Consider the following 72089-nt stretch of genomic DNA (forward strand, 5'->3'; position numbering starts at 1 on the left):
GCCGTCATTGCACCGTCTAGGTTAACTATAGACGCGATATAATCTGGCTATGAGTAAACCGCTTCTAGACAAAATAATCTTGAATTTGGTTACATGCCGTTCTTGCCAAAATAACTTGCAAGATGTATGATATTCCATCAAAGTCAATCGTGATTACAACGAGGTGTTTGGTTTCATTTCTTTGACATCTAGTATGCGTAGCCTGTGTGTCTGTTCTCGGGCTATGGTTAGACTTCTGTTACATTTTCAATGCCCACATTTTTCCTTGTTTTAGCCTAGATTTCAGGGCTGTGTTTGGATGGCTATTAGACAAAAATTGCTAATACCCTTTAGTGAAAACTTTTAATGTTGAAGAAATCGATCTGCAGATCAGTATAATATTTTATTTTTAAGTAATATTGCACTGATAATTTACAACATAAATATATAATTCTTGAAATTAGATGTTTAAAGCCCTATCTCTGTTGCCATTATTGGAAATTATACCTTTTTATATATATTTTTTTTATTCAATTTAAAGCTAATGTATCTTGCAAAAAAAAATTTTGGGTGAGTGTTTCCATTTTTGATTGTGCTGTTTGCATTAAAGGTTGTATCAGTGATTTCAGGCCCAAAAATAAATGTCTAATCTTTCCTAACGATCGGCTAGCTGCCCGCCCCATAAGCATGCCGTCCAAAAACCGCGTCTCTGTAGGCAGCCTAGGCTCTGAGATCTGCACACAAAAACAAATGGGTACAACCACCACTCAAAACCAAAATAAACAGTGTTCCAACCAATCACTGACAGGGGCGGGTGTTGTGGGGTTTTGCGCTCGTTCACGGCTGGACGCGAAATCGGAACAACACCCGCCCCTGTCAGTGATTGGTTGGAACACTGTTTATTTTGGTTTTGAGTGGTGGTTGTACCCATTTGTTTTTGTGTGCAGATCTCAGAGCCTAGGCTGCCTACAGAGACATGGTTTTTGGACGGCATGCTTATGGGGCGGGCAGCTAGCGGATCGTTAGGAAAGATTAGACATTTATTTTTGGGCCAGAAATCACTGATACAACCTTTAAGTCTGTATTAAATGAAATTTGCAACCAACTTTACTTTCGTATTGTGATATTCTTGGGTGAAACAGCTTAGGAGCCAATCACACAGAAAAGATCTCCACTGATCTGCTTTCTCATTGTTTTCTAGCATGTAAACGCATGCTAGACAGATGTGTTTGACCATTGCGCTTGTTCTAAAAACATGGCGCTCAAGTTAAAATAAGTTCAAAAAAAAAAAAGAGAGGCATGATGTTTTTCCATAATTTGTAAAAAATGTTTCCATAAAACAGCACAAAGGTGGGCAACCTAATCAAAAGCTATTCATCTTCCAAAGATGCATGAAATTATTTATTCTACGATATAAAACAATAATAATTATACTGAATGTCTTATCACACTATACTTTTTTATTTAGTTAAAAGAATGATTAAATGGAAGTTTTCCCTCTCCCTAGGTGCATCGTAATGCTTGTTAAAATTAAAATTAAACAGCTTTAATTCGTCAGTTTCTGTTCATCCCATCCTCAATATTATCTTAAGATAATCTTAAGATAATATAGATAATTTCTTTAACGGGATCTTGCAGAGACAATTGATTATGAGTTCATCTGCGTTTTTAACCCGAAGCTCCATCGTCTCAGACTAATGTTCAGGGGTGTAGCAGTGGTCTGAAAGGTGGTGGTGGGGGTTCTGTCAATTTTAATATGAAATGGATTATCAAAATTAAAACAACACAAAGAACATAATTTTTCAGGTATATGTTGCCAAAATAATTTATTTAATTTAGAAAAATATATAAAACCAGAAGTTTCGTCACTTATGTGTCACTCATCATATGTAATATTTAAAAAAATGTGGTAAAAAAAACATACACAAACTTTATGTATACTGATAAACTGTTTGCAGACTTTCTCTTGTCAAGTAGGTCAATTTGATATCATTTTAAACCAGATTACAAAACTACCACTAGTTAGGCTGTCTGTTAGGGCATTATCTGTTCCACAAATAAAAATTAAGGTAAATAAATTAACTGATACTGTATTCTAAATGAGTAAAATGGTTGAGAGGTGTATAACTATGCCTCCTCCTCTCCAGATATCTGAAAAATTCCAGCATATTAAGCAGACTTTTCATACTAAACTGAACTCTTTTAGGAGGTCTGTGCAATCGCGGGCCGTTCGTCTCTGGTGCACACTTGGATGTTTGGACCCCAGACAATAAAACAAAGACTTTTAAAATAAAAATAACATAATGACATTACCATTATAACCAGTAGATGGCAGCAGAGGACACTCATTTGTGGTTCCTAATGTAGGCTAGTTCTTTTCACATTTTGATTTTGATAAAAAATCAAATAGACCTGTTTTTAAACATTGCTTTTAAAAGGACAAGTAAAAAAAGAGTGCTTTTGCTAAAGGTACCCAGCCAACACAGACTTGTTTTCTTTTTCTGGTCTATGTTGCTGCAGGTCTATTTGTCTGCATTTACAGTACAGCACTTAATCCACAGGTCTATTTTGACAAATGTTTTGTCCCGTCCGTTGCTACGGTTATCACTGTCAATCATAACAATTTCAGGAGCCACTCGTGGAGCAATGTAGCAGATTCACTCCCACCCCCCAATCTAATAAGATAACTAGCTGCAGTTGTTTACAATTAGTTGTTTGCATAATTTACGTAATTTAACACTCATAGATATAACATAATATAATTTCTACACCTTGGGAAACTGAACATCTTCAACTGTCCAGTCAAATAAAATCTGTCAGTGCAATGCTTTTTAAATTATCCCTCTATGGGACTAATTATGAAATCACAGCTAGAAAAAATAAATGACTTTATATTTTATATATATTTAAGGCTAAAATCCTTTTCCAAAATTAGTTTTATACATCTGAGACCTTTTTAGGGTGCCATCATTTATAACTTCACACATATTCAAATGCATTTTCACTATCTGAAAAGTAGTGAAATCATGTCTTAGTGTTTCAAAAACATTTAAAAAATCTAGTGCATGGGCAAAGATTAATCACATCCAAAATAAAAGTCTGTGTTTACATAATATAGGTGGACAACTGCCATAAATAAATGAAATACAATGTAAAGTCCAGGCCTGGTCCTTTCTCGTCCTTCACTGTCGTCACTCCACCTGTTATCCTCCCAAAACTCCTCCGAGAGAAACTCGAGGCCACCGTTGTCATCCTCGCTCCGTACCCGCGGCTCTCGCCCCCGTCCTGCTTACACAACTACATAAAGAAGATTTGATAGTTGACTATATGTTTGGATTCCTGCCCAGTTAGCGGCATCTAGTGGTGAGGTTGCAAATTGCAACCAACAGAAGTTACGGTGGTCGACAGGAAAAGATGTCGTCGTCTGATACAGCAGAGAGTAGCCAGTTCAGCAATGAGGTTTCTTTACAAAGATAATTTAAGAAATTAGGTTTACTTAATTATTCAGTAAAACAATTTGTAATTGCAAATGTTATTGTAACTTGTTCATCATCATTGTGTCAGTTTATTCGCTGACTTTAGCTAGTTTCTTTGCACGAAGAACAACATAGTGATGAAACACGTTTGTCCGTTTAGGGCTACGGTAGAAACATGTCGGCGCATTTCAATGTAAGGGGACCCGCGGTGTATGTAGATAAATGCTCATTCTAAGGAAATAAAAATATAACGGTTCATTATGTAAGGTCTTTATACACCACTGAAAACATAGTTATGTTTATGATATTGCATTTCTATCAACAGATCCTCCTAAATATTACACAAAGTACCTTTAAGTAAAGCTGGGGGGAAGTGCTTATAAAGAGACAAATGCATGGTGAAAAATGGCCAGAGTACTGGGAAATAAAGGATACAGTTAAACATAATATCCAGAAACAAGTTGGTTAGTAAAGTGGTGGGGCAGGAACCAAAAGGAAGAGGCAGTCATTACTCGGTTAAGGATTTATGGGCACACCGGACTAAATCAGACACTCAGGTAAACTTTCTTTCTTTCTTTCTTTCTTTATTTCTCCTGCTTCACACTCCAGTTTGGTAGGTGGCGGCAGAGCCATATAGAGTGAGATTTGCGACAACTCCATTGACTTCAATGGAACGTTTTTTACCGCAATGGCGGCTCGCGGAGCCTCTCAATAGTTCCCGGAAGTAGCAGCAGCGCGGTAGAGCTACAGCAGAACAGACCGTTTGTGATGCACTTTTAAAAGTTAAGACGTTTAAAGAATAAGATTGTATATTATCAGTACATCTGAATCAAATTCACTTATGTATTAAAGCATGCTAGTTGGTTATTGCTCTTTAAATTAGTAGTTTTAGGGGACGTTATCAGGTAAAATAAAGGTAATTGGATAAAGTTAATACCGCATAACAAACCACGAACAGCCTATTAATGGTTAAACCCGTTCTATTAATAAATGTTTATACTTTGTTGTGTAATGAGAGTGAAAGACTTCTAAACAGGGGTTAAATATAACATTGGGGAGTGTGATAGTTGCAATTGATAAAATGAGAATATCGGTTTCATTCCAAAAATCCTTATTTTAGATTTCATATTTGAATAAGCAAAAACTTATGGTTGGAGTTTTTTATTCATTGTGTTTCTGTTGACTATTACCTGTCTATTATGTTTCAGCTCAGCTGATTTGTATTTGTATTGATGGGAAAGGGAGATGGACGTTTATAAGTAAGATTAAAAACCATGCTTGAAACGTCAGCAAGCCATTTTCTAGATCAAATAACACTAGGCTAAATGGGGTATTATAAATACCATAACTGTATTATATACTGACTACTATATACAATTTATCCCGTTTTTGTTTCCTTTATCTCTTTCAACACAAGAAGCACAGAGGGGATTCAGTGGATCCTGAAGACTCCTGCACTGACACTGTACCCTCACCTTCAGTCTCAGATCCTTGGATTTTGCAAGACTTTACTTGCTCCTTATTTTTAATAAACAAACTTCCCAGTGTTGGTCTTTGTGAAAAAGTGCAGATACACCTAAGTATGATTAGCACAAAGTGTTTAGTTCTATTTAGATTGCTCCTGACTTGAGCATATTTCTGCTCTCTGTGTCGGACAGTACAAGAACAACATAGAGGAAAGGACAGACAACATGCTTGACGTTCAGTTTATTAGACATTTATAAATCCCTTTGTGCTAAATCAGTGCAGAAGTTTATATACCGGTATATATATAGGTAATTGACAAATAAACAAATAAATGTTTTTTAAATCTTTTCAAAACTGATGTAATGGATATTTTTGTGTCATGAACAATGTATTTAAACAAGTTTAAGTTGTAACATTTTTAAGTGTTTAAATTCACCTGAAATTGTACCAATCTACTCCTACTTGAAAGTTTTTAACAGTATTTGATAGAGATCTACAAAGGATCATTAAGGCTCCTCTGGACAATGCATTATCATGCACTGTAATTACAATAATAAGAGAGCCATGTTTGCAGTTGTGCCATTCTGACATGCAAATTGCTTGACAAAAGGTTTATCAATTATCTCAACAGCTATAAATCTACTGAAATGTATAAAATTTGTTTATATGAACGGTTAAAATGATGCCATAGAATTTCATTTTTATTTTTTTAATCTTAAAACACCATTTAAATTAGTATTTTAGTCTGTTCATGTGTGCGGACAGTTGCACAACCTGACATTTTGGGGGGTTTAAGATATAACAGGACTATAAAATATATTATGTATTAATTTATATAGTAATAAGTGCATAAGCATTGTAAACATTAAGATGAATGCAATTTTACTTGTTTGCAATGGCTTTTTAAGACAATCACCTGTTTCCTGCAAGTGTCCTGTCCTTGTGAAACCATAGTGAACATTACGTGATAACCCTTAAATAACATACACGTTTAAGAACACAAAAATACTTCAAAACAACTGCAAAACTGTCTTTAACCAAGGTAAAGTTAGCCAGAAAATATGTTAACAAAGGCAGGCAACGCTTGTTGAAGTCAATGGAGTTGTCGCAACTCTCACTCTATATGGCTCAGGCTCTGGGTGGCGGTAACGCGCCTCTAAAGCTGGTTGCCAACCGCCAATCAAATCAGAGGAAGAAGAAGACGTCACCACTATCGCCCGCCCCTTATGTGACGTCAGTGACAGACTTCCCTGAGCTGAGGTTAGTAGTTCACAGTGCTTATCATATTATTTACACAATTATAAAAACACAGTTTGTTCAGGATCATTTCTGTATTGTTTTCAACTGGTACAGCGCTATTTGTGCGTATTTTCTGGCGGCCCGTGTTGCCTCTGGTAATTTGTCTTCAATTTGTCTTGATTTATTTATCACGTATTCGACCGTGTTCGTCATCACATATTCGTTTTTTCGTAATTTTATTTTTTGTTTTCATATCACTTTTTACAATAAATTCAAAATGGAATATGCACCTTTTTCCTGGCGAGCCTACTGTGTTTTAAATTATGGGAGGCACTTTCATTTTGAAATGAAAAAGACTGAAACAAATCAGTGCAAATCGTACGTTTGCGCTACAAATATTCTTATCCGTCAGTTTGACTGAATGAACTGTAAAATTTTATTGTATGTACTTTTTTTCAGACGTCAAGAGAATAGCGTAACTTTTGGTACTTTAATGTGACATGATATAAGAAGAATATCTATGGCAAGGTTTTATTAGTTAACTAATTGAGTTAACATGAATAACTTGTGCAGCTTTTATTATTCTTAGTTAATGTTAATTTCAACATTTACTAATGCATTAAAATCAAAAGTTGTATTTGTTAACATTCGTTTATGCTCTGTAAACTATTAACAAATAACTGTTTTTTTATTAACTAACATTAACAAAGATTAATAAATAATTTAACAGATGTATTGTAAATCTCATTGTACCCAGTTTTTGTAAATTATTATTATTATTGTGTCCATAGAGTGAATGTTTGGCTGATTGTTTACAGTTAATTAGAAGTTAATTTCATAATTAGTGCAGTGTCAAGGCCATGGAGTGATAGGGGTGCTGCAGTAATGACTTATTTTTGTGGGCCAACCTGGAAGTTATAATAATAATAATAATAATAAATTATATTTGTATTGCACTTTACATTACAGCAATCTCAAAGTGCTACACAGCATATAGTAATAACTAAGATCAAAATAGTTAAAAGGAAAATCTATAAAATACATTCAGTGAAAAGCTTTTTTAAAAAGATATGACTTTAGGTTTCAATTTAAAACATCTGTAGTCTGTGGGGCCCTCAGGTGGTGAGAGAGGGCATTCCACAGCCTCGGGGCAGCCGGTGAAAAGGCCCTACCACCCATGCTGCAGAGCTTGGTTCTGGGGGCATAGTAGAGGGTGTTTGTGTTTGCAGACCGGAGGGTGCGTGTGCTGGTCTGGTGGGTGAGGAGTTCCTCGTGAATGCACTGGTGGGTGAGGAGGCAAACCTTATATTCAATTCTGAGTGGGACAGGGAGCCAGTGAAGAGATTTCAGGATCGGGGTGGTGTGATCATGCTTGCGCACCCTCATCAGGATCCTGGCAGCGCTGTTCTGGATGTATTGTAGCATCTGGATGCTTTTGCCAGAGATCCCGATGAGGAGTGCATTACAGTAGTCCAGCCTGGAGGAGACAAGGGCATGGACAAGCTTCTCTGCATCTGCATCTTTGGACGGAGTTTGGCGATGTTTGTGAGGTGATAGAATGATGTCTTACAGAGGTGTTTGATTTGGGTGTCAAAGGTGAGGTGAGAGTCCATTTTAAAACCCAAATTGGTGACAGATCTAAACAGGGCGATGTTTTGGCTTGAGAAAGTGATACTGTTGATGGTGGAAAAGCGGAGCTGATGTGGTGTGCCGATGGCTAATGATTTTGCCAAGGGGGAGCATGTAAATGGAGAAAACTGTGGGGCCCAGCACAGAGCCATGAGGGACACCGCAGGTGACGCTGTGAGTGTATGATTTGGCTTTGCCCAGGGCAATGTGCTCGGTTCTGCCGGTCATACAGCATCACCCTGGTTCCCTCGACATCGGCTCTTTTGGTTATTGCACAAAATAAGGTATAGATGACTTCACAAAAGCTTATGATTCTAACATGTTTTGTTTATTGCGTTTTTTGTTTATTGTAATCTTCACGAATGAACCCAACTTTTATGGCTTATTCGGCATAAGTCAAAACCTAAAGGTTGGCTATAAACTATAAACTACACCACAGTCACACTTCAACATCACCATCACTTATTAGTCTTTTTTTTTGAATCCCTGAAAGTCATAATAATAGTTTGGAAGAGCACGGTTATGAACTCAAGAGGCTGTGAAAGCAGACTACAGTGAGTAGAAGAGTTTTACCTGTTAGCAGAGGTGTCGCTAGACCCTTTTTATAGTAAAATCTTGCTGTGCCTAGTAAACTTCCTGATAAATAATTTTCTGATGATGTAGATTACAGTAGATACGTCTGAAAATACCTATTCATTGAACATTATCATTTACATTATTTGAATTAGGGATGGGCATTTTCCAAAAATAATATATTTGAATATTTGGGCTCATAAACAACAAATATTTTAATTTAAATGACGTTTAACAAGAAAGACGATTTTTTTTTAATCTATTTTTTGCCATAAATTTTGAACAAGCTTACAATTAGGCAATGTACGCTAATAAAGCAGACTGCGCCAATTATTGTACAGACTGTACATATACACTCGAGTCAGCATATAATTTTTCATGTTCATGTTGAGAAAAACAATAATATATCCACATGCTCAACTGAGAACGCGCTGCGCTGACAGACGGTGCAGAGACACAGATAACGGTGTGCTAAGTGACGTTTCTAACAGCACTTTGTGTTTTTGTTCTTAAATCGGTCTCCCTCAACGGAACTTGAAGCATATGTCTCGAGATAATTTTGCTATCTGATAAGTCATGATCTCGGCTCACTCGGGGTCCAGCTGAGTTTACCCGCAGTGATGGACGGCTGTCTTTCCTTATTCGACTGGTGCTCAGATTTCATGTGATTTCTCATTGTGGTGACATAGGCGGAGGGTGAATGAGAGTTAGTAGACATGTAGGTGCAGCGTAACATCCAAATCTCAAACCTTTTATCCTGTTACAGTTTACCACTGTAAATGAAGTTGCTCGTGTTATAACAGTTGTGGTCTGTTCTGTATGTTAATGAAGTTGAGACACCCCATTGTCTGAGAAAGTTCTCTGTGTCCCATTCCCATTCTACAATTGATGAGGACCATTTGCTCAGAATGTGATCAACCCAAATGGTGAATAAACAATAATATTCACTTCCTTCATCTCTATGATAATTAAGTCTTTTGGGTGGTGAGCTCATTGTAAGATATATTTTGGAGTGGAATCTGGGTCGAGGCAGACTACAATTGCTTACAGAAGGCATCAAGGCATGTTAGCTTCACTCCCAGTCTCCTGAGATTCCTTCATCTGATCGATTGAAGGCAGCATAGATGTATCCTTCCCTGCCTTTGATATCCCACAATCCTGTGCTTTACATTCTGTGACAGTTGAGCTAGAAAAATAAAGATAGCGTCTAAAAGTTGTGGCTGATCGTCATTTTGTGTAAATGTACGTTTTTGATCAACGTTTCCACTTTCTTGCAAGAAATGACTATTGCATTAGTTAAATATTCTCTTAGTTTTCACCAAAGCTCGCTCTATTTTGCTTTAGATCAATAAACCGTTACGCTGCCTCAGAAGTCTGTCTGAAATCAGTTTTGTGAGGTGTCTTCGTGTACAAACGCTGCCTGGACAGTCATTGTCTGATACATAGCAGTCTAGAGCAAATCGGTCTTGATCTCACGACCACTAAACAGCGATGTGGATTTGAAAACAGTTGAATTGTAAGGTAATAATTATTTACTTATTAGCTGGCAAGTATCCAGTGACGTGATTAATACCCATGAGTGTGTCCTTGTTTTTAGTTCTAATATTGCAACCAGACTGTAAAAAAAAGATGGACGAAACCCCTTCGCTCTCTTCCATTGGCGAGAAGTGAAGCCACCAGTGTCCCGATATGGCGCTGACATCTTGGGACTTGAGTCTGCGCAGTTGCGATCTCGGGACCAGACATGCGCAGTAGTGAGCAGGAAGTAAAGCCGTGAAATCAAGGCCCCACCCCCACTCTCGCTGAATCAATCGCAAGCACACGCATTATGTCGGTGTGAAATAATTAATTATAGAAATTTAGATTTTAAATTTAAAGCTCCAATCTCCTCAGTCCTCAGAAGATCCCAAAAAACAGTCTTTTGGTGCTTCAGTGACCACTTCGCTCAGAGAACCTGTCAATCACAGCTGTCAATCATGACGCCACAGAGCCGTTTTTATAGCATCAAATAACTAACTAAAAACAAACTTATTTTAAAAACAAGCACTTGAAATTACATCAGCGTGATGAAAACTAAAGTAAATGACAGAAACTATCTTTGGAAAAAAGATATGTGAAGTGTAATTTAATTGTTTAGTTGGTCTCACGTCCCGTTGAATAACATGGGGAGGCGGGTTTTATGACCTATACTAGGACCGGTCACCGGGGGCGGCATGGGGATCATTTTGACAACGTTGCCATCTGTACTCGAAAAACAAAAAAGGAAAAATGTTTCCATTTTAGTGCATCGTTGTTGTGTACTTAACACATGTACTAAACATAACAAATTTAAACAACATCTCACACCCTAAAGGCTTGTTTTGGGAGTATCTATTAACAGAGCCGTTGAAAAAGCTATTTATTTCATGTCAAAAGTCCCCATTTTTACTTCATTTGTCATGCTGATGTCGACAGGTCACATGTAAATTGACTTACAGTTCATTTGATTGATGTCCATAGATTGAGACAAACTATAAGGTCTGTTATAAACCACATTTAATGTTTTTAACAATAAAAACAATTAACAAAAACTCAGCTAAATTACAATATGTGAATATGTTTTAAAGCAAACAAAATGAATTTACATTTCAATAGTTGGATCGATGAACACAAAACATGCTTAAAATGTGACAGTGTGGATTACTAAAAGCATCAATTTAATAACATATTTTATTATTTTTTCAGATCTACTCCTCCCACAGAAATTCACCAATAAATGCTGGAATATTCCACTCAGCCTACAAGTGAAGAAAAGTTTATGAAAGAACATGGAGAACATAAATGATCCTGAATCCTGCAGAATAAAACAGGAGGATATTGAAGAACAAATAGGTTGGTGTTTATTCTTGACTCTTCAGTTAAGTTATAAAACTTCAAGCAGTTTACCAGATTTTGCAGTTAGAAAATCATAAGAGATATGATATAATGAATACAATGGTTTGAGGTTTATTGGTACCTGTTAAAGGCATTAATTTTATGAGAGCAGATGTCACTGATGACATAACTTGTACCTCTAAAAAGCAAAAACATAAAAAATAAAGGCTAAGATGAACAGGTACTGTTGTTTTGACTCATTGAAAACAGTTGCTTTAAAATTGCTTCTAATTTGAGATTTTTTTATGATTTACTGAAAATCAAACTGTAGGCACTTATTGTACTTTCACTTTCATATTAGACCTGATGGAAGTGAATAAGGAGATTGAAGAACTGGCTGAAGCGACGGAGAAACATCATCATGTCAAAACCGAAGAAACGTCTTTAAGTGATTTATTAGAAGGAAAAACCCAAAACTGTTTCACCTGCCCTCAGTGTGGAAAGAGTTTCTCATGCGAACAAAATCTTAGTTTTCACGCAAGATTGCATAGATTGCCACACACATGTGATCAGTGCGGGAAGAGTTTCACAATTAAAGGAAACCTTACTGAACACATGAAGATCCACACCGCAGAAAAACCACAGATGTGTGATCAGTGCGGGAAGAGTTTCCCACAAAAAGGAAACCTTAATGATCATCTGAAAATTCACACTGTAGAGAAGCCACACACATGTGATCAGTGCGGGAAGAGTTTCTCTCAAAAGGGAAACCTGAACGAACACATGAAAATCCACACTGGAGAGAGGCCGTACACGTGTGATGGATGCGGGAAGAGTTTCACACATAAAGGAAACCTGAACGAACACATGAAAGTCCACACTGGGGAAAGGCCGCACACATGTGATCAGTGTGGAAAGAAATTCAAACTAAAAGTAACCCTTAATGAACACATGAAAATCCACACTGGAGAGAAGCCGCAAAAATGTGACGAGTGCGGGAAGAGTTTCAGACGAAAACCAAGCCTTCAGGATCACATCAAAATCCACACTGGAGAAAATCTGTACACGTGTGAACAGTGCGGGAAGAGTTTCAGAAAGGCTGGTGTTTTTAAAGTACATCTGCGTACGCACACTAGAGAAAGACCTTATAACTGTGATCAGTGCGGTAAAAGGTTTTTTAGGGCAGATGCCCTGAAGGACCACGTGAAACTCCATACGAACGAGAAGCCTCATGTGTGTTCTTTGTGTGGAAAGGGTTTTAGACAGATGGGTAATTTAAAAATACATCTGAAAAGACACAGCGGCGTGAGGGATCATATTTGCTCAAAGTGTGGAAAGTCCTTCATTAGAGATTCTGAACTGAAACTGCACCAGTCAGTACACACTGTAGAAAAGCCTTATGAGTGTTCGCAATGTGGCAAGAGATTCAAGCGGCCAGAATATCTGAAAATACATGAGAGGATCCACACTGGAGTGAAGCCGTATCAATGTCATTCATGTGGAAAGAGTTTCACTTATCTGGGTTCTCTGCTTGGTCATTCAAAAAGCGCATGTTCGAAATCACATTAGGTAATTTATGTTCTCTTTCAAACATTCGCTCGGTATCTCACTATGGGAAACGCCTCTGGGCGTGACAGATCTGGAAGTACAGATCACACCACGTCTGTCAGTTGACAGACCAATCACGACAGTGATGCGGGAGTCCCACCTCCTCATATATACCGCTGCCTGTGGTCCCTACTTCATTCTTCGATCTCTTCCCCATGAAGATCAAAATTGGAAGCTATCATTCAGTAGGACCTGTCTTCAAAATAGTTGTTTAACTGTTCTAAGACAAGCCTGTCGCCGAATGCAGCTGTTTTGTTAGCGGGTCTTTTTCCACTGTAACGGTGATTTTATTGATTCTGATATACTACGAGAATTAACGTGTTACGGCGAATTCTCTTACATATTCCTTGTTTCTGAGTTGCACGTTGTGGTGAACTTGGATACGGTAATTAGTATGGCATCTGCTAGTTCTGCAAGCGGCGGCCCGAAAGCAGAAACTTCACATCCGTGTGCGTGCGGTTCTATGATTTCAGGCAAGGATCCTCATCCTCTGTGCATCGCATGCCTGGGGGTTAGACACGCTCAGGCAGCCCTCGGAGTGAGGACAGTGAGGGCTGTCCTCGCTGTTCTCTCTTCCCGTCGAGGGTGCTAGAGAGAAGAGTGCGAGTCGCGGCCACTAACAAGGGAGATCCCTGCTTTTCTCCACCGCCCGCGGAGGAGACTAAACAGCCTGCTGCATCATGCAGCTGGGGCGAATTTATGGATTCATAAACCCCCCAACTACCTCCCCTCTTTGGATCCTTTACGGATATAAGAGAGGAGGACGCCGAGGCTATCGCTCGTCTGTTGGAGGACGATGGTGAGGAGGATGACGAAGACACGAGAGACTGCCATCACGTGCCCCACCAGCTAAACAGCTCATTCCAGCGGTCCCCGCGTTTCAGAAATGAAACGTTTCTGGGATAAGCCCTTTTCACACAGGGTTCCCGTAAAGGGTTTTTCTAGGCTGGATGTGGATAAAATGGAGAAGTTGGGGGTGTCAAATTCCCCTACTGTCGAGCTGTCGGTTGCACATCATCTCCATCCTAACCGCAGGACAGCTTTTTCCTCGGCTTCAGCTTCACTGCCAGGACGCACTGAGCGTCTAACAGCCTTAGTATTTCAGAAGATTTATCGGTCTTCTGAACTGGCAGTGAGGGCTCTTAATGCCACCTCTCTCCTCTCTTTCAGGGCTGTCAGACAGAGAGAAAGCTGATTTCTTAGATGCTCCAGTTGAGCCCAAAGCTCTTTTCGGGGCATCCGTCACTGCTATGCGACAGCGGTGTGATCTAAAGAAGCAGGAGGGTGAGGCTTTCCAAACTTGCCTTCCTCGCAGACCCACCGTTAGGGTTTCTCAACCACCTCGTTCCAGGTTTGAAGCCCCCCAGCAGAGTGGTCGGCCAGACTTCAGAGGCTCTAGACCTTCTCAACCTCAGCAGGCTGAGCCACCGTCTAAGCAACCCCAGCCGAGGGGAAAACCTTCCTTCGCAGCGGCTGCAGCTAGACACCAACCAGCAAACCGTCAGGGAGGGAACAAACGGCGAGCAACCTAACACTCCATTATGTTCAGGAAAAAGGGATGAGCAACAGCACTCACGGAGTATCTGTTGTTATCCTCCCTCAAAGAGAGCAGTCATTTTCTCCCTCTCCCGCCAAGAGAAGGCGTCGGACACGGGAATTGTTCACAGAAAAAATTACCCAATGACCAGTTCAGTTGTGAAGTTTGCATCAGTTCCCCCAGTGCCTCACAGAAGTTACCCTCCCTCCACCCACGGGGTTACAACAGAGGGCAGAGCGCTGTTTTCTGAAAGATATGTGTGCTGTGAAAATAATAAACACGTTCCCTGTGCATCCAGGCAGTGGGCCGAGGGCACAGCATTTTTCAAAAATATAAACACACACAAAAACAAAAATTTGAGCTGCCGTAGATCTCTTCGCCTCACACGAAAACACTCAGTGTCCTCTATTCTTCTCTCTGGCGAGAGAGACGGTGCGCCTATGGGTGTGGATGTTCTGGCGCACCCGTGGCCAAACGCACTACTGTACAAGTTTCCTCCACTGAGTCTGATTTTTCCAACTTTAAGAAGGGTAAGAGAGTACGGTCACTCAGTCATAATGATTGCCCCGAACTGGCAAGGGAAGTTGTGGTTGACGGAGATAATTCAACTCCTTTGCGACCAGCCTTGGCCTCTCCCGTTGCGCAGGGACCTTCTCTCACAAGCGCGCGGGGAGATTTTTCACCCAGCCCCAGACAAGGTGGCTCTTTGGGCCTGGCCTGTGAGAGGTTAAACTTGAGTGCGACGGGTTTGCCTCCAAACGTGATTGAAACAATTCAGAACGCACAAGCAGCTTCAACGCGCTCTGCATATGATCGGAAATTAACTGTGTTCGAGCGATGGTGCGCTCTCAGACACATTGTTCCTTTTCTCTGTTCTGTTGCGGATGTGTAATGTTTTCTGCAGGAACTTTTGGATAAGGGCAGAGCCTTTTCAACTGTTAAAGTTTATCTTGCCGCAATTTCTGCTTGTCAGGTGGGGGTTGACAGAAACACTGTAGGTCAACAGCCGCTTGTATGCAGGTTTATGAGAGGTGCACGGCGTCTGAACAGGGTTTCAAAGCCATTGATTCCGCCGTGGGATCTGTCTGTGGTGCTTAATGCACTATCTCAGCCCCCCTTTGACCTTATTGAGAGTGTTGAATTAAAGCTCCTTTCGCTAAAGGCTGTTTTATTATTGGCTCTTTCAACCGCAAAGCGAGTTAGTGAACTTCACGCTTTGTCGGTTCTAAACTCTTGTATGCAGTTCGCTATGGATTACTCGAGAGTAACTCTCAAAACAAATTCAGCGTTTGTCACTAAAGCGAGTCAGCTCTCGCCTGTAAACAGGTGGATTTACTGGCTTTCCATCCGTAGCCTTTTTCCTCGTCAGAGGATGCGCGGCTGCATTGCTTGTGCCCTGTCCGTGTGTTGCGTTACTATGTGGACAGAACAAAAGCGCTGAGGAAGAGTAATCAGTTATTTGTTTCATGGCCTGATTCTCATAAAGGGAAACCTATTTCGCGTCAGCGCCTGTCCCACTGGGTAGTGGAAGCTATTATATTAGGTTATAATGGCATGGGTCTTTGTCCTCTGGAAGGGCTGAGGGCTCATTCTACCAGAGGTTTGGCTACCTCATGGGCACTGTTTAAGGGCGTTTCAGTTCAGGACATATGTGCAGCAGCAAGTTGGGCTTCGCCTCCCACATTTGTCCGATTTTATAGACTGGATGTCACTGAGCCATCACTGGCCCATTCCGTCTTAAGTGTTTAAACAAAAAAAAAAACACTCATTTATGTCGCATACATCACTGTGTTGGTTGACATGCCTGATTCGGAAAACATATCTGCAATACGGGAGTTGTCTATATCCCATAGTGAGATACCGAGCGAATGTTTGAAAGAGAACTTTAGGTTACTTACGTAACCCCGGTTCTCTGATAACATGAGTGAGGTATCTCACCACACGTCCCACCTTGCAGTGCACGGTGAAGAGATATGCAGAGAATGAAGTAGGGACCACAGGCAGCGGTAAATATGGGGGAGGTGGGACTCCCGCATCACTGTCGTGATTGGTCTGTCAACTGACAGACGTGGTGTGATTGGTACTTCCAGATCTGTCACGCCCAGAGGCGTTTCCCATAGTGAGATACCTCACTCATGTTATCAGAGAACCGGGGTTACGTAAGTAACCTAAAGTTCATATTCATCCCGATGCTGCGTCCTCACCGAACATGACCCAATAACATGTAATAAAGAGCAATAAAAGCTCTCATGAATAGCCGCTCATAAAATATATTTCACCCCCCATGGCTGAGATTGTTATGGTTCTCTGTCTACATAAAATCTTTTTATTTTTTTATATTCAGTGTTGTATAACAATCCAAAGATCATTTCAAATTTGTTCTGGTCAGTTGATTTGCACCATATTTTCATCTGTTTCACTTAATGTAGCCTGAAGTCTGAACAATTAATCACTTAGGGGGCATTTACACAACACTGTTTTCAGTAAAAAACAGAAAACTCTTCATGCTTTCGGCCGTTTATTATTTTCACAGGCCTGAAACCGCAAACGTTTGAAAACGGGTTTCAAAGTGCAAGTTTTAACAATAACATTATTGTGTCCATGTAAACTACAAAACTTTATGCACATTAAGATTACATGTTCAGTCTGTAAACGTTTCTTTACAGAGTAACATCGCCAACTACTGGCCTGGCAGCAGAATACAGCGTTTTTAGTCATTTTCGTGATCTTTGAACTCATTTACGGGCATCAGGGAGTCGCTATCAATATGTGGGAGACTCCCAGAACTTCTGGGAGACTTGGGCTGTCTGCAACGTTGCCATCTGTACTCGAAAAACAAAAAAGGAAAAACTTTTCCGGTTTAGTACATCGTTGTTGTGTACTAAACACATGTACTAAACATAACAAATTTAAACAACATCTCAATCCTCCACAAGCTTTATACAACCAGCAGAAAGAGAAGCTGGAATAAAGACAAGCAGTTAAGAGAGCAGTTTTTACAGCAACATTTATTTCATATTTGTTTTTTGTATATTTGTAGTTTTAAACAATATCTGACACGTTTTTGGTAATGTTTCGTTTTCGCCTAACTGTTGACGTCACAGCTAGTGCACGGCCGCGCTCAGTTAGTGTTGAGTTTTTTTTTATATAGTTTATTTTATTTTATTTAATAACATGCACATAAACAAGTACAAATATTAAACAAAGAATATTATACAAAAACCTGAAAAGAAATGCATGCGTGTACAGTCTGAATATCTTTCTGTTTTTTTTAAGGGCAAGATTGATTTAACATAAATCATTACATCTTTTTTAAACATTACAAATCATTGTTCATTTTTTGAGAATTTGTATTTATGTATATGTAATTTAGCCAATAAGAAAATAAAATTAATCAAATATGTATTAATTTGTTTTGTCATTCTGACTTGCATAGAGACCCAACAGCAAGTTTCTACTGTGAAAAAAAAATCAATAATCAATATTTTAAATAATAAAGTCAAGTTACCTCAGAATAGTGCAAAAACAAATAAATAGCTCTTTTGACACAAACTGCAAAGCTACATTTTTATAAATTTAACAAGCTTACAATGTTTAGCAGGGTATATTCTATGAGTAAGTCTAAAAGAGACTTATTTTATCTTGTTTGTTATAAAATAACTACTAAGTGACCTCATCCACAAATTGACTCAATTACATTTGGTCGTGTAACAATAACCTTTTGGGACAGGGCTCTTATTGAGCAGTTATTATTGCGAGAATGAGAAGTAAACATGTTTAACCTTCAAATTAGTTTTTGGGTGTAAGATTAATAATTCAGTCTCCTTTGGTGTTTAAATATGTTGAAATGAACTTTCAAATGATGTGTATTTTTAAAAGTGCTATACAAATAAACATGAGTTGAATTAAATAGCATGCACATGCACACCTGCAGGGATTGCCTTTACAAACTCCCCTGGTACTAGAGGGACGTTATAATGTTTCATAAACTCCTCATATGTAAAGAGAAAACCATCTGTGTTAAAACGACTGGTCCACCAGTACAATATCATTTTGAAACCAATCTACAAAGAGGAGAGTCCTTTTTAAATAAATGTTTTATTTGAAGTATCTGTGAGGTGAAAAGTTCCAAACATTCCAAATGGAGTTAATCAAATCCAGGGTTCCTCAAATCCAGTCCTGGAGGGCCAGGCCACTGTCCTGCAGAGTTTAGCTCAAACCACTTCCCTTACCTGCAATGTTCTAGTAACTCTGAAGACCTTGACTAGCTTGTTCAGGTGTGTTTGATCAGGGTTCGAACTAAACTCAGGGCACTGGCCCTCCAGGACTGGATTTTGAGGAACCCTGGGTATTTAACAAGTTTTCTAATCTAGTTAGTTTTGAACATATTAGAACGTAAATCTAAGAAGTCAAGGCCACCATTTTCCAATAGTTCATTATAACCATTTTCTTTATATAATGCATGCCTCCAAACAAAATAAAAGAGCATTTTATTATATATTCTGATCCAAATGAAGAGCCAGTGCTGCATATGGCCTTTGGCTTTTCTTCTTTATATTTCATCACATTTAATTTGTAGATCAGCTTTTCTTCTGATAAATTTTCTGATAAACTGGTTATGCCTCCAACGTAAAATGTTAAAGCACATTAAAAACAACAAACACATAGACATAAATAACATTAATTTTGCTATGATAATAATGCTAGTTTAGGTAAGAGGGAGCAGAGCCAGTGGTTGTTCTGTAGACAAATGTCAGTGACTTGAATTTAATGCGAGCGGCAACTGGCAACCAGTCTAATTTTGTGAGGAGAGGAGTGATGTGTGCCCTCTTCAGCTTGTTAAAGACCACTCTGGTTTGACAGAGCAAGCTGAAAGACCAGCCAGGAGAGCATTACAATAGTCCAGTCTGGATATAACAAGCGCTTGGACAAAGAGCATGCTCTGTTAGGAAGGGCCTGATCCTCCTAATGTTGTACAAGGCAAATCTACATGACCGGGCAGTTCTAGCATTGTGGTCTGTGAAGTTCAATTCATCATCAATTACAACTCCAAGGTTCCTGGCTGACCTTGATGAAGTTATGGATGACGAGTCTAGTTGAACCGAGAAGTTGTGGTATAGTGTTGGGTTGGCCGGGACCACAAGTAGATCTGCCTTCGCCAGGTTTAGTTGAAGGTGGTGGTCCTTCATCCGGCCAGTGTCTGTCTGTCAGGCAGGCTGAGATACGAGCAGCTACCGTCGGATCATCAGGCTGGAATGAGAGGAAGAGTTGTGTGTCATCAGTGTAGCAGTGATAGGAAAAGCCATGTTTCTGAGTCACAGATCCTAGTGATGTCATGTAGATGGAGAAGAGAAGTGGTCCAAGCACTGAGCCATGAGGCACCCCAGTATTTAGATGTTGGGTCTTAGACACTTCACCCCTCCACAACACCAGGACCTACCTGAGAGGTAAGACTTGAACCATAGGAGTGCGGTTCCCGAGATGCCCTTCATCTTTAGGATTGACAGGAGGATCTGGTGGTTAACTGTGTCAAAGGCAGCAGACAGATCCAGCAGGATGAGAACTAAAGGATTTGAAAGCAGCTCTTGCCAGTCTCAGAGCCCAAAGCAGCGCGAGCCGATCTTGATCAAGCAACACTGTTACTACAAAGCGCTAATAAGAGATCAAGTAAAGGAAGCATTTGAATTTGCCACAGAAGTAATAACATCGCTGCGACTCCTGCAAGATCTAGTGAGAAACATTCACATTTCTCCGTTATTAACGGATCAAACAGCACTGACGTGGAAACCAGGAAGAAACATTGTGCCATGAATTAACTAACCAGTGTCCACAGATCAGCAACATTCACCATGGATTTACTGTAGTAACACTAACTGCAACCATGGAAGTTTGGCAGGAATAGTAGGCTATAATGCCTTCAAGTAACATTACGTCGGTTTTATTTTGACATTATGAATACAATTGCTGCCCTCAAACTAATCTGAACTTAAATAAACCTTTGTTTATAACTACTACAATATTACATTTCATTTTTTCCAAGGAGCTGTTTTGTTTTATATGCTCCTAAGAAGAGTCAATTATAGCTCCAGAATTGCTCAAAGTAAAAAAAATATCATACTTTATGATATTAGTTTTAATTTAAAAAAAGAATAAAAAAATATAAATAAAGGAAATGACCAAAAACCAAAAACCTGGTAAACAGTAATTTCTAACAACATAGGGCTATTTAGATAAACAATCTGGCGAGCATGTTGTTTTAGGCTAATACACCAAGAGCAAATTTCTGTTTAATAAAGCGCTCAGAAATGTGTCGTTTGCATATTCAAATCTCAAAAAATTAAGATTTTTGGATCGCCAGTGACTTGAATTTAAGTCACTTTAATGGTGGTTGTTTTATTTACGAAGTATGTGGTAAAATCGTCAGCTGTTAGGGTTGATGGAGGAGGGGGAGGGTTGAGAAGAGAGGAGAAGGTTTTGAAAAGCAAGTGAAGAATTGTTCATTTTTTTGTGATAGTATGTGATTTGTCACATTACATTACAAATCACATTACTTGTGATTTGTTAAGACAAACCATGTGTAAATTCATAAGTCGACAGCATTGCTGAGTATTTTCTCCTCAAAACTGCAGTGAACCAAAGACAGTCTCAAAAACACGGTTTGAAATCGCTGGTGTTTCTGACGTCACAAACTACCTTATAACCAATCAGATCAACATGTGATCGTCAACGAGTGGGTCTCTGAGCTGTGTGAGTGAGTGGAGGCGGGGCTCACTTGCATATTCATAGTACCGCGCATACTAAATGAGGCAAGAGTTTAGAGTTACACTGAAGCTATTTTAGGGCATGACACATTGATTTCAAGGAAATCTTTTTCAAATGTAATTTTGGTGATCAAAGATGAGTTAAATGGGATAAAATGATTGACTACAGGGGGACTTTAAGCATTTTCACAGTGTTGCTGAAGCTGTGGTTGCAGACAAGCACGATGATGAAGATGAAACAGGAGTATATATGCAAGCTACGAAAAGGCAACTAGATGATAAACAGGTGAACATAATGAACTTATAAATCATTAACCATAGCAACTAATGAAAAAAGGGAACAGAAATTAAAGAAAACAATTATGGCAGTACTCCTCCCTCCCAGGATGCATGTCATTGCACTGCAAAAAACAGTCCAAGAATGGAGGTAGGGCAGGATTTTTGGCGGTGGGACAGACCAAGGAGGAGATGATGAAGGGAGGAGCCAATGAGTATACAACTGAGCGAGGAGCCAGAGACCCTGAGACGCATCCTATTGTATTATTTAACATATTAATATATTGAAGGTTTGTGTAATATTCGGTTTTGATAATTCATTAATTATGAATTGAGTTAAATTCATCTATAAAAGCAGCTCTGGAGAAAACAGTGATGTCATCATTCAGGTCATTTCAGCTCTCATCCCATAGTTTATAAAATAATAGCCAATAATATTGTTGTATATTAAGTGTACGACGATGAGTAGATCATCTCACATTTTGTCTAGAACTACAATAAGCATCATGTTCACACAGCGCACACAACACTCCTGATTTCCCTCAACATATGGACAGGAGAGCTGTCGTCAATGCATGGAAAAACAGTAACTTGCGTTTCTTATTTGAAAAGTAATTCAGATATGATGTACATGTAACAGTAATGCATTACTTTACTAGTTACTTTAAAAAATGTATAAAAGAATAAAGAGATGAAAGAACCGCATTGTTATTGATCTGCAAAGCTGCATGGTATATTGAATATATTATAATGTGAGACACATTGCATCAGATTGCAAGGGAAAGAAAAGAAAAGTCGGAAGAAATAAATCATGATTGACTCCAGTAGGTGGAGATATGCGCATAAAATGTGTATCGCCAGTAAAGGAAGAAGAAGGAGAACCGGAAGTAGAACGAGACGGACAAAGCGCCAGTAGAGAATAAAGATGTCTCCTCCGTCTCTCTTCGACTTCACCGAAGCCAGAGATACATTTACGGTAAATTATTATTGGAGTGTCGTCACAAATAGTAACCGATAGATGTTAAAATAAAAATGTTTTGTTTCTGTCTCTTGTCTAATGTAATATTAGACCTTATCGTTATAACTTATGTTTACAATTCATTAGGCCTATTGGACACTTAACGTTACATAATGTACAGTAATTTGTTGGTGATTGCTTTAAAAACGATGATGATGTTTGTAAAGGCCATGGTAATGCCGTCTTACTAATTGAAAAACATGGTATTAAAATGCTACATGGCCAGAATAGCATTTTCACTATAAGTGCTTAATAAAACTTTATTATTATTATTCTCCATGTAATATCATCATGCTTTTATTGCTTGTGCCATAATACAATCACATCAGTCAATTGCTCAGTCGAAGTCATGCTTTTTTATTTATGTTTTTTGCAGGCTGCCACTAAAAGTGCTGTAGATATCAGGAACTGTAAACCCCTGACCAACGCGTTCAGTCATCTGCCGGGAAAGTAATAATTGCTCTTTATTAATATTATCATGGTTTTAATCTAAACTTCGCTGCAGGGAGGAACTCCAGTGATGTATTTGAATGTATATTATTTTTATATGTATTGCTGTTGAGATGTTTGATCGTTCGCAGTGAGACCGAGAAGAAAGCCACTCTCGATCAAGCTCTGCGTGGAGTTCTTGAAGAGCAAATAGTGAGTCTATTTGTGCATTATTTATCATCATATTAATCTTGGAACATTGACATATGTGCAATTATTTTCTATACGAGTCCGATGATTGCATTTTATTTTGCAGGTGAAGCAGAAAGTGAATGTTGAAGATTTCCTTTCTCTGATCTACATCAGTATAGATGGCGTGACTGAAGGTACCAACTTTTTTTGCGCTCACCTGTTAGTCTGCACATACATTAGTACATATGAAAACTGATATGCAGATCATCATCAATCTCTGTGTCTATACAGGCATCTGCTCTGCTACCACTCCTTTTCTTCTGCTGGGGGACGTTCTCGACTGTCTTCCTCTGGATCAGTGTGACAAAATCTTCTCCTTCGTTGAAGAAAATGTTTCTACATGGAAGTCTGTAAGTTTGGAGCTTTTAGTTGGTTATAGATATAAATTAGACAGATATTTAGAGGCCAGAAAGGAGTGTATAAACCTATTGTATTTGTTAGTTTTCTTCTTCTTCTTCCACTATTGAAGTCTATAGCAGGCCATAGAACCGCTTGCGTGAAATTGTGCACATAGGACAGTTGTAGAGGACATAGAACATTTGTAATCTCTATTTCAAACCATCTAGTGCCACCAACAGCTCAAATTTTCGCACGAATATGCTAATAACTTTTGAGCCGAGTTGAATGTTTCCATATCCACCTGAAGTTTTTCAGAAAAACCTTTGTTTTCAAATCTGTGCAAGACGGTTCAGGCAGTCTTTCTAAGTTTCTAATGTCATCATCATTCGAAAATGCTGGCAAAAATGTATAGAAGTTATGTTTTCACACCAGCCTTTCTCACAACTGACGAAAAACCCCATTAGGGTAGTCAACAGGTTCAGCACAGTTGCTTAAACTGAACAGTTTGTCCAAAAACAGGAGACTTGTCTACTTCGATTCAGTGTGGCAGACCGAGCAATGCTTATATCAGTCGAGCTATACATTATTTTACCATGTTGGTCATTTTGGGTATCAAAAATTTAGAATTTTATAGTAAAAAGCATTATTTACAAGCTCATTTTTACCATCAGAAAAGAAACCACTGATATAATAACCTGGCTGATTGAATTTTTGTGTATTTTGGGAAATATGTTAAAACAGAGTTCATGTGCCAAAGGGACGCTGAATAAAGTATGGGTAATTGGAAAAAAATTTGTAAATGGATATAGCTGTCATAAACGAAACGAGATATTTACATCAAATGTTTAAAATTAATTCTGTTAATGGATTTTAAACCAGCTGTCAAAAATAATCATCAGAATGGTTTGTTCAGTGTATTTGTTTTGCAGCTATATTTTATGCGTTTGCTCTTTCTTTCATATTCACAGAATACGTTTTACTCTGCTGGAAAAAATTACTTGTTAAGAATGTGCAATGGTGAGTTTCAAGTTTATTTATATAGCACTTTATTCAGTTCAAACAGCTTCAAAGCAGTGTTACTTTAGAAATCTCTGCAAATGTTTCTAAACTGAATTTTAGCATCAAAGCAGTCCTACTGAGAGTAATACACTGTCAGTGAATGAGTTCTTCATTGATTTACAGTATACTGTAAAAAATTATATGAGCAATAATTTGACCACATATGTGTTTACATTGCTTTAACTCATCAAAATAAGTTAAGCAATTTAATTTTTTTATTATAAGTTATGCAAGATTCAACTCATTTAAGTCAGTTTAATGTAATTTAAATTGAAATTAGTTAAACATCCAAGTTGATTGTACTTAACAAATTTAAGGCAACAACTCTTTTTAATTGATTGTGTTTATCTTTAAATGGCAAACACTTAAGGATTCAAACAGCTCCTTTCTCTCGGATACAGATGGGTGCTGTGCTGAAATCATACACAGGGGTTGTAGTTTGTCTGTCAGTGGATGGTCGGGGTTAAAAAGAAGGGTTTTTTTGCAGATTTTCTGCAACATGACCATGTGTTTGTCCACAGACCTCCTCAGAAGACTCTCGAAGTCTCAGAATACAGTGTTTTGTGGACGAATCCAGCTGTTTTTAGCACGTCTCTTCCCTTTGTCTGAAAAATCAGGTATAATTTATTTTTTACATTAGTAGTTTTCTTAGTTCTTTGTTCAGTGTTTTTGACAGGTTTGTCACTGTGTTACAGGACTGAACTTACAGAGTCAGTTCAACCTTGATAACATCACGGTGTTCAACAAGAATGAGCAGGATAGCACACTTGGACAGCAGGTAAAGTTATGACGCATGTTGGGCTTGATTTACCGGAATAGCTTATTTTTGAATTCTCATGTAAGAGTATAATGTTAAAGACCCCCCCATGGTGAAAGTCAAGGTTTTAATGTTGTTTATGTCGGTTTCCTGTTTTTAACATGCTTTAAGACAAACCATGTGTAAATTCATAAGTCAACACCATTGCTGAGTATTTTCTCCTTAAACCTGCATTGAACCAAAGACAGTCTCAAAAACACAGTTCGAAATCGCTGGTGTTTCACAAACATGTAACCAATCCGGTCAACGTCTGGGGCTTTTCTCCACTGACTTTCTATCATGTTGAAAGCGTTTCTGATGCTGGTTTTTAGAAGGCAGCTGTCTGACTCTGAGAGGGTGGGATCATGGGTTGTTTAACATTTAACACATTATTAACTATTGGATAACGTAGTCAAGCAAAAGGCTAATCCTATTAATTACTGTTATCTGCCTGACATTGTAGAGAGCGATACATAAAACGCATTTCCTTTCTGATACATGGAATTGTATGCGAGCCTATATTTCCACTTGTCATTGTGCAGCGTTTACTACAGTAAATCTGAGCGAGTGATCGGGTAGTCTGGCGGAGACTAATATGTTTATTCATGCATCTACTTATGTGAAATAAAGCAAGGGTGTAGAGTTACATTCAAGCTATTTTAAGGCATGAAGAAGAAATTTTCAAAGGAAAAAATGCTTCATTTTGGTTAGCAAAGATGAGATTAAGGGATACAATTATTGACTGCAGGGAGACTTCAGTAAAACTGACTAGCTATGTTTCCATACACCTACTTGATGTGCATTTTTGAATATTGCATAATAAAATGCTGGATGGAAATGCCAAGATGTGCATGAATTCTAAAAATGCGCATAAACTTATGCGCTCAATTGAGGCGGAAACATTTTTATCCCAAAAAAAAGGCGTTCTCAATATCCTCCAAGAAGACCTAGCATAACGCAAGAGAACATGACAGCGTTTATTGCGTTTTGTCTGCGTTCTGTCTCTTTTCTTCTCCATCATAAATGCCTCACAGTTTCTTGCCCCTTTGTGGCAACTTCCGTTTTTATTTCAGATATTTTGTCAATTTCCCAGGAAGCGATGATTTTGTTTTCTCGAACACATGGGGTGGAAACGCTGCTTCATTCGCAGATGTTTGACGCCTATAGAGGGTTGTTCATCAGATGTCAGACATGTTTTGTGTGTGTGTTTTTCTCCAAGCACGCAGAAGTTAAGGAGGATGGGATGGAGGTGGAGGAGGGAGAAATGGGTGATGAAGATGCACCTGCTCCGTGGTAAAAGATATTTGTGTTTTCACTGCCTCTAAGTTGCAAAGTCAGTGGCTGCATCTGAAATCACATACTTCCCTACTATATAGTAGGCGAAAAACAGTACGTAACAAAAGTAGTGTCTGAACTCAGTTCTCATAAAAGAGTTGGCAAAAAGTGCTTATGTTGGACACTTTACTATCCCATGAGGCCACAGGAGAGGGTTTGTGAATGACTGTGAAGTGATGTAACTGGCGCCTAGGTCACATGATAATGACATCATAGAGGATTTAGTATGTCCAGATTACACTCATACTTTGCAAACGCTAAAAAAGAAATAAGTTATTGGAAATAAGTCCCTACTCTAGAGAGTATGCGATTTCGGACGCACCCCAAGTCTTGCTTTTCCTTCTGCTTTATTTAGCCTGTTATCAGACTCTTATTTATGAGTCTAATTCAGAGGGCTTTTCTTTTGTAGCTCCATACCTATTGACTACAACTTGTACAGAAAATTCTGGACCCTGCAGGACTATTTCAGAAACCCTGTACAATGCTACGACAAGTTCTCATGGATGACTTTCCTTAAGGTATTTAATTTTTTTTTTTATCCAAACCAATATACAAAAATCAGTTACACTCTATTTTAAGGTGACATTGTTACAGTGTAATTACACAAACAAGCAGAGTTGGGTATAACGCATTACTCTGTATTCTAATTACTTTTTGTGGTAACGCAGTAATGTAACTCATTACATTTTAAATTTATGTAATTTGATTACAGTTACTGATGTCAATAAAATTAAGTTACTTGCGTTACAAATGTATTGTTAATAAACAAATATTTAGTAAAATGCATTTCTAATCACGTTTGGCCGGCTGCGTCAGCATGCGCTTTAATGAATTACCGGAGAACGCGCTTCATGAGGCACACACACACGCAGCACTACACGGTTTGGAGCACAGTCTGGCCGTTTCTCAATAGAAGTAGCCTACGCAAACTTCGGACTGGCGTCCTTGGTAGTTCAGATTTGCCAAGTTTGACTCAGGAGAACGAACTCCCGAGGACGAGAGGGCGCGAGTCCGGTAACCGCGGCGTTCTTGATCGCATCACTCAGCTTGCTCTGGCTACTCCGGTTATCTCTTTATGTAGCTATATTTAAGGCAACAATAAAACAAAATATGGTATAAAGTACAACTCTGCCTCTTTTCGTCAACAATAAAACAAAATATGTTATAAAACACAACTCTGCCTCTTTTCATTTAAAAAAATCGTAAACATATTAATGGCCACACGAATGTGGTTCAGGCAACGCGTACGTTGATTATCTTCACCGCATATATTTATAACAACACGAAATATAAAACACAACCCTGCTTCATTTTGTTTTCATTTTAAAAATATGAAACATTATTGATAATTAAAACTGACATTTAACAGAGATAGGCTTGTCATTTTATTTTATTATATATGTACATACAGTGAAGAGAATGTATAGTAAAATAAATATAAAAAATAATATATATATTTTAAAATATATAAAATAATAAAATTACACAACCCTGTCTCTTTTTGTTAAATGTCAGTTTTAATGCTCAATATTGTCAGTTTTAATGCTCAATATTATCCAGTATAAAAGTATAAGTAGCCTAAAAGGTATAAGAAGCTGTATAATGAGAAATAAAGCTAACAGTTCAGTCAAACATAAGTTAGCTCTCTAATAGGCTACAAAGTTAAAGTTACCTCTCGATGCATCCTGGGTAAAAGGGGCGAATCAGGAACACATCAGGGGTCTTGAACTGGACTTGGCTAGATGTGAACTCTGAATTGGAACAGTACTTGGGCAGCGACTGATGACGTTTCACAAGTCCACAAGAACATATTGAGAAACAGCCCTCTCTTCTGTCTCGCATGCGCGCTCTTTCTCGCTCGCTCTAGATTCCGGGAGATTTGAACTAATTTGCGGGCATCAGGGAGCCGCTATCAATATGCGGGAGACTCCCGGAACTTCCAGGTGACTTGGGATGTCTGTATTCTGCAATATTAAATTACGGAAAGAACTGAGTTTCACTTTGTAGTGTATTCTTGTAGTTTTAATAGGTTTTCAAAGTAACTTGAAAGTAAAGTAATTAGTAATCTGATTACTTTTTACATGCAGTATCAGTAATGTAAACAAATTACAATTTTAAAGTAGTAATTAGTAATTTGTATGGATTACTTTTTTTGAGTAACTTACCCAACACTGCAAACAAGTACTGAGTAATATGAATTAACTGTACTAACTACAGGGTTAGGGTTAATCCCCGTAGAAAATTATGCATAATTATTATGTTATTACTAGTACATGTCAAAGTACATGTAACAAGGTCACCTTAAAATAAAGTGTTACCAAAACCTCGTCCTCAAAAGCAGTCCTGTTGGTCTAATTTGAGGTGAATATATTTTATTAAGGGCGAAGTGGTGATGGTTCATGAATCAACTCTTGAAAAGTTTGCACTTACCTTTTTCTGGTCAAGCTTGTCTTAAAATTTGGTTATTAAATGTAATTTTTTAGTCATTTGTCTACCTTTAGGACTTAAACCATTTTAGACCAAAGTATATCAACACTGTGATTGTCCGTAGTGGACGTCATGAACTATATCTCTGGTTAATCCAATAGGACACATTAGTGAGCTTGAGGGGAACTGACAAGATTGGTCCACATGTATCTAGTTTCAATGTCCCCTCATTTGTATTTGTGTGTGTGTGTGCAGTATTCAGATGAGACACTAGCTGTGTTCAAGAGCTATAAACTGGATGACATGCAAGCGTCGAAGAGGAAGATGAAGGAGATGAGGACCTCTGCTGGAGACCATGTCTACTTTGCCAAGTTCCTTACCAGTGAGAAAGTCAGTTCTTCCAGTCTTTCAATCAACTATTCAATAAAAAAAAACCTCCAGTCATTGACCTGATAACACAAGGCAAATTCCCATCTTTTTGCAGTTGATGGACCTTCAGTTGAGTGACAGCAACTTCAGACGACACATTCTGCTTCAGTACCTCATCCTCTTCCAGTATCTCAAGGGCCAGGTCAAGTTCAAGAGGTCAGGGAACCCGCACGCTTATCTGTTCAAGTTTACCCTGGGCTGTCAGTGTCAATAAATGTTTATTTTCTGCAATTTGTCTTTAACCTTTGCAGTTCCGGCTGTGTTTTGAATGATGATCAATCTTTGTGGATTGAGGACACCGCTAAACTAGTCTATCAGGTTAGTCTTAACCTTGCGTGTCACTGGAGGTGTGTGGTACATATCAAGAGAGTATACCTATATTCCCGGGGTCCTATGTTTTCCAGATTTATGTGGCACATAATGAACACTGAAAAAGGGTCCCCAGCTCAATGGTCTGTTTAAAGTTCAGGACTACATCTCCCAAGGCCCGATCAACTTTATAAACTTCTAACCCTAACCTAAGGAAGCAATGACCTTTTGTGATTCTGTTACTCCAACCATTTGTTTAGTTCCGTCAAGTCTAGTCCGATAATATTGAGAGCCATGTGGCAGTGCTGGGAACGGAAAACTCCTTTGACAAGTTCCACAATGTCCCATGTCATATTAAGCAAATATATATACAGAACTTAGGAAGAATTTTTTTCAGGATCCCTTACTGTAAAAAATAAACCAATAAAATGTACCTTATAAAACCGCATTTGTGGTTGCCAGCACCGGTTATGGGAGTGAACTTAAATTTATGGTTAAAAAAACTGCATTTCATTAACATATAGGCAATAGCCCCCTATGTTTTCTTAAGAACCCTATGAATCTCGGGAACATTGGACCCTGGGTACAGCAAACAGCGATGTGATTAATATAGAAGTCACTCCTGTGTCATACTGTGTTATTACTATTGTCTTACCATTGCAGTTACTGAGAGAAACCCCTCCTGATGGTGACAAGTTTGCATCTATGGTTGAGGTAAGCGGTGTCTATAAAGAGTGCATATGTGTTTTAGGCTTCGTTCTCATCTTGTGATGAGTACAGTACATATAGAAAATCCAGCTTTGTGCTCCATAAGCTTTTTCACGTCATCTTAATTTATGAATTATGTCTCCAACAGCACATCCTAAACACAGAAGATAACTGGAACTCTTGGAAAAATGAGGGCTGCCCAAGCTTTGTGAAAGAAAGGTATTGAATAAAAACAGCACACAAACAGCTTTATCCCATTAAACTTTAGATACACACTGCGTTCATGCGAGGTTAATGATGACTCCTTTTCTAGACTTTCATATTGTACTTTTACTCTGAAATCGGTGAAAGAAACTCATCAGTTTGCAGTTTTGGTCACTACTATTTTTGAAGTTCTGAATGAATATGTGAATATAATCTTTTGTTTGTCTCAGACCCGCAGAGACCAAACCCATCCGCCCCAGCCGAAAGAGACAAGCACCTGAAGACTTTTTGGGGAAAGGCCCTGATCGCAAAATCATCATGGGAAAGTAAGATAATATTTGATTACTGTGTATCTTCGTCGGGACATCGATTCAGATCTTATTTAGCATTTCTGCTGTTCTTGACCATCAACAGTGACGAACTCACAAGACTCTGGAATCTGAACCCGGACAATATGGAGGCCTGCAAGTCAGAAAGCAGGTGTGTGTTTGGTGAACGCTTGCTTAGAGGTGTTTAATATGAGAAATGTTGCATTAATACATGTCTTGTTTAAAGGGAATTCATGCCATCCCTGGAGGAGTTTTTTGTAGAAGCTATTGAACAGGCAGATCCGTCAAACATGGTGGAGGATGAGTACAAGTACATTCATAATTTACTCTCTTAAATCAAAATGATTACAAACTATACCTCAGAATAAATGAAGTCTTTGTCTTCCCTCAGAGTTGTGCGCAACTCAAACTACGGCTGGCGAGCCTTGCGATTGCTGTCCAGGAGGAGTCCTCACTTCTTCCAGCCTACCAATCAGCAGTTCAAGAGCCTGGCAGACTACCTGGAGAACATGGTCATCAAACTGGCCAAAGAGCTTCCTGTGAGTGGACATACACCTTTTCAAACACTAGCAGAGTTTTCTAGGAAAGTAGATCACGTTCAAGCTTGTGCTTATAGCCTTTTCTGTGGCCAATGTTTAGGGGCTTTCGCATCTGGTAGTTATTAGGAACTCCGTTATAGGAAGTCCTGCAGGGCGGACCCCAACTTCTACATTTTCCTCCTGTGTGAAATCCTCTATTTTATGACATGTATGCAGTGCTGTCAACACATTTTGCCGCCCTTGGTAAATATGGCCATGTAAAAATGTCTTTGGGGTTAATCCTTTGTTTTTTCATTCAAAATATCCACAAAATCTAACCTTTGATAAAATAATTGAAAGAAGGATAAAAAAAATGTTTTTCAAAATCTATGCATTCCATAATTATTGACAAGCATTCATGCATGACATAGTTATTCATGGTGAGTGTGTGTGTGCCTGCGTGCGTGCGTGCGTGTGTGCGCAAAACTGTGCCACTTCACTTGGGACCTCATGTATGTGGAATAACAAAGAACAATATATCAATTTATCGCCCATCCCTAGTTTAAACGGGAAGGCAACTATGGTAATTAATACTAAACACATATTTTAGTTTTGCTTGTATTTATGAAGGATGCCCGTATTAGTGGAGGATGATGTATAATATCATTTAAATGAATTTAAGTGAGACACAGACTCACTCAAATATTCAGTACTTTATGGATGCATAAATGTGACAGGATGTTTGTTTTTCTTTTAACAGAAAGACCTTCCTTCCGAGGAGATAAAAACCGGAGAGGAGGATGATGAGGAGAATGGAGATAACCTGTTGAAAGAGAGCAATGACAGTGAGTCTGCTTCTCTTTTTTTATTATTAAACCTCAAAAGTCGTTTTTATTGCTATCGCCTCCACTGGACTCTTTGGATCCGAACGGCATTTTCAAAAGTGGCAGCTGTTGCTAGGTAACAACTACACTGAGATGGTGTTGCTCACTTTGTGCTTCAGTTTTATTTTGAAAGCATCACCACAGAATGGCACTGGGGTCTGTGAATAAAGTGCAAAGGTCCTAAGATCAGGTGAGCAGAGAAGAGAACAAATCACCTGTGTAGAGCTTTTGTCCATTTTGGCAGAAATTACATCTACGTTGCAGAGGTACAGCCCCAGATCCTTTTTGACATCTTGCCATCAAAATGACAGCAATCTTTCTTAAGATACACGACTGTCATCATTCATGAATGATTTAAAGACACTGAATGCCAATGAAGTCAATTGGACCAATGGTGCGTTTTTGTTTAGTTGCTTTTAAATGGATAACTATGGCTATGGCTACATATGGCTTGGTGGCGCTGTAAGCCTAGGCCTCCTATAGCCAGTATCCATTTATATATGAATAAATGTAAACGCAGTGACACAGTTTGTAAAGTAAATATCTCTTTATCAGCACAGCAGGTTTCAATAGTCTATTTTCATCATTTAAAAAGGGAAACCGAAACTAGGCTGCAGAAATACACAGTGTTGGGGAAAGTTACTTTTAAAAGTAATGCATTACAATATTGCGTTACTCCCCAAAAAAGTAACTAAGTACGTTACTTAGTTACTTTTTATGGAACGTAATGCGTTACATTACTTTTGCGTTACTTTTTCTCACCTGCATGGGCTTGTTTGTTTGTTTTTTAATAACATCTAAAACAATCTATTTTTGCCAATTGTTAAGGCCCTTTCACATCAAAAGTTAAATGAATAAGCCTAAGGCTGAAGGAAATGCATATTTACTACTGTTCAGTAGAGGGCGCCGCTCAAACAAACCTTTCAGCTGCTGCTGTTCTTGATTAAATAACAATAGGATACAGGAGAAGGAAGTTCAACACTTATTTCTAAACCTAATCTAAAGTCATTTTTGCTTATTAGTATGGTTGAATTAGATCATTGTAGGTCAGCAGCAAAGACATTGGTTAATAAAGTGAGATTAAATACATAAAGTATATTTCTGTAATTTAACATAGTTAATTATAAAACTTTTGCACAAAATTCTGAGATTGCATTTGACTGTTTTTATTCATTTTGAGGAATACTGAATGTTTTTGTGCAAGTGAGATGAGTAAATGCATGTTCAATGCAAATGCACACAACACCTCACTTTATTTCTCTCAACATGGGGACAGGAGAGCTGTCAGTCAATAAATGTGAAAAAGTAACTAGCGTTACTTATTTGAAAAAGTAACTCAGATATTTTGTTGTAAATTGAAAAAGTAATGGGTTACTTTACTAGTTACTTGAAAAAGTAATCTGATTACGTAACTCAAGTTACTTGTAAAAAGGTTACCCCCAACACTGGAAATACAAACCATAAACAAAGCAGTGATTGCTGACCATTTTGAATATCAATCACGCTGATCACTGTCTTCATTCCAGGCGACTCATGTTATTATGAAAATATTAGTGCATTCGAATGCTAGGGTAAGATGACTCATGGTAATTCTAGCTGAAAGTTTTCCGTCTCCAAACCTAAGGTAGGGAACAGGGTTGGGGAAACACTGCTTCAGGGCTCGGTGGCGATAATATACTAACATTTATAATGACACCACTGCATTTGTAAAGCTTTTTTCTTTTTGGTCAGAATTCCAAAAGATACACTGAAAAAGGGCGGTATGAAAATTGGGCGTCGTTTAAGTCCAGTCTTGTAATATTATTATTTATTTTTTTGCCTTATTATTATTTCCTTTCCAAAACTGCACCTTAGGTCATGCGTGTGATGGAAGTTTGTCCAGTTTCTTCTCAATACACCAGTGTTTCAGAGAAGAAGCCTCACGTCTACTTTGGCATAAACAACTTTTTGCCAGCATGGCCGCACAATGATCTGAGCCAATTTTCATGATGGAATAAATCATTTATGACAAATAGTTTATGGAAAATTTTAATTTGAAACATCTTAAAATTAGAACTTGTTTATAGGCGTTAAAAGCGTATTAGCATAAACAGGTGAAACTTTGAAGGTGAAGCCATTGAGGGATTTGAGATGCTACAATTTTACTCGTTACACAGAGGTCTTTTTTTTTTTTTACCATATGATTTATGGGCTGCAAACCTAACGTTCACAAGAATGGTCCGTTTACGTTTTTAGTTGGTGTCGTGTAAAACAGCCCCTGAGATGCATGTTATGAATGGTGCAGATTTTGGACCCGAGCTATCATTGGAGCGTTTAGTTTGACTCGGTGAAATTTTCTTTCTCCAGGTCCCAGCATTCGGAGCAAGGCGGTGACCAACAGTCAGATGGACGAGATCGCAGCCAAGCTCGGGTCCCGGTGGAAGACGCTGGCGGATCAGCTGGAAATGAGCGAGAAGGAGATCCGCGTGATCGAGTCTGACAGCGAGGATGTAGAGCTACAAGCCAAGATGCTGTTGGTGGCCTGGCAGGACCGAGAAGGCTCTCAAGCAACCATGGAGAGCCTGGTCACGGCCCTCAACACCGCTGGATTCAGGAACATCACAGATGGCATCAACGAAACATAACCTCTTTCTTCTTCCCTTTTAACTATTTGCTGTACTTTGATGAGTTGTTTACTTTACATTTTTTAAATAAATGAACATTTGAAATGAATGAGTTTTGTTTGTAAAATACACACAAGAGTGTTAATGGCATGTTTATTTGTTTTCACCATTTATGAAAAGCCAGTAAACAATAACTTATTACAGAAGTAAATTCTCTTTGTTTGGTTGTATTTGAGTATTTCAGTATTTCAGGACAGATAAGATTAGTGGCATTTGTTGATGGCAGCTAGAAGACAGAAGCAGTAATTGAGCAGAAAAAACATCTCAGTGCTTTGATATGAAAACCACCTTTGATAGTTCAGACACAAGATCCTTTTGGAGAGATCCCTGTATCATACAACTCCATGTTTTACGTGGCCAAGAACATCTTTAGATACCAGGTCACTACTTCTGTGGTGGGATTCTGTCTATTGAGCATGAACACCTTTTCACAGGCTTAAATTCAAAAAATATTCAATGCATATAGAAAACATACAAAAAAAAAAAAGTCCAATAAAAAGGATCAGGTCCATCAATCTACCGTCCATGAAAGGGGAAAAACACCCTTAACAGACACGCCACTTGAGTTGATGCATGAAGAGTTCAGAAATTAAGGTCGTGTTTTTAAAGACACAAATTTATTTGCACATCTATACAGACAGTGCTTTGAAAATGGCAATTATGGTTTAAGTTCCCTCTGTGAAACACTGTTACTCGAGTATTTCCAGACGCCGAGGGCCGTACAGAAGGACATATGCTATATGCCAATCCCCTCCACCAGACAGCTTCAGGATGTCCTCAGGGGTCACCACGCTGACCTTGTCATCGTCAAACTTCATCCATTCATCTGTTCAGAGAGAGAGAGTGAAGTATCAATACCAGCTACAACAGCAATGCACTATAGCCTATATCCAATCCTGATTAAAACTGCTAATCAAGGTCTTAAAGGAATAGTTCACCCAAAAATCAAAGTTCTGTCTTTCATTACTCACCCTCATGCCATTCCAACCCAATAAGACTTTCATCTTCAGAGCACAAATGAAGATCTTTCTGATGAAATCTGAGATTTGCTCTACATGCTGCGTAACATGATAATGAACCTCATTGGTTCTCATAAGTCAAGAGAACATGCTTGAGCTTCCGTTTATCATAACTGATGTGTGAGTTGATGAATGTTTTTATGTGAATAATGACATGAGTAATTAATGAGAGCTTTCATTTTTGGGTGAAGTATCCCTTAAAGGAATACTAGAAGGTGTTTAGCTGCCGCCTGCTCCTCATTATAGGACATGTGTCCTCCAGAAGCAGGACTGGACAACCCCTGCTCGACAGACATGGCATCAGAAGAAATAAACATTGTCCAAAAAGGAGATTTATCTTGCAAACTTGCCTAGATATATTGGAAAATTGATTTCTGGAATTACCAGGCAGTGTTGGGTAACAAACATTACAGTAATCAGATTACTTTCATAAGTAATTCATTTAAATTTACAATACATGTTATTTTTATAAACAAGTAACCCTGTTATTCTTTCCATGCACTGACTGACTCGTGTCCTCGGGATGGAAGTAACGTGGAAGGTGTCCATTAAAGTGTACCAACAGCGAGTCATTTGGCTCACATCTGCAATCCAAACACTGCAATTATTTCTTATTCACTAGAATACAATGAAATGGCTTTCCCCACAAATTTTACATCTACCTTTTCCACAGCATTTAATTAATTTTTTCGAGCATGGATGCACACGTGGTACATCACTTTTTTGGCAGTAATGAAATATTGTAATGGATTAATTGTAAAAGTAACATTACCCAACACTAGGAAAGAATGCTATCAAGTCACGTTTACCGTTACAAAGGCAAAAATAAAGACTATGCAAGTACGTTTTACAAATAATGAAAGCAAAAACTTGATTTGACAACGACAATACTTGACCTTCTTTCCTTTTAACCCAGCCGACATAGTGGCCAGATGAACTGGATCGGCCCTGATGCGTCAGAACCGCTTGCAGGTCGTAGTAACCGCTGTTGTTGGAGCCCAAGTCTGTAGAGAGATAAATCAGCTTCTAAATTAATCTGCAGACTGAATTTACAGAACCATGTTGAAATGAAAAAGAAGCTTTGCAGTGAGTGCTCACCTTCAGGAAAACAGAAAGGTTCATATTTTTTATCCTTTGGAGCCCCAACCTTCTGAATCACCTATTGAATCAAAAACAAAATGTTAGATGACTCTTCAAAAAGCAGGGAGTGTTCAGCATGACGTCACAGGACACTTGCTTTCGGCTGCTGCTGCTGCATCTCCAGTTTCTTGTCTTCATCCTCCTTAAACTTCGTCCTCATAGGAAGCATCTTCTCCTGAAGTTCAGGAGTACACAGCTCAAAGACGTCCAGCATAAGAGGAAATTTGACATCCTAAATGAAGCACAATTAAAGTTTCCCATCAATTTATAGATATTTTGGTGACAACACCTGATATCCCAAACCCTCCTCAGTAAAAGACATACCTTGAGGACTTTGGCATTCACAGACTCTTTTTCTTTGTAAAAGAACCGCACCATTTGAACCGTGAGGTATGCCGGGAGACGGCTGATTTTGGACTTGAATGCAGAAACATAAAAAGTGACTTATTCTTGTGCGAAAGAGAAAACACTTGAACAAAGCAGCAGGAGGAAATGCCAAAAGGTAAAACATACCGATTTGATATAGAGGGCATTTCTTTGTAAGGATGGGGAGAACTTGGTGATGTCCTCCTGTAGCCTCTGGATATAATGAGAGACAGGTAAATATTAACAGGGATTGTGAGCACTGGTGGCTCTTCCTGCGTACGGGACGTTCGGAGTCACTCACCAGTCGGAGTCCAGTGGCGAGATATTTCACTTCCTGGTTGATGAAGCAGCTGAGCTGCAGCTGGCTCTCTGAGCCTTTAGTTGGATCCTCGTCCTCTGACTCGGTACATTTCATACTGAACACATAAAGGTTAAGTACCGTAAAAATGTCACATGTTCATATCTATGGGCCTGGAGAAAATTTCAACTCCGTCCAGGAGTACTCAAGACTACAAAACACATTATGCTCATTTCACTGCATGAAGTCTGGCCATCCTCTCAATAAATCATTATGGCTGCTAAGCATATTCGTGCAGTGCAATGTAACAGTGAATTTAAAATAGTTAAGTAATCAAATGGTCAGCGGGATTATAGATCATTCCCCCAAACATGAAAAGTCCAATTGTTGTGTCAGTCTACAACAGCGCTCAACTGCCAGTCCCTCCAGAAAAACGCGATTATGCGATCGCCTGATTTAGTGCATAATCAGCCAAAGTCCGCATATTCATGCATTTTTTCAAATACGCCGCACTTTCGCCGCATAAATTGACTATTTCCGCGCAAAATATGCGGGGCTTGCATAATCCCCGCATTTTCGTTGCAAAAAAGACACATATCTTAGCAGAAAGTTGAAACATGTTGCGTTTACTTCACACATGAGCAGCCATTTCCCCCTGTTGCCATGGGAACGTTATGAAGTGACGTAATTACGCGACGTTAACATCATCGAAAAGCTGCAAACCCCACGACGAAAAAAAAGATGAGAACTTAAATATTCCCAGCACTTTCTGTGATGTAGTATGCTTGCTTATCATAGGAAGTAATAAGAAATGATCCTTACATTAAGGTAGTAGCCTAGTGAGAACAGGGTGTTAGGGAATCACTTTTTTTTTTTCATCAAACAGTTTTTGCAAGTTCCCCCAATTTCATCGCATAAAATTGCAAAAAATTTTGCCCGCAACAATCACAAAAAAACTCCCCATTTTTCTGGAAGGACTGAACTGTGCGTGAGGAGCGAACATGGAAAATGAAGTATAACCGGGCCTTAAGTGAACTCCGACTACAAAATCTGATGCGTAATCTCCATATCCACTTCCCAAACCAGCACATACCAATTATTGAGGATCAAGGTGTGAAATCTTTTTGTTGGCTAAATCCAAATCAGGTTCTGGAGGTGCGAGGGAATGAATCGCTTAAGCAGGTTCGATTGAATTTGACCAATTCCGATTCTGCTTATCGATTCCAATAATAATAGACTCCTAATTTCAATTCCAATAAAGAAAAAAAAATAAAGAAAAAAAAAACTTAGATATCAAGTCTTATTGTAAAACATTTCATTGTAGCTGAATACCATGAACAAAAATCAGCAGCCAAAAGAATACTTTGAACACAAGGAACTTTTGCCTGTGGTTTAAAAATATTGTAGTAAAAACAACTAGCCTAACTAATATAAATTTAAAGCATTATTAACGACAAGTAAATAAAAAAGAACAAGTAATTAAGAACAAACAAAATTAGCAATCGCACAAAAAAATACAACTAAACAGATACCATTGAAATAAACTGAAATGAAATGAAGATTTTCAGGCATTCAGGTACCGAAACTGTAATCAAATGTAAAAACACTGCACTTTATAAATAAAACATGCCTTACAAATATAGTTAAGGTTATTCAGTCAAGAACAGCGAGTACATTTTCTGTCTTTTGTTGTTAGATTTACGCTATTATAGAGTTGGCTGCAGTAATATAAGGCTGCTGTCACTTTAAGAGCGGCACAGATCCAATATACTGACACGCATGCATTTCTTTGTTAACTCTTTACGTTCATTTAAGACATTTAAGTTCATTAACTGACTGCGCTTATGAGAATATTTCGAAATTTGTGTGTGTATTTGTTCACTCAAGTGCAAAAAGACACGAAAGGAACGTAGTATCGCGCAGTATACAGTATAAGAGGCGTCTGTGTGCTCGTCTTCTTGCGCTTAAATGATTAAAATTCACATTAAAATGCACACAAAGGAATCGATAAGAGGAATCTAAAAAAAATATTTTATAACATGCATCTAATTCTTGACCTCAAGTATCTGATTTCAGAATCGGAATCGATTTTCGATTACCAACCCTAGTAAACATTGAAGAAATGCAGTTTATTGAAGTAAAACCAGCGGCAGCACACAGAACTACTGACTGAGAGAGCACATGCTGATATAGACCTGTACAACAGGCACTTATCAAAGGATACGTAGTTTCAATTTCAACACCAAAATACTGATCGATGAAGTTCTTCTTTTTTGCGGCGGCAGCAGCTCCACTATCACTGTCAGTCTGTTCTCCCACCAAAAACATTCACACAGAGAAAATGTATACATTATTTGTAAAATAGTTTTTTAGTTTCCAGACAAATATGACAAAAACCCATTTTTTTTACACTAAATTCTCTGTATTTCTGTAATGAAATAGTGTGAATATATTAGGGATGTCACTGTACCAAAATTCCAGTCGTCAGTAAAAATACCAGTAAAACTTTTTTCAATATAATAGCAATAACTATTTTACTATTTGAAAATAAAACTCATTGAATTGAATTAATATAAGTAAATAATACATTTAAACAGCACATAGTCTTCAAATGTTTATAAGTAAACATTGCTTATAAAAAGATTATAACAAGTGGGAGGTCTATTAGTTTCCATTTACACTCTGAGGCCGGGGACACACTTCGTGACCAGCTGAAACATCCTACGACTGAACTGAACACACTTAGACCGTTTACAACGACTGCAGCAGATTTTAAACACCGACTGAACGCAACGGTCTCTAACTCGATTCATTTGGGCCTGGTCAGTCGTAAGTATCAAATTACATTCACAAACGGCTTTACAGTCGTTAAGTGTGTCCCTGGCTTAAGACTTAATGTACGTCTATTTTGACATACAGAATCAGATTATTTTGTCCAGTCTGTTGCTAAATAATGGTCAAATTGTCAATCATTGCAGTTTTGGATTCAATCGCGCAATTAAAAACAGACGTAAAGAAGCTTTGCAGTGTACACTAGGGATGTCAATTTACACAAATTCCAATGATCAATCGTGGTTTAAATTAACGATCAATTAATCTATTATTTGTTAGCCTTAATACTGGGATATGCGTCTGCTGCAGTGGCATATAGCAAACGGCATGACAGGGTCTGCAAATGCTGCTCAAAACGCCATGTTCCTCACCAAATGAATGAGATGGGGTTTTAATCTAAATAAAGGGCAAGTAGGATTCTAAATGAGTCGATGTGATTGATTAATGATCAAAAATATAACACACCAACGGCGCCTCAAACTATGCATGCTTGTCAGAATGTGTAACTCCTCTTGTGGATGCGCTGAAACACGGCAGCTAAACCCAATGAATTCACAACCATTTATTACAATAGTGTTCGCTTTATAATATTGTGTAATATGACAGTCCCAATCATAGTTATTAATGTCATGCATTGCTGTTTGAGCTGCATGCGCTGAAGCTAAAGATGACCAAATGGCGTTTTACTACCGCATTAATTCTTAACCAAACTTTGTGAGATCAATCAGATGTAGACAGGCCTACACAGAATAAACACAATATTACAACTTACATTTGCACAAAACAAAAGGCAGCGAGTGCACACGCAAACTTATAGTGATGAAGGTGTAACTTTAGCCTTAAAGTTAAATGGTCCAAAACAACTAACAAATAACTCGTGTCTGCTTCACATGTTTCGTGGATGAGCAGCACGTATGCGCATGAACCTGCTTAGTCCACGATCGAGATGTTTTATCGTTTAAATTATTATCGCAATTAATCGATCGTCGATTTATCGTTAGCATCCCTGTGTACTCTACCCAGTACAGATACACACTACTGTGAAAACTCCCACCATTATCAAAAAAAGCTGTCTACACTGCAAAAATGAATGTCTTATATTTATATCACGTTTACACTTTGTTGGTAATAATGAAAGGATTCAAGAGCATGTTGAGTGGATTCTGATTCACTTGAACACAATGGCCAATCAGAGGTGTTTATGTGCAACAGATGGGTCTGTGATTGGCTACAATGATCAACGCTTCAAAAACACGTGGTAAATAGAAACCGTTGATGCTTCTCACAGATACGCAGCCGTCTATCAGCAGGTACCGAATATACCCAGTACTGGGTACTACAGAAATGCTGATATGGTCTTTTTTTTTTTTTTTTTTATCCGTACCAATTTGTAACCAAAGTATCTGTACTTTTGACAACCCTAGAATAATATATGTATGTAATATAGTAGCCTTGCCTCCGGTGGGGTTTCTAGCTCTTCAGGTTCTAATTTCTGCTGAAGGACCCGCATCATCTGGACCCAGCACTCATTGGCATCCTGAGTAAATGGAAAAATACATATATACATACATAGACACACACACACACACATATATATATATATATATATAAACATTCCAATTTGACAGAACATATTCTGCTTAAATGTATTAAGCTACAGATATGTGACCTGACCTGCTGAAGGTACTGGCCCTGGTCTCCTTTTTCGGCAAACTGTGGGAAGGCCATGTGCAGGAACTGCAGCAGAATGATGGGTGGAATGCTTGACGAGGTCTTATCCATGGACTCATACAAATCACGCAGAGCTAAGAGAAGAACCAAACATGTGCTACATGCGGTCCACAAAACCTGTGAGATTCATAATGGCTACACAGCTTGACTCTTTTATTGCATTAGCTTGGACATACTGATCCCAAATAGTTGGGCAAATATGTAATCAAAGAGTCAAGAATTCTGTAACCTAAAAACTGGTAGTGAAAGTTGATCACCTGCTGTGATGTACTGGGAAGGTGCGTTAGCTCCAGAAGACCGCAAGGCACCAGAATACCTACAGATTTGAGGCGAATTAACACAAAAAACTCATTTGATGCATTACACCACATTACATCTATGAACTTGATATGAAGGACATGCCTAAACTGTACCTCCTGAGAGCGCCTTTGAGCTCAGGCACAGAGCGTAGACACTGCACTGTTGCATTCATGTAGCATGTGTTGCCCAGATTCGTCAATCCACACGGCAACTCCATCTGAACATGACACAGATAGCAGAGATGATTTCACAGCGGTTGGCTAGATTCTCTGATTCCTGTTAAATACTGTAATAGCAGATCTGTTGGCTGAAAACATACGGCAGACGCGAGCTGCTCCTCCGTCATGTCCTCTACAAACATGGGTCGCACTACAGGCTCTTCAGGCAGGGCATCAGCGGAGCCCATCATCAGAAGAGTCATCCCCTACATGGATCAAAACATCTATTAAGCTGAAGAAAACTCACATATTAAAGTCAACATGAAACCATGGAGCCAGACCTTCCAGTCTCTCTCTTGAATCCAACAGGGAAGTGACTTAAACTGCAATTCATCGACTGGCCATTAGAGACTTGGTCTTTGGTCTATATAGCTAATTTTGCCCTTCATGACGACTGTGAGGGGGGTGTATTATTTTAAAACTCATCCGTTTAAATTATATTAAGCCTTAAAGTTGTGCATAATTAAGGGCGTGGCCACTTGAGTGACAGGTGGATTGCCGCTGATGTCACTACTGGCCGTTTGTCTGCGGTCTGTTAGTGCCACGTCACATCAGCTAATCCCGCCTCTTTGCCCATTTTCGTTTATCCGGGCAAAAATGCTCGTCAGAAACCTACGGGTGACACTATGTCCATATTTTTTTACAGTCTATGAGCCAGACCTGAGTTTGTATTGAATTGTTAAAGCAACTGTATGGAAGTTTTTTTTTAACTAGAAATATTAGTTTCAAAACGATTCTGATGATACACTGACTTCTAATGAGTCAAATGTCTTTTGTTTCTTTCCCAAGCTCGCCCCTCAAAGGAGAAGGTTTGGCGAGAAGGTTCGAAAATCAGCCAAATATGACTAAAACTGTCAAAATTAATACTGTATTTTAGTTATTTTTAGCTCTTTTTTATATATATTTTATATAATTTAGTTATGTATAGTTTAGTTTTTTTGTAGTCGTACATTATGAATCACCATGGTCCTGGAGGACCGTGGTTTCGTTTCGTTATGTAAGGGCTGCATTGAGCTGAAATGACAATAAAGCTACTCACTCGGACTTCTGTGCAAAGTTATCAATAATTCTTGGCAATCATTTTGTATATTGAACTGGAGTTGTGGTAATGGGAATGTATTTATACGATTTATTAACAGCTGTAACATTGTTTTTGGTAGTCCACCAAAACCTGAAGTGCTCCAGCACAGTCACGCGATTGGCTGCTACGCTAGTCAGTCAGCCACACGAATGCTCGCTGTTCTAGACAAGCGCGCGATTGGCCATCAACAAACGCGCACAATAAGACCAGGAACGTGTATTAAGGAACTAATTATTAAATTAAGATGTACTGTTGGATAACCTATTTTGGATCTTAAGTTTCAATATTTAACTATAAAGTGCTGAACTCTTATTTCAGGTCAACTCTTTAAGTGCATTTTCTGAATCTACCAGAAGTCAAGATTTAGCCACATACTTACATTTTTCAACTTGATATTGCCCCACTCATCATCCTGGTGAACAAAGGTAAAAGAAGTCACATACCAGCAATAACAGAGGACAGTAAATATGAAAGCTCTCCATTACAGATCCCAGTACCTTCAGTGTTCCTCCTTTCACCATGACTTTCTGTCTCTCCGGCTGAACTCCTGTTAGAGCGAAAAGCTGGGCTTTGAACACCATGGGCGGCTCCTCTGTGTTCAGCTCCACTGCATCAAACTTCTCCTTTCCCCATTTCACATTCACTAAGATATATAAAGAAAAAAGAAGGGAAAAAACACAAAATAATTTGACACAGCTAAATTATTCAGTACCACGCATCTGCACATTACTGATGAAAATGTGTGTGCGCTGCAGTTATTAAGCCTTCATCGGAAGGCTTTGTATATTTTTTCTACATTCTCAAAAGCCTTGGCCTCTTATGTTTTTTGTAACTATCCCACATCCAAAGAGCAGTGAGATACAGACTTTATGCCCCAGTAGCAAACTTTGCATCTTGTCTTTAAGAAAATACGTATGGTTTTAAAGCAGGGGTTCTCAAACTATCCCAGGATTCTCCACACCCAGTACTGCACATTTTTCTATTACAGCGCCTGAGGGAATGACAATACATTTCTCATCTTTCTCTCTTCTAACAACCTCACTATATTTTTCCCATCTTTTGGAAAGTCGTAGAAAGTCGCATTTCTTTGCTATTGGAGCAAAAGTTTTATTCATCACGATACCAGTTAACCCATCTATAGATATTGTTTACCATCCAAAGTTGCGAATTTAACTTCTGCAAAATATTGGAAGAATGCATGAAACATTTGCGAATGAAGCAGCGTTTCCATCCCATGTGTTCAAAAGAACATAACCGTAACTTCCTGGGATGCCACTGGGAGGGAAATAAATAGTGATCGACCGATGTATCGGTTTACCGATATTTTTCCCGATATTTAAGCATTTTCCCATAATCGGGAATCGGTTTTGTAATATCGGATTTTCCGATAAACGGCGCCATCTTGTGGCCGTTTTGAGAATTCCGCCATTGCAGCCCGCGTCTGAGGAGATCAGTCAATAACAACTCTGTGCACAGGTAAAGTATATGTTCTACTTGCTTTGCTTTAATTATTCAACTTTATTTAACATAACAGACATGCATGCAGAAATGAGATTTGAGACATAAATGCCTGATATAGTTTATTTATGCAGCTTGGTTCTAAAAAATTGAGACGAACTCATTGAGCCACGTAGCGTAATCCGTCATGTCCTTCCCCAATAAAGACGTAACTTTACATGAATTAAATAAAACAGACATGAATGAGTGCATGTTGAAAATAAAAGAGCTGAATTTAATTCTCTATCTGTTGTATTTGCTCACCATTAGTCTCGAAAAAAAAGTTTGTTCATATTGCTGAGCACTCACTGGGTTGATGATCAGGAATGCTCAAGCACGGCCACTGAATGAAACTTTTGACAAGATTATCTTGTTTAAACACCCTAGATTATATTATCATTTACTACATAGCAATTATTTCGCTAATACACATCCAAATATACCGCTTTGTGGAAATTAATTATTTATTATCTGCACGCGCGATCGCGGTTGAGTAACGTATAGCCTAATGTTATAGTTATGTGTAAATGCATAGATAAACAGCACTTTGTCATAAAGCATTTCATGATCTAGACCGACAAAAATATTAATAATAATTAATAACATACTAGTTGGAAAATGCAATGATGTATATGCTGTTTTGTTTGTTACTTTCCTGATGTTATAGGCTATTACAGCTAATATTATGCAGTGAATTAATATTACCCAGTAAATTATTCCTCACTCTTAGTTTAAACCTATTAAACGGCACATAAACCTTCTAAAACTGTTTAAAATGAATTACATTTCTGCAAAGGTGATATGACTCCCCTGTCAATTATTTTTTCCATATGAAAACATTAGACTTTTAACATTTATTTTGCCTATTGTTAACATTGTTGCTGCTGATGCTTATAAATGATATGTATAATTTAGATATAAATTATATAATGCAATAATATAAATGTTTTTATTGTAATTTGATTAGTTTACCATTTATGAAAACAAATAAACATATCCAAATATGTTAGAATAGTTTTTGTGCTTTATTTTTTACCTCATCAAAGCTTTTATTTTTAAACAAAGACACTTAGTAACAGTGCACTTTATTTTTTGGACTCAGACCCCTCTATTTATTTGTGTATAAATATAAAGGGTTTTTTTTGTATGCAAGGAGGGAGTGATTGTTATAAATAAAATGGTTTGTTCAGTTCATTTGTGTTGTAATAATTGTGCCAAAAACAGAAGTATAACAGTAAATAAATATCGGTTCTGCATATCGGTTATCGGGCACATACACATGCAAATAATCTGTATCGGTATCGGTTATAAAAAATCAATATCGGTCGATCACTAGAAATAAACCAGATCATTTTGATGACAGACTTTGGCTCAGGTATTTTTCCAAAACCAACTATAGTCGCAAGTTCCATCGTAACGATGCATCGATGCAACGAAAGCCACGTTAGCCAACTATGGTAATGACTCAGAAGATCTGTTCTGTAACCAACAGAGTCCAACGGATCTTCTGAGTCATGACCATAGTTGGCTAACGATGCTTTAAAGAGACGCACAAAGAACGACCAAAGCAGCGTTTGAGATGCTGTGTGATACGATTGGCCGCTGGTTAGTCCAGTTATCCAATCAGATCCTCTGTTGAGGCAAAGTCAGTCGAGGGATTTATTCGGTAAATGGGTTTCCATCGTGGTTCATGCGCATGTTTTCTTAGCAGATAATACACTTATTCGCCTCAATTGAGTGCATGTTTTTTATGTGCATTTTTAGAATTTACAGTTGTGGTCAGAATTATTTGCACTCCTGGTAAAAAATATTATCAAATATGGCTGTAAAAATAAATCTGTACTGTTTATCCATTTGATCTTTCATTAAAAAAAAAAACGCAAAAATCTCAACATTCATTTAAATAAAAGAATTGAAAGTGGGGGGGAAATCACATTATGAAATAAATGTTTTTCTCCAAAACACGTTGCCCACAATTATTGGACCCCTAGAATTCGTATGAGTAAAATATCTCTGAAGTATATTCCCATTAATATTTTTTGTAGCACCCAAGGGTGACTAGGAACATGAAATTGTTTAAATATGAGTTTTAATCATCCATCACAGTGAATAAAACCAAAGAATATACTTCTGATGTGCACCAAAAGATTGTTGAGCTTCACAAAAAAGAAAATGGCTTGTAAGAAAATAGTATTTCTGTAAAAAAAAAAAAAAATTCACATTTCCACCATCAGGGCAATAATTAAGAAGTTCAAATCAACAAAAGATGTTATGAATCTGCCAGGAAGAGGACGTGTGTCTATATTGTCCTAATGCATGGTGAGGAGGAGAGTTTGAGTGGCCAAAGACTCTACGAGGATCACAGATGGAGAATTGCAAAGATTAGTTTAAAAAAAAAAAAAACACCCCCTACATCACCACATGTTGATTGGGAGGATTTCAAGAAAAATTAGAACGACTCGAACTTCAAACAGGACCTGGTTCTGTGGTCAGATTAAAGTAAAAAAAGAGCACACACCAGATGTGTTTGGTGCAAAGAATGATAAAAAGTACCTAGCAAAAAAGATTATAGCAAATACCAACAGATAAATTAAAAACCTGAAGCCTTCTGCTAGAAATCTTATTATGGGCCGTGGTTGAATCTTCCATGAAGACAACGATCCAAAACAAACATCAAAACATAAAAATGTGTCTCTGAGCACAAAATGAAGCTTCTGCCGTGACCATCGCAGTCCCCAGACCTGAACCCTATAGAAAATGACTGGGTTGAACTGAAGAGAAGAAGCACTAGCATGGAGCTGGGAATCTGAAGGATCTGGAGGGAATCTGAAGGATCTGGAGAGATTTTGTATGAAGGAATGATCTCTGATCTCTTGTCAGTTGTTCTTCAAACTCATCAGGCATTATAGGAGAAGACTCAGACTCAAACTTTAAAACACCTGCTTTACAAGTGACCCAAAAGTGAATATTGAATCATCTTCTGTCTTTTCAAACAATACCATTTTATTTCTGCTTAGGTGGAAAACAAATATTTTTTGCATATTCTTTTAAATATGTTTGTTTGAAACCCCATTAACACGACTGAGCTATGAGACTAACGTTACACCCAAAACATAACCACATGAGATGCTAAAAAACGACACATGAAAGTCATTACAGCAGGAAGACATATATAAATAATATAGCTTTAACAAAATTATCACTGGAAACCCATTACAGAGTGAACTAGTACGATAAATATACAACATACCAGATTTGCAGCACCAGTGGACACAACTATGGATACAAGCCATGATGCATCAATTTTGATGTTTACAAGCTGTTCTATAGCCAATTTTGTAACAACTAAATTATTTTAGTGTAAAGTCTGTAACGTTACATACTGTTCAGAAATACTGTCTCTATCAATAGAAAGTGCTATAAGTTTTAAAGGTATTAAAATAAAGTGTGAGCCGCCTAGCCGGCATGATAACATGCTTCATCACTAATAACGTTACTCAAGTCTGAACGTTTAACTTCCATTTCACATCATACATTTCCATATAAAATAAACGTAACATCTAAATGCAAGTCACACCAGAGAGCTTATTAACTTATGGGATTTCTGCTTCTTGTTTAGCTTTCCCTCTGTTGTTAAACAGAAACCATCAACTGAGGCCTGAAGCTAATGTCTCATGCTAACGGCGCTGCCTCTTCTAACGCATCTCTTATCGTTTAAAGACTAACTATGATTTATGTCAAATCATACCGTGAACAGACCTGTAAATACGGGCATCTTTCTGTTTGCTTGTCCTTTAAACAGCTCTACTCCAAATGCCGGGTTTAAGTTGGGATGCGGAAGATCTGTGTGTCTTGTAACTTCATTCAAACGACAGCCCACAATGACGCTGCAACTGCATGATGACTGGATCGATGAACTCGGCTAGCGACTAACTAAACCTTATGCCAAATTACTATGACGAGGGATTGGGTTATGAATATTAATAAGGTCTTCCTTTCTCTTCTTTTTGAGATTTTATTGGCGGTTGACAAACAACGATGGTCTACCATACCTGTCACAGTGAGGCCCTTATTTATGAATATTAATTACATAATCTTGAAGGATTTTTCCCATTTTTTTTTTTAAATTGCTTAAGACACTAAAAGTGGTACTTGAGGCCCAAGTGAAACCATTCACTCAAGTACCTAATCTTTTGACCAAGTCTGCAGACCTACAAACAAACACATTACGTGCTTTAAACTCAGTTTGCTATTGTAAAACAAACTTTTTGCAAAGTTTTAGAAATGGAGCATTTAGTTTCAAAAAGTGTGAGCATTTTTGAAAAACTGTAATACGCTGCTTTTCCATTGGAGGGAGACCATTTGCAGTAACATATCTACATTATCAATTACTCGCTTACCTTTGAAACCTACTGTAAATCTACTCTAAACACCCTGCACAGGTGGCCACCATCACAGGCAATAACATCATAATATTTTAGCCTATGTAATTGCATTGTTACTGCGAAGACATAAATAATAGCTAATAAAAAACAAAATGACATTTACCTCAGGAAAGTCATTCAAAGACCATTGCTCATTAGTTAAACAGATTGAACTATGGAGAGGAACAAACTGCTAAATATTAGCACTATGTTTTTGGTTTTGTTTTTACTTAAAAACTGCTTATATATCAATAAAAACTGAACTTCCCTTTTTTCATACACTCACTAAAACTATAAATGTGTTTAATTTGAATGTTTGTTTTCAACTGTTTGTTTTTGTGTGTGTGTGTGTGTGTGTGTGTGTGTGTGTGTGTGTGTGTGTGTGTGTGTGTGTGTGTGTGTGTGTGTGTGTGTGTGTGTGTGTGTGTGTGTGTGTGTTAATTCGCCTTTTATACCTGAAATACCAATTGAGTATAATAGTTTGGGCTGTGTTGCCAAGTTTAACCTTTCACAGCAATGTGAGAAGTTCAGTGAGAGTGAGCCAAGAGTTCACTCTATAGTTCACATTTGTTTGTAGATTTTTGTCTTTAAAAATGACATATAAATTAAATATTTTGAAATGAATTTGTTTCAACCTTTGATTTCCAAATATGATGTTATGTTATGTGTCTTCACATTATAATGTCCAGATTTTATCAAATGTATTGCCATGTCCAGATTTTATGGAATGCAGTTATTCTCAAAATTAACAAATGTATACACAATTATCCATGAATTTGAAATGTTGCAAATACTATCCACAACCAAATTACTTTTTTATGTATGCGAAAGTCAGAATTAAATGAATGTACAGTGAATTGTACAAGTAGAGACATGATCAACAATACAAATGTTTTCTTTTATGTTGGTGTATCATTTGACATTCCATTTGTAATCTACAAGGGCACATAATCAGTGATGGTTTGGGTCTCTTGAAAATCAGTCACCCTCTATCAGGTGAGGTGACCTGGATGGGATGTTTGAAGCCCTCAGCTTGCTATAGCAGCACTGTCCCACAGAACCACTCTTGATCCACAGCTTTCTCTGCAGCCTCTGTGCTGTTGTAGATGGTCTTCCTCCTTCTCTCGGCTGTGATGCCAAATGTAATATAAACCCTGTAAAGTTGGGACTGTCCTGTAAAATTTGAAAGGGAAAGTTTGAAAGTGACGTGTAGCCAAGTATGGTGTCCCATGCATTTCACCCATCCAAGTGCACACACACAGCAGTGAGTATTGAACAAAAACACCCCCGGACCAGTGGGCAGCCATTATTGCTGTGGCGCCCAGGGAGCGATAGGGGTTAGGTGCCTTACTCAAGCATGACAATCTAGGGCTCAGGTCAGGAAGCACACAGACTAGCTAAACCGACCGTCTGCTAGCTGTCTCACGTCACTGAGGTCAGATAAATCCCATCACCTAGAAACTCTTTCACCTAGATATCATCATATAGAGACTGTGTCTGTTCCCCGAATTAGGACATACAAAAAACTCCTTAACCCATTTAAGGGTACAAATTTAATCGATGTTCAACAAATAAAAAACAATGATATAATACAAATGAACAAATTATAAAGCTCGGGTTGCTGAATATTCGATCCCTTACTTCAAAAGCACTTATTGTTAATGATATGATTACAGATTATAACCTAGATGTGCTGTGTTTGACAGAAACCAGGCTAAAACCAGACGATTACATTACTTTAAATGAGTGCACCCCCCAAGATTACAGTTATAAACATGAACCTTGTATGAAATGCAAAGGGGGGAGGTGTTGCTGTAATTTATAGTAACATCTTCAGAATCACTGAGAAGTCATGTTGTAAATATAATTCTTTTGAAGTGTTGGTGCTTAATGTAACACTATCTAGTGTAAATGATAAATCACATTTGAGATTTGTGCTGGCTACAGTATACAGGCCACCAGGGCAAAAATACCGACTGTTTTAAAAAATTTGGTGATTTTCTATCAGAGCGCAACTGGAAGAGAACAAAACTTGAGTTTTTTTCACATTTCATGGAAAGAGAGCATGATTGCATACACAGAGGCCTTAAAAGCTGCTCTGCTTATTTTTAAACCCTAGGCATTTATTTGAAACAGTGGCTAAATTAACTAAAAATAAAGCTTCAATCCCAGACGCTTCCAAGCAGCACACCAGTAATGATTTTATGCACTTCTTTAAATACAAGATTGATCAGGGAGAAAATTTTAACTATGCAACCGTCTACGACAGCATCGCATCAGGCAGTGCATTGTAGTCTCCTTGAGGAAAATTTTGATTCATTCATTGCTATAGGAGAGGAAGAATTTTCCAAACTCGTTAAATCATCTAAATCGACAACATGTATGCTAGACCCTATACTGACTAAGCTACTGAAAGAGATGCTTCCAGAGGTCATAGATCCTCTTCTCAATATCATTAATTCATCTTTGTCATTAGGATACCTACCAAAAACTTTAAAGCTGGCTATGATTAAAACGCTTGTTAAAAAAACACAACTTGATCCTGCAGAATTAGTCAATTACAGGCCGATCTCGAATCTACCTTTTCTGTCAAAGATACTAAAAAAGACAGTATCTTCACAACTGTGTTCCTTTTTAGAAAGAGATGGTATCTGCAAGTTTTTTTTGTCAGGATTTAGACCGTACCATAGTACTGAGACAGCTCTCATTAGAGTCACAAATGATTTGCTCTTATCATCCGATCGTGGTTGTATCTCTCTATTAGTGCTGCATCTTAGTGCTGCATTTGATACTATTGACCACAACATCCTTTTAAATAGACTCGAATTTTATGTTGGCATTAGTGGAATTGCATTAGCATGGTTTAAATCATACTTATCTGACCGTTATCAGTTTGTAGCATTAAATGAAGAGATGTCTTATCGGTCACAAGTTCAGTATGGAGTACCACAAGGCTCAGTTCTAGGACCATTGCTGTTCACTCTGTACATGCTACCCTTAGGAGATATCATTAGGAAGCATGGCATTAGTTTTCACTGTTATGCTGATGATACTCTCTATATTTCTTCACACCCTGACGAAACTTACCAATTCACAAAATTAACGGAATGCATAGTTGATATAAAAAATTGGATGACAGGTAAATTCCTACTACTAAATTCTGAAAAAACAGATATTCTAATTATTGGACAAAAAACTTCCTCACGTAATAACCTAGAATACTGTCTAACACTTGATGGCTGCTCTGTCAAGTCCTCGTTGTCGGTTAGGAACCTGGGTGTGCTCTTTGATACCAATCTTTCATTTGAAAGTCGTTTGTCTAGTATCTGTAAAACCGCATTTTTCCATCTTAAAAATATATCTAAATTGCATCATATGCTCTCAATGACAAATGCAGAACAATTAGTTCATCACATCAAGGCTAGATTATTGTAATGCTATTATGGGTGGTTGCCCTGCACGCTTAATAAAGAAACTACAGCTGGTCCAAAACGCAGCCGCTAGAGTTCTAACTAGAACCAGTAAATATGACCATATTAGCCCGGTTCTGTCAAAACTGTATTGGCTCCCTATTAAACATTGTATACATTTTAAAATATTGCTGATTACTTACAAAGCACTAAATGGTTTAGCTCCCCAGAACTTGAGCAAGTTCTTAGCGCATTATAGTCCTTCATGTCTATTGCAATCTCAAAATTCTGGCCAGTTGATAATACCTAGAATATCTAAATCGACTGCTGGCGGTAGATCCTTTTCCTATTTAGCACTAAAACTTTGGAACAGTCTTCGTAACATTGTCCGCGAAGCAGACACACTCTGTGTCACGGTGTCGGTTTTGTGTCTTGTTCCTTGTTCTTGTCTGTCATGTGAATCCCTGTTTGTCATGTGGTCCTGCCATGTGTCTTGTCATTTGTTAATTGTCTGATCATGGTTCACAGGTGTTCCTTGTCTTGTAATTAGTCAGTGTATTTAAGCCCTCATGTTTGCCCTTGTCTTTGTCATAGATTGTATGTTACTTGTGAATGTTTCTTGTGTTGTATGTCCCGATTGTTGTTCTTGTTTCTGTTTCTTGCCATGCCTTTGTGTTTTGATTTAGTTATAATTAAAGTTTGCATTTGGGTCCTTACCATCTTGCCTCCAGCCATTAATTTCACTCTGTCAGTTTTTTTGTTTGTTTTGTTTTTTTATTGAAAGGAATAAAGCAACATGAAGTAAAAGCATGTGAGTTACATTTTCCTTCCTTCTATTTTTACTATAACAACCCCCCTCAACCCCGAAACATCCCTTCCCTAGGCAGCTTAAGTACAACAGAATAACATAGCATCTGCTTACAAAGGCAAAATATAACAATTATGTCATTACATCTTTTCAAGGCATGTACCCATGCATACTAAAACATAAGTACTGATGACAAAAGTATCATTATTACAGTATACATGCATACATAAAAGAGAAAATAAAAAAACAATTATGCCATTCTGTGAGACAGACTACACTGAGGTCAAAACAGAAAATAGCATCACAAAAAGGTTTAAAGAGAGATACATGGAAATAGGTTAACAACTGGGTAATTCTTTCAGATTTTTAAAATATGACAAAATAGGTTCCCATTTCGAATAAAATCTGTCCACAGATTCTCTTAATGTAAATATTATCTTTTCTAATTTTAAAAAGAACATCACATCTTTGAGCCAAACTGTCAATTACTTCTACGGACCAATAAAGAAGTATAAGCAATGATGTCCCTCTGGGTTGCAGTTAAGGTAATGGTTATAGTGTCACTGGGAGTTCCAAAAATAGCTATTGAAGAACAAGGCCGCAGTGTCACCCCAAGGGCTTCACTGATAGTTTTAAAAACCAATGCCCAGTAATTATTTAGAGAGGAGCAAGACCAAAATGTATGTGTCAGACTGGCTGGGGAGAAAGAGCATCTAAAACAGGCTGCAGCTAACCAGGGATATATTCTCGCTAACCATTCCTTGCTCAAGTGAACCCTGTGAAGCACTTTAAATTGTATGAGTCCTAACCTAACAGAGGATGATGATGAGTGGACCTTTTTAAGCACCTCCCTCCAAAAAGCCTCAGACAACTTTATGCCCAGTTCATTTTCCCATCCGGATTTAATTTTATCCAGATTGTACCCTTTCAAAGACATGAGCTGGGAATATAATATGGAAATCAATCCTTTTTTATCAAAATTGAGAGTAAGACTATCTAAGGGCGAGGTAGGAGGAAAATCAGGGAAGGGTGTAAATGTATTTTTAACAAAATTCCGAATCTGAAGATATCTAAAAAAAAAATGGCTTTGAGAGAGGTCAAACAATCAGCAGAGGTTCTCGAAACTGTTAAATAAACCTTCAGTATATAAATATTTGATGCATATTAACCCAGAAGTTACCCACTGTCTAAATGATGAGTCTAGTGTAGACGGAGGGAATAAATTATTTTGTAAATAGGACCCAAAACTGATGCTGATGTAAATTTATAGTGACAACGAAACTGATTAAACATCCTAAGAGTAGAAAGTACTACAGGGTTAGATGTGAATCGAGAAGCTTTCAAAGGTAGGGAAGAATACACTAAAGCAGGGAAAGAGGAAGAGTGACATGTTTGTGCTTCAATTAAACACCAATTTGTTTCTGGGCAATGAAGCCAAATAATATTTTCTGAATATTTGATGTCCAGTAATAATGAGTAAAACTTGGGAGGCCTAAACCACCTGCATCACGGAGTCCTCTGAAGAATATGTTTGTTAACTCTGGGGATCTTATTTTCCCAAATGAAAGAGGATATAGTTTGATTAACTGAACAGAAAAGGAATTTGGGCAACAACAAAAAAACAGTAGGGACTAAAACAAATAAAGGAACTTGGGAAGAATTGTCATTTTCACTGAATGTATTTTTCCAGCTAAAGTAAGGGGAAGACTACGCCACCTTTCTAACTCTGGCTTTACCTCTTTGAAATTAGCTTTATAATTGGCTTCAAACAAAGAAGAAAAGGAGCGCGTAATATGAGTTCCAAGATATGTAAAGCCATTTGGAGAAAAACGAAAGGGTATTGATTCTTGTTGAATTTGTAATGCCAAATCATTAATGGGGAAACATTCACTTTTTTGCTAATTTAATTTGTATCCTGAAAAGGTACCAAACCGACCTAATAATGATATTAAAGGACAACTAGATATGGGATCACTGATGTAAAGCAAAAGGTCATCGGCGTATAAAGACACACGATGTTCAACAAATCTCCGAAAATCTGTCCGAATTGATCCCGAAGGGGAATGATATATTAATTTGATCCAAGACATAAAAATATTACCAAAACCAAACTTTTTTAAGGCCGCAAACAAATATGGACATTCAATTCGATCAAACACCTTCTCCGCATCTAATGAGATAATTACCTCAGGGTGCGGAGAAGTGTCAAAAGATACATTATGTTAGGGAGTCTACGAATATTAGAGAAAGATTGGCGACCTTTAATAAATCCTGTTTGATCGTCTGAGATTATCGAGGGAAGGACATGTTCTAAACGAAATGCCAACACTTTAGCAAAATTTTTAATGTCAGTGTTTAAAAGAGATATAGGATTCATACGATACGAGATTCGATACAAGAGATATACGATACGATTCACACTGGGTTGGGTCTTTATCTTTTTTAAGGAGTGTAATGGATGCTGGCGAAAAAGATTCTTTAAAAACATCAAAAAGAATTGGTGCAAGTTTGTCCTTAAATTTTTCATAAAAATCAATAGGATACCCATCAAGGCCTGGGGACTTACGACTCTACATTGCCATAATGGCCCTTCTGCCTTATCTGATTGCAAAGTAGGAATATCTAAATTGTTGCAGAAATGTTCCATATTAGTTGGATCTGAAGGGAATTCAGAAGTATATAATGAGAAGTAAAAGGTTTTGAAAATTGTATTAATTTCTTTTGGGCTGCTAACTAAAGTTTGATTAAAGTCTTTTATCTGAGAAATAAGACGGTTTGACGTTTCAGCTGATGAGCCAAGAGCCGACTTGATTTGTCTCCATATTCATAGTAAAGACCAAGCGTCCTCATTATTAATTGTTCTGCATGAGAAGTGGATAAAAAATTTAACTTTGTCTGCAAGTCAACTCTTTTTTAATGTAATTTAGCTGTGGGCAATTCAGCATATTGTCAGTCTAAATCTAATATGGATTGTGAGAGTGCTTACAGTTCCTTCTTACGTTCTTTATTAGCATATGATGTATAAGATAATATTTGACCCCTCAAGTAAGTTTTAAAGTCTCCCAGAGTAATGAGAAGACACTGTATCCGTTTAATTGTATTCCATAAAAGGATCTATACTAGTTCAGACAAAGTTACAGAATGTTGTGGCAAAAATTCTGTTAAACATCATCAGTGTAAGATACACTCAGAGTCAAATTAATAAAAAAAGTATTTATTCTAGCAAGAATAGGTTCAGTCTAGTACACAGAAGTTACACTGTGCAAGACAGTGACACACAACAGGAAGATATGAGACAGCCTTTTATACTATTTTCAAGGTTCCTCTTCACCCGCTGTACCTTTCACCCACCCCGATAAGGTCCTTACTGCTGTTCAGTTTCTACTTAAAGACACAAACTGGTACTGAAATAAACTGGCCAAAACTGACCGTCCCTAAGGTCAGAGGTCCTGTCCCATATGTTCTTGAAACGTCACGCACAAGCACGTACACACATATATTTTACACATTGAATAGGTTCTCTCTCTTATGATACCTGTTAGGGATCAATGACTATTAAAATTTCTACAACAAGCACTTATCATTGGATAGCAGTAATGGATTAAATGCCCAGATTGGTCGTTCTCTGATGTTCAAAGGGATCATCGGATGCATGATCGGATACAACTATAGCTGAGTAGTCAACTTTCTTAACCATTGATATAAAGATTTTTTTTGTCTACAAAAAAATAATCTAGTCTAGAAAAGGAATGATGGACATGGGAATAAAAGGAGTATTGTCTAGTCAACGGGTTTAAGAATATCCAAGGATCCATACAGCCGTTCTGTTGGATAAATAGAGAAAAGACCATTGCCATATCAGAAACATTACTACTAGTGCTGGATCTATCCAGCTGAGGATCAAAAACACAATTTAAATCACCAGTGAATAACAAATGGTGTGTATTAAGCTTGGGAATTAATGATAGGAGGCTATTTGCAAACTGAACATCATCCCAATTGATAATTAAACGTAAACGTTTTAGGTAAACGTTAACTAAAACCACTGGGACTTGAAAAAGAGACCCAGAGACAATAATGTAACGACCATTAGGGTCACAGATTGTGTCAGAATGTATAAACTGTACTCTCTAATTAATTAAAATTGACACACCTCTTGATCTGCTATTAAATTTGGAATGAAAAATTTGACTAACCCATATCTTACGAATTCTATTGTGATCATCCAGTCTTAAATGTGTTTCTTGTAAAAACAATATATCTGGTTTGAAAGATTTAAGATGGGAGAAAACTTTGGGTCTTTTAACAGGATCATTTAATCCCCTGACATTTCATGTCATAAGCATCACAGGATGACCTCTATCTTCATCACCTATATTAACTGTATGAAACAGAAATTAGAAGCATGCAAGGGTTTTGATCTAAAACAAATTGTAGCCATGAGTTGTAAATGACAAAAATAAGATACAAGAAACCAGAGGTAAAGAATGCTGCCAATCATTCTGTTTTTAAAAGAGTGAACTACTTGCGTCATATCAGAAAGAAGCACTGACCGGAGCCTTTCAAAAGAGGTCGGGAGCTACACTCGCATGTGTCTACTCACGCCATGCTTAACCCGGAAGTCCCTGTCAGTTTGAATCTAGATTAAAAACACATCTCTTCAACCTGGCATACACATAGAACACTATACACTCCTATTATTCAAATCAGTTAAATGATTATTAGGCTGCATAAATTAGGTCAGCCGGAACCAGGAACACTTCCTATAACACCTGATGTACTCGCTACATCATGAAAAGAATGGCATCTACGCTAATTTTAGTCTTTCTGTTTATTCCGAGGTTAACTGTAATCAGCCGGACCCGGGCCGTATCCAGATCAGATGGTGGACCTGCGCCTAGACATGACCACAACGCATCCCTGAAGTGTCAGCAGAGCTTGTGTCAACTAGACTCTTTCCTGTGAAGGCCTCATCAACACGACAGCCATCGGCACTGATCCTCAGCAAACTCGTCTCCTTACGCGTGTGATGACTCCAGTCTTCAACCAGATGAACTGCATAATATAATGTTCCAATCCAATCTGACCTCTGACCTGTAATGCTGCCTTAATCATAATCATACACTGTTCGTTCATTGGCCAGAGGAGGACTGGCCCCCTGACTGAGCCTGGTGTCTCCCAAGGTTTTTTTCTCCATTCTGTCACCTGATGGAGTTTTGGTTCCTTGCCACTGTCGCCTTTTTCGTCTTTCTTCGCCATTGGCTTTTGACTTGCTTAGTTGGGGACATTTAATTTTATATTTAACAATATTATTACAACATTATTTACCTGTTATCTCTGTAAAGCTGCTTTGAAACAATCTGTATTGTAAAATGCACTACAGTATATAAATAAAGGTGACTTGATTTGACTTGACTTAGTTATGGTCTCATACTCAATTCCTTGAGGGCCACAGCTCTGTCAAGTCAAGTCACCTTCATCTATATAGCGCTTTGGACTGTTTCAAAGCAGCTTTACAGTGATAATAGGAAATTAAAGTAACAGAGATTGTTTTGGCTTTACAGCAGCTCTAGAATAAAGTTATTGTCCAGCTAAAGTTAGTTTTGATTGATTCACTTCCATCGCAACGATCATTAGTTATTAACTAAGGGGCCGCTAACACGACAACGCTCTAACAGAAAACCTTTAATGCGATCCGGACGCTCATTTGCATAAAACAGTGTCTGGTGGCTCTGAGAATTTTTTATCGCTTCACGTAGCCACGTGAATCGCAATTATCCCGACAACGTTTTATCAGTACTGAGATAAAGGGAAGGAGGCCTTCACAAAGGAGAGACTAGTTGGCATTTCAGGACTGCGTTGTCGTCGTGTCCAGGCGCAGTTCCTTCGTCAGATCTGGATACAGCCTGGATCTAGCAGACTGCGGTAAATCTCGGGATAAACAGAGAGACTAATATTAGCGTAGACGCCATCCTTCTTATGATGTACCAAGTACATCAGGTTTTATGGGAAGTGTTCCCGGTTCCGGCTGATCTAAAATATGCAGCCTAACATTGAATTATAGAAGTCTATAATGTGTTATGTGTATGCTAAGCCAAAGAGATGAGTTTTTAGTCTAGATTTGAACTGACAGACTGTGTCTGCTTCCCGGACAATGTTAGGAAAATTGTTCCAAAGTTTTGGTGCTAAGTAGGAAAAGGATCTACCGCCAGCAGTTGATTTTGATATTCTAGGTATTATCAACTGGCCAGAATTTTGAGATCGCAATAGACGTGAAGGGCTATAATGCGTTAAGAACTTGCTCAAGTACAGGGGAGCTAAACCATTTAGTGCTTTGTAAGTAATCAGCAATATTTTAAAATGTATATTATGTTTAATAGGGAGCCAATGCAGTGTTGACAGAACCGGGCTAATATGGTCATACTTCCTGGTTCTAGTGCATATTGGCATCATAAGTGGAAAACATTTATCAAAAATTTACATTTACACACAAACTGACCGACGACCATCTGCAACTTTCAGACGCCATCTTTATTTTTCTAGCTCAACTGTCACAGAATGTAAAGTGCAGGGCAACCACCCAGTAGAGCATTACAATAATCTAGCCTTGATGTCATAACGCATGAACCAATTGTTCTGCATTTTTCATTGAGAGCATATGACATAATTTAGATATATTTTTAAGATGAAAAAAATTCATTTTTACGGATACTAGACACGTGACTTTCAAATGAAAGATTGGTATCAAAGAGCACACCCAGGTTCCTAACCGACGACGAAGACTTGACAGAGCAGCCATCAAGTGTTAAACAGTATTCTAGGTTATTACGTGAGGAAGTTTTACGCTGCTCAGTTGCTCCAACTCACACCTGCTTGGAAGTTTCTAGTAATCATGAAGGGCTTGATTGGCTGGATCAGGTGTGTTTGATTAGGGTTGGAGCAAAACTGTGGCCTTTCAGGAATTGAGTTTAAGACCACTGTAGTTATGAGAGTGGAAGAGAGCGCTGTTCATTCACTCCCCCACCTACATTTCCTGCTACTGACTCAAACCCGCAACCTTTGGGTTACAAGTCTGACTCTCTAACCATTAGTTCACAACTGCCCCGAAGCCTCTACACCTTACCTCCACAGGTAAGCACCATCCCTTGCATCCTTGCCTATAGAAGTCACTGATGAGACCCTTATATTTCTCGCTATTCAGAATCAGAAACAGAGAGAGCTTTATTGCCAAGTATGCTGACACATACAAGGAATTTCCAGTGCACAGTCAGCGATAAGACAGAATAAAAATTATAAGAATAATAGGTGAATAAAAAATAAATATATAAAAAATACACTATATACAAAATAGACAATATACAGTATGTACAGGTGTGATATTTTGCAAGGGAATGTGAATAAGAGGTATGGTATGCTGAATAAATATGAGTATTATTAGAGTGTGTATTAAACATGTTTTTGTGGGAGCATTTAACTGGTAGATGGCCTGAGGAAAGAAACGTTTCTTGTGTCTGGCTGTTCTGCTGCCCAGTTGTACTTCAGAAGCAGATCTTGTGGCAGGTTGAACTTCCTCAGCTGGCAAAGGAAATACAACCTCAACTGGGTCTTTTTTACAATGGTCTTGAAGAGATCTTGAAGTCCTAGAAGACCCCCTTGTCTTCTCGGGACCGTTCGCTGATCTCATCCGCCTTTCCTCCCCTCGATGGGCCCGCTGCCCATGGGTACACTGGGGTCCCCCCGGCTGAACGCTCTGTTAACGCCGGGTTAAGCGGCGCTCTTGAGACGGGCTCCTCAGAGATGGGACTCAGTTCTTTCCAGGAGTTGGTAGCAGGACCACTCCTTTCCCCGGTGGAGGGCCGGGGAAGAATCCTTATTCTCCAAAGAACTGACCCTCCCGTCTCTGAGCACACAGAGTTCTCAGACGACACAGAGCGCCGCCTACAAGCCGTGCTCTCCTCGTCCCCCTCTGTCCCAGAGGTGGTTGACACGGCGTGCCGTCCACGGACCGCTTCGCCCCTGTCCCCCTCTGTCGCCAGACCCCTGGCAGAGCAGGCCCCCGCGGAATGACCAGCCTGGTCCTCCCCTGGCCCCCTCTGCCAGGGCACGGTTGCTAACTGTGCCCCCACACCGGACCGCTATGCCGTCCTCGTCTGGGCCAGTTACTCCGCTTCGCTGCCCCCCGGGGGGACATCTGTGGTTCGCGTGACCCCGCTGGTTCAGTCCCTGGGAGCCTGGCTAGTGCTTCCCCGTCTGTCCCGCTGGGTCGCACGAACCGTCAGGCTCGGCAATGCGATTCAGTTCGCACGGTCTCCTCCCTTCTTCAGGGGAGTCCGCTCCACTTTGATCTGTGGCAAGGCGCCCCATCATAGAGCAGAAATTGCGACCCTGCTGGCGAAGGGTGCAATCGAGACTGTCCCTCCAGCCGAAATGAGGTCCGGCTTCTACAGCCCTTACTTCATTGTCCCCAAGAAAACCGGTGGGTTACGGCCAATCCTGGACTTGCGAGTTCTGAATCGCTCCCTTCACAGGCCGCAGTTCAGATGCTCCTTGCCAAACACATTTTCGAATGTATGCGGCCCCAGGATTGGTTCGCAGCGATTGACCCCCTCCCATTTGGGTTAGCCCTGTCTCCTCGCGTCTTCACTAAGGTCGTCGAGGCAGCCCTTGTTCCTCTACCAGGAACACGGGGTTTGCATCTAGAACTATATTGATGACTGGCTGGTCCTAGCTCACTCTCGAGACCAGGTTTGCGAACACAGGGACCTAGTGCTCCGGCACCTAGCTCGTCTGGGACTTCGGGTCAACTGGGAGAAGAGTAAACTTTGCCCCGTGCAGAGGATCTTTTTTCTCAGTATGGACATCGACTCGGTCGCCATGTAAAAGGCGCAGCTTACGAGCGAGCGCGCGCAGTCACTGCTGACTTGCCTGAGACAATTCGAGGGCAAGAGTGCGGTTCCACTGAAACTTTTTCATAGGCTCCTGGGGCATAAGGCATCTGCAGCCGCGGAGACGCCGCTCGGATTGCTTCATATGAGACCGCTTCAGCTTTGGCTTTGCGACCAAGTCCCGAGGTGGGCATGGCATCAAGGCACGCTCCGAGTACCAGTTACTCTGACCTGCCGTCAGACCTTCACCCCGTGGTCGAACCTCAGTTTCTCAGGGCGGGTGTCCCCCTGGAACGAGCTTCCTGGTATGTTGTTGTCTCAACAGATGCCTCCACCACGGGCTGGGGTGCCATGTGCAATGGACATGCTGCCGCGGGCTCCTGGACAGGACTTCCGGGCGCTGCTCAGGGGTCAACACGTACTAGTCCGATCAGACAGGGCTCCTGGCTGCCTAGCTGCCTGCTGTGTTTTGTTTGCTTCGAGGCTGTAAGCTCCGTCTAAGCCTCGTATTAGCTTTGTATTTCTTTCTGTTTTGAACCATCATTTTCTACCATTTCTAGTTGTTTATACTACTAAATACAGCTTAGACAACATCTCAGATTAACCTGACATCGCTAGCTTCCGTTATTGTTAGCACAACACGCTAGTAACTCGCTAGCCTGGTTAACGCGCCACCCGTGCGCTTAGTTATTTATTTTTCTCTCGCGCGCCCGCGCCTCTGAGTTCATATAAAGCCCAGGTGAGTAAGAATCAGTCAACAAACACGGTGAGTAATGTCTTGTCCTGTTATTGTCACCTGCACTTCATGTTACATGTTTAGCATAGCCTTCCCCGTCGGCAATATAGGGTTTATATGTGATAAATGCAAGGAAACAGTCAGGCTGACGGAGAAGATTTCAGAATTAGAAACACGCATCCAAACTTTAATTGAGGATAGTAAGTGTGCTAGAGCTTTAGATACTATTTTGGATGCGCCTAGCATAGTGAACCCTTTACATGATTCGGTTCCGGCTGAATTATTGCCTGTGCAGCCAGGCACATGGGTGACAGTGAGGGATCGCTCTAGTCGCGGATCAAAAAACCATTCTTCCGTTCCGATTACCACAACAAATCGATTTGCCCCACTCAGTGAAACACCCACTGAGAATTCTGTTGATTGTGCCCTGGTAATTGGCGATTCTATTACACGGAACGTGAAAATAGGGACACCAGCCAACATAGTCACATGTTTGCCGGGAGCCAGAGCGCCTGACATCAAAGCAAATTTAAAAGTGCTGGCTAATGCTAATCGTAAATTCTCTAAGATTGTTATTCACGTCGGCACTAATGATGTTCGACTCCGCCAGTCGGAGATCACCAAAATTAATATTAAAGAGGTGTTTGAACTCGCAAGTACGATGTCAGGCACTGTAATTTGCTCTGGTCCCCTTCCTGTTCGAAGGAGTGATGAGATAGTTAGCAGATTGTCATCACTCAATGGCTGGCTGTCTAAGTGGTGTCCGCAAAATAATATAGAATTCATAGACAATTGGAAAAGTTTTTGGGGCAAACCTGACCTTTTGAAAAGAGATGGTATTCATCCCTCCTGGGATGGTGCTGCTCTTCTCTCTAGTAATTTGGCTCATAGTCTTAGAGACAAAACATGACAATCTGGGGCTCAGGTCAGGAAGCAGACAAACTGGCTAAACCGACCGTCTGCTAGCGGCCTCGCGTCACCAAGGTCAGATAAATCCCATCACATAGAGCCTCTTTCACCTAGATATCATCATATAGAGACTGTGTCTGTTCCCCGAATTTGGAAATCCAAAAAACGTCCAAACCGAACTAAGGTTAAAAATGTAATTGATATTCAACAAATAAAAAATAGATATAATACAGATGAGCAAACGATAAAGCTTGGGTTGCTGAATATTCGATCCCTTACTTCAAAAGCGCTCATAGTTAATGATATGATTTCAGATTATAACCTAGACGTGCTGTGTATGACAGAAACCTGGCTAAAACCAGACGATTACATTACTTTAAATGAGTCCACCCCCCATGATTACTGTTATAAACATGAACCTCGTCTGAAAGGCAAAGGGGGAGGTGTTGCTGTAATTTATAGTAATATTTTCAAAACCACTAAAAAATCTAGTTTTAAATATACTTCTTTTGAAGTGTTGGTGCTTAATGTAAAAATATATAATGTAAACGATGAATCAAGTTTGAGAATTCTGCTGGCAACTGTATACAGGCCACCAGGGCACCATAAAGATTTTATCAAAGAATTTGCTGACTTTCTATCAGAATTAGTATTGACTGCAGATAAAGTCCTAATTGTTGGTGATTTTAATATACATGTAGATAATGGAAAAGATGCAATGGGATTGGCATTTAAAGACATTCTTAACTCTATTGGAATTAGAAAACACGTGTCAGGACCTACTCATTGTCGTAATCATACTCTACATCTAATATTATCACATGGAATCAATGTTGATGCTATTGAAATTCTCCAGCAGAGCGACGACATCTCAGATCATTATCTAGTCTCATATAAATTACATTTGGCCAAGGCTGCAAAGCCAACTCCTTATTACAAGTATGTTAGACCTATCACTTCTGCCACTAAAGATTGCTTTATCAATAATCTTCCAAATCAGTTTCATCGTCTCAGCATCCCAGATAGCTTAGAAGAACTTGATATTGCAACAGAAACTTTTAACTCTCTCCTTTCCAACGCCGTGGTACAATGAGCACACCCGGGCCCTTAAGAGAGCAGCCAGAAAAATGGAGCGCAACTGGAAGAAAACAAAACTAGAGGTATTTCGGATTTCATGGAAGGAGAGCTCGATTGCTTACAGAGAGGCTTTAAAAGCTGCTAGATCTGCTTATTTTTCAACCCTATTAAAAGAAAATAAACATAATCCAAGGTATTACTTTGAAAAAGTGGCTACACTAACGAAAAAGAAAGCTTCAAGCCCAGAAGTTTCCAAGAAACACAGCAGTAATGACTTTATGAACTTCTTCACTTATAAGATTGATAATATTAGGGACAAAATTATAACTATGCAACAGTCTACTACAGCATCGCATCAGGGAGTGCATTATAGTCTCCCTGAGGTAAAATTTGATTCATTTGTTGCCATAGGAGAGGAAGAATTTTGCAAACTCGTTAATTCATCTAAATCGACAACATGTATGTTAGACCCTATACCGACTAAACTGCTGAAAGAGATGCTTCCAGAAGTCATAGATCCTCTTATTAACATCATTAATTCGTCTTTGTCTCTAGGATACGTACCAAAAACTTTTAAGCTGGCTATGATTAAACCGCTTGTTAAAAAAACGCAACTTGATCCTACAGAATTAGTCAATTACAGGCCAATCTCAAATCTACCTTTTCTGTCAAAGATACTAGAAAAGGCAATATCCTCACAACTGTGTTCCTTTCTTGAAAGAAATGGTATCTTCGAGGATTTCCAGTCAGGATTTAGACTGCACCATAGCATTGAGACAGCTCTCATTAGAGTCACAAACGATTTGCTCTTATCATCCGATCGTGGTTGTATCTCTCTATTAGAGTTACTTGATCTTAGTGCTGCATTTGACACCATTGACCACAACATTCTCTTAAAATAGACTAGAAAACTATGTTGGCATTAGTGGAATTGCATTAGCATGGTTTAAATCATATTTATCTGACCGCTATCAGTTTGTAGCAGTAAATGAAGAGATGTCTTATCGATCATAAGTTCAGTATGGGGTACCACAAGGCTCAGTACTAGGACCGGTGCTGTTCACTCTGTACATGCTACCTTTAGGAGATATCATTAGGAAACATGGAATTAGCTTTCACTGTTATGCTGATGATACTCAGCTCTATATTTCTTCCAAACCTAACGAAACTCACCAATTCACAAAATTATCGGAATGCATAGTTGATATAAAAAATTGGATGACTAGTAATTTCCTACTACTAAATTCTGAAAAAACAGAGATTCTAATTATTGGACAAAAAACTTCCACAAGTAATAACCTAGAATACCGTCTAACACTTGATGGCTGCTCTGTTAAGTCTTCGTCGTCAGTTAGGAACCTGGGTGTGCTCTTTGATACCAATCTTTCATTTGAAAGTCACGTGTCTAGTGTCTGTAAAACCACATTTTTCCATCTTAAAAATATATCTAAATTACGTCATATGCTCTCATTGACAAATGCGGAACAACTAGTTCATGCGTTCATGACATCAAGGCTAGATTATTGTAATGCTCTACTGGGTGGTTGCCCAGCACGCTTAATAAACAAACTACAGCTAGTTCAAAACGCAGCCGCTAGAGTTCTTACCAGAACCAGGAAGTACGACCATATTAGCCCGGTTCTGTCAACACTGCATTGGCTCCCTATTAAACATCGTATAAGTTTTAAAATATTGCTGAATACTTACCCCAGTACTTGAGCGAGCTCTTAACGCATCCTAATCCTTCACGTCTATTGCGATCTCAAAGTTCTGGCCAGTTGATAATACCTAGAATATCTAAATCGACTGCTGGCGGTAGATCCTTTTCCTATTTAGCACCAAAACTTTGGAACAATCTTCCTAACATTGTCCGGGAAGCAGACACAGTCTGTCAGTTCAAAGCTAGACTAAAAACACATCTCTTTGACCTAACATTCACATAACACTCTATAGACTTCTATAATTCAATATTAGGCTGCTTAGAGTAGGTCAACCGGAACTGGGAACTCTTCCCTTAAATCCTGATGTACTCCTTACATCATAAGAAGAATGGCGTCTACGCTAATTTTAGTGTCTTTGTTTATCCCGAGGTTTTCCCGCAGCCTGCCGGATCCAGGCCGTTTCCAGATCTGACGAAGGACTTTCGCCTGGACCCGATGACAATGCAGTGCTGAAGTGCCAACTAGCCTCTCCCTATGGAGGATCCCTATACGACTCTACAGATAAAGCGTTGTGGAATTTTACGGTTCGCGTACCTACCCAAAGTGATACGATAAAATAAAATTCTGCATCAAAATTTATAGACAAGACAAGTAGTTTGTTTAGGCATGGTTTGTAAGGAATTACAAACCTGCGCACATATATTCAAACGCACATAACTATAGAATCAATTCTTAATGCGCGTGTGAACGCATCAGCGTCTATCACAGGTTCACGTTTAAAGTCTGTTTAGAGAGAACGGTGTCGTCTTAGCGGCCCCTAATATAATATAAAATTATCATTTAGACGGAAGTGAATCAAACAAAACTAACTTTAGCTGGAAAAAACATTTTTCAAGAACCACTATAAAACCAAACCAATCTCTGTTACCTTAAATTATATGTTTATCTCTGTAAAGCTGCTTTGAAACAATCTACATTGTTAAAAGCACTATATAAATGAGGATGACTTGACTTGACTTGACAATACTGCCACTGTGGAGTACATCAACCATCAAGGTGGTCTATGCTCCCGCCATATGTCACAACTCGCTCGCCACCTCCTCCTATGGAGTCAGAAGCATCTGAGATCGCTTCGAGCCATTTTCATCCCGGAGCTCTGAACTGTGCAGCCGACGAGCTCTCACGGTTTCAGCCCCTCCCTGGAGAATGGCGACTCCATCCCCAGTCGGTTCAGCTGATTTGGGACCAGTTTGGGGACGCACAGGTGGATCTGTTTGCCTCTCACGACTCGACCCATTGCGCCCTGGATTATTCCCTGACCGAGGGCAAGCTCGGCACGGATCCACTGGCGCTCAGCTGGCCGCCGTGCCGCAAATATGCGTTTCCCCCAGTGAGCCTTCTTGCGCAGACTCTACGCAAGGTCAGGGAGGACGAGGAGCAGGTCATTCTGGTCGCGCCGTACTGGCCCACCCGGACCTGGTTCCCCGAACTTGTACTCTTTGCGACAGCACCTCCTTGGCCCATTCCTCTGAGGAAGGACCTCCTTTCTCAGGGACGGGGCACCCTGTGGCACCCTCGTCCCGATCTCTGGTGCCTCCAGGTGTGGCTCCTGGACGGCTCGAGGCAGGTTTGAGTACCCTACCACCAGCGGTGGTGGCTACCATCACTCCCGCTAGAGTGTTGTCCACGAGACACGTCTATGCGTTGAAGTGGAACCTCTTCGTCAACTGGTGCTCTTCTCATCGAGAAGACCCCCGGAGATGCTCGATCAGCGTTGTGCTTTCCTTCCTTCAACATGGGTTGGAGCGAAGGCTGTCTCCCTCCACCCTGAAGGTCTATGTCGCCGTTATTGCCGCACACCATGACCTCATTGAAGGTAAGTCGGTGGGGAAGCACGACCTGGTCATCAGGTTCCTGAGAGGAGCGAGGAGACTAAATCATCCTCGTCCTCCTCTCGTTCCCTGTTGGGACCTCTCAGTGGTTCTAACTGCCCTGCAGAGTGCTCCCTTGAGCCTCTGCAATCAGTCGAGCTTAAGTTCCTGTCAATGAAGACAGCGCTCCTGGTTGCACTGGCCTCCATCAAGAGGGTAGGGGACCTGCACGCATTCTCCGTTGACGAAGCATGCCTGGAATTCGGGCCAGCTTACTCTCACGTGATCCTGAGACCCCGGCCTGGATAAGTGCCCAAGGTTCCCACCACTCCCTTCCGGGATCAGGTGGTGAACCTGCAAGCGCTACCCCCGGAGGAGGCAGACCCAGCCTTGGCACTGCTCTGTCCAGTAGACGCCATTGCTTTGGCATACCAGAAACTTGGTGTGACTGCCCACTCCTCCCGGAGTGTGGCATCCTCTTGGGCTCTAGCACATGCCGCCTCGCTAACAGACATCTGCAGAGCTGCAGGCTGGGCGACACCTAACACATTTGCCAGATTCTATAATCTCCGAGTGGAGCCAGTGTCCTCCCGTGTACTCGCTTCAACCAGCTAGTACCGGACCCGCTCAGGTGTCTTCGCTTGCTCGCCATTCCACTCCACGGACTGGATACGTGCGATATTCTCCTCAGATGAGCTTCCCCGTAAGCCCTGAGTTCCTCCAGCACTCTTGACGTCGGCGCGTCAGTGTCTGTTGCCTGCGCGTCAGCTAGGTGCCTCCCGTATGCATGGTCCCTCCCCTGAGTGACCCCCACATGTGTATTTCCACTGTAAGCCTCTCTGAGCATGTGTCTTTCCCTTGGCAAGCCACCTTGCCACCCCTGGGGTTGAAATATTGCACCTGCGGCTGGACACCCCAGTGTCTCCATATGTTTCCTTCGGGTCATATGTGTATTCTCTAAGTCTGGACTGCCTAATAGTGTTTACACAGGGAGACAGGTTAATAACAGCAGTATTTAATCACTAAAATCCTTTCAACATCTTTAAAAGCAGCAACCTAGCACTGCTTAGATTCAGTGAATTTAGTTCACATCCGTCTATTCAGTGTACATATACATCTGTAGCCGGAGCCATCGGCCCTGTTCCATGGTGGACACTAAAATGAGACAAAGAAGTTACTGGTCCTAAAATAAATTAATCAAAAACGTCACTTCTATCGTGTAAGGTCTGCATTGTTTTAAAGACTTCTTTAAAGTCATTCAGTTTTACTTTTAACGTTTTTAACATTTAAATACAAATTGCCCTCTGAACGGCAATGATCTCTTTTAACATCTCTGTGTCTATAGTTTTCAACTGAAACAGTGTGCTTTACTATAAATAGCTTATTATTACTTATGACACAGGCTCAGATAACAGCTTTTAGCTGACATTGAATGAGAGAGACTCTGAGGCATTCAAGATTGGTACACTGCCCTCTCATAAACTTCTAACATCAAACTTTATCTACCATATTTTACCTCTAGCCCAGCTTAAGGCCTCTTTGCCAGAAATTACATACGTTTTCAAATAAACATAATTTTATAGTTGTCTTTTGCCCATACATCAGGGAATTTAGACATTACAAATTTCCACTCAGATTGAGTCTCTGTCGCACTGGCAGTTTCAGCCAAATCACAAGCTTATCTTTTTAAAAGTAAAACTTCAGCTTCTAGTTCTTTCCTGGTCAACACTTTTCAAGCTGTTTGTTTAATCAAATGCCTTTCTACACATTTTACATTTGAGCAACCGTACTACTGTACTCAATTTTAGTTGTTAATTTCTCAATTACCATAGTTTAATATCTGAGTCATTTTTTTTTCTAGAAGTTTATCAATCTCCAAACAGGATTCACACAAACTTTTACGAGGCTATCACACTCTGCTTATGATACATTTTGATACACATACATCTTTTGCAATTATCATTTTACAATTTGCAACTCATTTTTTTAGTCATTATCTGTAATTTTACATTAACCTGTATTCATCAGTTCACTTATAAAAATTACTATTATAGATCTTTTCTTCAAAAGGATTCACTTTAAGGCTTCAATCTTTTGACCTTGTTTTTATCTCTTATTCTTTCTCAGACGAAAACTTTAATATCGTTAAATAAACACTGATCTATTTTCAAACCCACATTATTACCAGAAATGTGTCACTATCACATTTTCAAACACCTTCTCAGTGGGCATTTACAGTTACATTTTAGATGGTCCTGCTGACCACAATTAAAACACTCTCTGTCGGCTCCAACTTACTGCACACCCTTGAAGCAGTGTGTCCCAAACAGGAATTCAAACAGAGCTGATAAGCAGTTCTCTGTTCTCAGTTTTCTATTCTTTTACAGTCCACCAGTGGCGGATTCAATCACAATTGCCGAATCATAATCTTCATCATTATCATTGGCAGCACATTAATTTTCATAAGCTGCACTGAAAATCACTCAACATTCTCTAAGGGTTTTTTCAAAGTTTCTGTTTAACTTTAGTCACACTTGTCCAAGGAAATGATCTCCGACCCATAATTTAATATACTTGCTTTTTGTAATCATCGTAAGCAATACAAGGCTTAACATTTAAATTTTTCAGTTTCTTTGTTTGTTTGTTTGTTTGTTTGTTTGTAGCCAGTCAAGTTGTTGTTTAAATTTCCAAAAAGAAGCAAAATTTAATGGTACCTTTGACTTCCATAG

General features: G+C 39.0%; 4 protein-coding genes across 5 annotated transcripts in view; 3 read left to right on the forward strand and 1 right to left on the reverse strand.

Annotated features, from left to right (window-relative positions):
* The window catches only part of aqp1a.2 (aquaporin 1a (Colton blood group), tandem duplicate 2), a 7040-nt gene extending 5956 nt beyond the window's left edge, over positions 1-1084 (forward strand). The window contains exons 5-6 of the mRNA XM_077245491.1: positions 1-644; positions 991-1084. The exon at positions 1-644 is cut by the window's left edge and continues 94 nt beyond it. The gene's annotated coding sequence lies outside the window, so the exon portion shown is untranslated. The remainder of the gene's footprint in view (positions 645-990) is intronic.
* A 9498-nt stretch (positions 1085-10582) lies between these two features.
* On the forward strand, positions 10583-17764 carry LOC143750611 (uncharacterized). The gene is made up of 2 exons (XM_077243811.1): positions 10583-11234; positions 11578-17764. The coding sequence occupies exons 1-2, from the start codon at positions 11171-11173 to the stop codon at positions 12783-12785; spliced, it is 1272 nt and encodes a 423-aa protein (XP_077099926.1). The 5' UTR covers positions 10583-11170; the 3' UTR covers positions 12786-17764.
* A 4491-nt stretch (positions 17765-22255) lies between these two features.
* On the forward strand, positions 22256-35146 carry thoc1 (THO complex 1). The gene is made up of 21 exons (XM_077246531.1): positions 22256-22374; positions 22793-22866; positions 22998-23058; positions 23162-23231; positions 23329-23447; positions 24405-24453; positions 25017-25112; positions 25191-25273; positions 26511-26584; positions 27036-27144; positions 29309-29443; positions 29538-29638; positions 29734-29800; positions 30455-30505; positions 30648-30718; positions 30934-31029; positions 31118-31183; positions 31259-31342; positions 31424-31571; positions 32311-32395; positions 34781-35146. The coding sequence occupies exons 1-21, from the start codon at positions 22324-22326 to the stop codon at positions 35056-35058; spliced, it is 1968 nt and encodes a 655-aa protein (XP_077102646.1). The 5' UTR covers positions 22256-22323; the 3' UTR covers positions 35059-35146.
* A 30-nt stretch (positions 35147-35176) lies between these two features.
* On the reverse strand, positions 35177-49539 carry usp14 (ubiquitin specific peptidase 14 (tRNA-guanine transglycosylase)). 2 transcript variants are annotated; one of them, XM_077246657.1, is made up of 16 exons: positions 49339-49539; positions 44580-44725; positions 44462-44494; positions 43103-43207; positions 42897-43000; positions 42741-42799; positions 42427-42557; positions 42209-42289; positions 40145-40227; positions 37924-38038; positions 37770-37835; positions 37581-37673; positions 37354-37488; positions 37215-37275; positions 37013-37120; positions 35177-35923 (listed from the first exon to the last, which is right to left on the reverse strand). In XM_077246657.1, the coding sequence occupies exons 1-16, from the start codon at positions 49352-49354 to the stop codon at positions 35787-35789; spliced, it is 1473 nt and encodes a 490-aa protein (XP_077102772.1). In that variant the 5' UTR covers positions 49355-49539; the 3' UTR covers positions 35177-35786. The 2 variants fall into 2 exon arrangements, with proteins under 2 accessions (XP_077102772.1, XP_077102857.1); XM_077246742.1 differs by having other exon boundaries at positions 49328-49466.
* Between the last annotated feature and the right edge of the window lie 22550 nt (positions 49540-72089).

This window comes from Siphateles boraxobius, unplaced genomic scaffold (genome assembly GCF_051911475.1).
Source record: "Siphateles boraxobius isolate OS27281-9 unplaced genomic scaffold, OSU_SipBor_1 1, whole genome shotgun sequence".
Taxonomy (NCBI): Eukaryota; Metazoa; Chordata; class Actinopteri; order Cypriniformes; family Leuciscidae; genus Siphateles; species Siphateles boraxobius.

Bases quoted from the DNA above. Each gene is read 5' to 3' on its own strand.
- LOC143750611 (XM_077243811.1), top strand. From the start codon at position 11,171: ATGGAGAACATAAATGATCCTGAATCCTGCAGAATAAAACAGGAGGAT. The intron at 11,235-11,577 runs GTTGGTGTTTAT...CTTTCATATTAG, and splicing joins GGATATTGAAGAACAAATAG to ACCTGATGGAAGTGAATAAG.
- thoc1 (XM_077246531.1), top strand. From the start codon at position 22,324: ATGTCTCCTCCGTCTCTCTTCGACTTCACCGAAGCCAGAGATACATTT. The intron at 25,274-26,510 runs GTAAAGTTATGA...TTTTTCTCCAAG, and splicing joins ATAGCACACTTGGACAGCAG to CACGCAGAAGTTAAGGAGGA. The intron at 30,719-30,933 runs GTATTGAATAAA...TGTTTGTCTCAG, and splicing joins CCAAGCTTTGTGAAAGAAAG to ACCCGCAGAGACCAAACCCA.
- usp14 (XM_077246657.1), bottom strand. The intron at 38,039-40,144 runs GTATCCTTTGAT...TTATGTGTTCAG, and splicing joins GGTGTTGAAATTGAAACTAC to TATGAAATGTACCGAGTCAG. The intron at 37,489-37,580 runs GTATGTCTTTTA...TGCTTCATTTAG, and splicing joins TGAATGCCAAAGTCCTCAAG to GATGTCAAATTTCCTCTTAT.